This window comes from Chaetodon auriga, chromosome 8 (assembly GCF_051107435.1).
Source record: "Chaetodon auriga isolate fChaAug3 chromosome 8, fChaAug3.hap1, whole genome shotgun sequence".
NCBI lineage: Eukaryota > Metazoa > Chordata > Actinopteri > Chaetodontiformes > Chaetodontidae > Chaetodon > Chaetodon auriga.
Genome location: NC_135081.1, coordinates 16,793,248 through 16,860,395, shown reverse-complemented (window position 1 = coordinate 16,860,395; position 67,148 = coordinate 16,793,248). Strand labels below are relative to the sequence as shown.

At 42.1% G+C, this 67,148-nt stretch overlaps 5 protein-coding genes across 6 annotated transcripts; 3 read left to right on the top strand and 2 right to left on the bottom strand.

Annotated features, from left to right (window-relative positions):
* The first annotated feature begins 6,884 nt into the window (after positions 1–6,884).
* pde11al (phosphodiesterase 11a, like) lies at positions 6,885–19,201 on the top strand. Its single transcript, XM_076737244.1, has 20 exons — positions 6,885–7,658; positions 8,374–8,532; positions 9,889–9,978; positions 10,275–10,415; positions 10,564–10,628; positions 11,306–11,426; positions 11,778–11,853; positions 11,940–12,007; positions 12,125–12,217; positions 13,724–13,774; positions 13,954–14,100; positions 14,199–14,306; positions 14,807–14,916; positions 15,000–15,090; positions 15,849–15,949; positions 16,167–16,244; positions 16,343–16,406; positions 16,711–16,785; positions 16,929–17,012; positions 17,123–19,201. Exons 1-20 carry the CDS (start codon positions 6,885–6,887, stop codon positions 17,447–17,449), a joined length of 2,823 nt encoding a protein of 940 aa, XP_076593359.1. The 3' UTR covers positions 17,450–19,201.
* Positions 19,202–37,036: 17,835 nt separating this feature from the next.
* On the top strand, positions 37,037–40,542 carry cbx3b (chromobox homolog 3b). Its single transcript, XM_076737986.1, has 5 exons — positions 37,037–37,285; positions 37,694–37,834; positions 37,942–38,098; positions 38,535–38,701; positions 39,324–40,542. Exons 2-5 carry the CDS (start codon positions 37,695–37,697, stop codon positions 39,442–39,444), a joined length of 585 nt encoding a protein of 194 aa, XP_076594101.1. The 5' UTR covers positions 37,037–37,285; position 37,694; the 3' UTR covers positions 39,445–40,542.
* A 618-nt stretch (positions 40,543–41,160) lies between these two features.
* Positions 41,161–42,828, top strand: snx10b (sorting nexin 10b). The gene is made up of 5 exons (XM_076737985.1): positions 41,161–41,272; positions 41,359–41,459; positions 41,570–41,671; positions 41,850–42,059; positions 42,333–42,828. Exons 1-5 carry the CDS (start codon positions 41,180–41,182, stop codon positions 42,460–42,462), a joined length of 636 nt encoding a protein of 211 aa, XP_076594100.1. The 5' UTR covers positions 41,161–41,179; the 3' UTR covers positions 42,463–42,828.
* A 9,264-nt stretch (positions 42,829–52,092) lies between these two features.
* Positions 52,093–60,558, bottom strand: skap2 (src kinase associated phosphoprotein 2). 2 transcript variants are annotated; one of them, XM_076736325.1, is made up of 13 exons: positions 60,472–60,558; positions 59,988–60,093; positions 59,846–59,871; positions 59,343–59,444; positions 58,511–58,591; positions 58,261–58,344; positions 57,960–58,084; positions 57,539–57,602; positions 57,264–57,359; positions 56,992–57,054; positions 55,772–55,884; positions 52,444–52,547; positions 52,093–52,303 (listed from the first exon to the last, which is right to left on the bottom strand). In XM_076736325.1, the coding sequence occupies exons 1-12, from the start codon at positions 60,509–60,511 to the stop codon at positions 52,455–52,457; spliced, it is 993 nt and encodes a 330-aa protein (XP_076592440.1). In that variant the 5' UTR covers positions 60,512–60,558; the 3' UTR covers positions 52,093–52,303; positions 52,444–52,454. The 2 variants fall into 2 exon arrangements, with proteins under 2 accessions (XP_076592440.1, XP_076592441.1); XM_076736326.1 differs by having other exon boundaries at positions 59,343–59,441.
* Positions 60,559–64,126: 3,568 nt separating this feature from the next.
* On the bottom strand, positions 64,127–65,867 carry hoxa2b (homeobox A2b). Its single transcript, XM_076737356.1, has 2 exons — positions 65,509–65,867; positions 64,127–64,984 (listed from the first exon to the last, which is right to left on the bottom strand). The coding sequence occupies exons 1-2, from the start codon at positions 65,865–65,867 to the stop codon at positions 64,285–64,287; spliced, it is 1,059 nt and encodes a 352-aa protein (XP_076593471.1). The 3' UTR covers positions 64,127–64,284.
* Between the last annotated feature and the right edge of the window lie 1,281 nt (positions 65,868–67,148).

The following is a 67,148-nucleotide window of genomic DNA, read 5'->3' as shown; positions in this document are numbered from 1 at the left end:
CTAAGATCAATGCTAACATAGATCCCACATGTGATTGATGCAGGCAGGCTCCAGCCACCCTGCTGCACATGGTCTGGACATGTCCAAAGCTTTACACCTTCGGGCAGACCATCTCTGAGACCTTCTCTAAGATTTTTGGAAAGCAGTAGCACCGTCTCTATTCATTACACTGTTTGGAGTGGCCTCAGTGGACCCCCCTCTTAATAAGTGGGAAATCAGCCTTCTGCCTTCTGCCTTCTGGTGGCCTTCTGCTCTCTCCTGGCTATGTGGACTGATATTATTCAAATGGAAAGACTGGAAAAACATACGGTCACTGGATCAGGGAAGTCATGTACGTTCTTAAACTGGAGAAAATTAGACAAACTGTCAACCAGGAAATTTCATATTATTGGGGTTTATTTTTGTGTTCTGATGGAGTTGTTTGAAATTGCAATGCAATATGAAAAAGAACATAAAAAGAAAAAAAAAAAAATGAATTCCTGTCCGGCTGATTGTTTTTGGTCACCTGAAGGTTAAAAAGGATTTGACCAATCCAGTTTGAACAACCTGATTTTTTGACATTCATTTTCAAATCAGAATTTGAACAACACAATAACAATTATAAGTTATTTTTCTAAATATTAAACACCTGAATGTTCTGCCTAAATGTGTCATCCTTAAAGCATAAGCCTGAGATGATTCAAGGGAAATTCAAAGCACTTAAATTCAGATTAACAGTAAAATATTCCAGTGCAATAAACCCAATGGTTTATTGGAGAAGTATTCAGTAGTAGTTAAAGTTGACAATTAAGTATCAAATTATTACAGCTTTACTCTGCTTCCAGGGTGTTAAAATTCATCTCCATTCCATTATCCATGAAGGTAGTAACTGTTGATCCCATAGAAGTTATGCTTCTTCCCTGTGACTACATTGTCCCTCAGGTTCACAGCAGCGTGTGTGATGGAGCTGTTAAAGTTGCGATGGACCATTGACTTACTGAATGTATTTTGAAGGTGCAGGAGGCTGAGAGCTGCACCTTCTCTACCTACAGTCCCAACTCTGTCCACTGGGCGAATGCCCGGCAGAACAGGAGGCCTCGGCAGGATGTAGGGGTCGGAGATACTGTGTGGCAGCTCTCTGCCCTTTGCCATATTCTCCTGCTGTGAAGCTGCCCTCGATAATAACTCGGCTTGTGATTCAGTATCTGACTGACAAAGGCTAGATTTTCTTCCATCTTTAAAATTCTCCTTTTCCCTGCTTGGTTCAGCCTTTACACTGAGCCTGATCGGGCTTTTCTCTCCATTGGCATCCATCTCTCCCCGGGAAAGTGGGCGGTTGTACAGGTCCAGGGGTCGCTCCGTGTCTGCCGTCCAGGCAGCGTTAGCCTCTTGGCTGCGCTGTGACACTTGCATGGGGCTTTCATCAAACTGGTCTGTGCAGTTTTCTCTCTCCCTGCCCTCACGCACAAATCTTTTGCTCTCAGCGTGTTGCCTGTGTAAGACCTCCTGGGACATCTCAGAGCCCTGCACCAGTGGTGCAGAGTGTGAATTCATCACAGTGAGGCCACTCTTTTTTTCCTTGAGTTCCTCTATCTTTAGAGGATTTGCTGTCCCCGCTCCTTAGGGAAATCCAAAATCAAATGCTTATTATTAAGATATTATGGATTATAGATGTTAAAACCATGCACATCCCATTACAGCAATATCATGGTGCAAAGTGATCATGCACACAAGATTTCATCATTTCTGAAAGCAAAATGTACTCTGTGTTGTCAAAAATGCTTTTATATCTTCCTGCTACAGGACTCAACCAAAATGATTAAGGAGAGAGGGGTACAAAGCAAAGAGAGCACTGTAGTTTTTCGTTTCGGCTGAAGGGACATTATGGCTTCTTATCTTTTAGGTGGTTTTTTTTGCATGCTTGCATGTGTGCCATGGTTCATAAAGGTGTGTTTTACTATATGTGGAGAACAATATGATCTCGGCTGCATTATTACCATCATTATACCTAACACGGCCAATATGGCAATTTAGAGAAATGCTTATAACACATATGGATTTGTATAGTTATTAGTTACTGGAGTCATTAATGAGAGCATTATGTCAAGAAAGTGAACGTCTCCTAAACAGTTTACTTTAGCCTGCATCTGAGCACAAAGTACAACTGCAGCCAAGTGTCATAGAAAGTTAGACTAAAAGTCCCACTCCCCACCTGGGTAACTTTTGTACAGACCCTTACATACTGTATCAACAGGGGTTAGGCTTCTTTACCTGTGTAGTGCATTTGGTAAGAGGTGATCCAATGAGTCCTCTCCAGATTTTTCGGCATGTTGTTTGTCTGCTTGGACAATGACAAATCCCAAAAAGAAAGAAAGTGTTACCAGAACAAGTGTCAGGTGATGTGTTGGACAACCTTACTGAGTCATACACAGGATATCACTACTCACATCCAAGACGCCATGAGCTCCAGTCCAACTAACAGCTTTCTTCCTGGTTTTCACGGGTGTTTGGGAGAATGTGGATGGATCTGTAGGTGTGGCAGCAATCACTTGAGTGTGTTGGGTCAGGACACCATTTTTCAGGGGGCTGAGCAAAGGCTGGGAGGCCACTCTGACTCCCGTTTCGGGGATGTCTGGAGAGTGGCAGGATGGGAACATTGCAAAACGGGAGATGTGCGATGAAAAGGGATGCTGTCCTGGAGTTGCAATTTTTATCATTTTCTCCCTGTTAAAGGCACCATGAAATAAAATGAACATGAAGAGTATTAAAGCTTGAGGGAGACAGATGAAACCTTAAATGTAAGTGGTGAAAAAAAAAAAAAAAAAAGTCAGGCTATTGTCTGTATAGTGGGAAAGTACTCACGCCACATTTATATCAGTCGGTTTTGGTATGCTGAGAAAAAAAACAAAAGATTGTCGTTCTGTATCACCACTGAGGAAAACACATTTACTAGATTTATGATAAATCAATGGTACTCACAGCTGGTCATTGAGACGAACTTTACTTTTCTTTCTATTGGTATAACGTTGTTGACTGTTGATGTGCATGAGAGGGCAAAACATCAATGTATGATTAGGCCACATTTTGCACATTAAAAGTTTCATGCTGCAACTATCTTCGACTTTCTATGCTGGATGTTTTTACACTCACTCAGATATGCTGGCTCCTCCACAAGCAGACTGATAATGGCCATTTAAATCAGATGGGGTGCCGTGGTTTAGTGAGGACTTGGACTCCATCTGGCTCCTGGAGCTCTGGCTCACAATAAAGGCAGGTGAAGAGAGGGAATAGTATATGAGGGCAAAAATACAGAGAATTAAGAGAAATCTGGGTTGAATTTTTGCCTGCTAAACAGTGTTTTTGTTTTGTCTCATTGTTTTATCATGAGTGAATAGCAATAGCAATCAGGAGAAAGTTTGCTGTTACATAAATGACACACAACCACCTTGGCTCATAAAAGGTATCTACACAGACATGAGTAAGTAGAATTTGTGTTTCTTAGAATGACATAAAACCATTTTACCACAAGATTTGAGTATGTGATCTTAGCCAGAGATACCTCTTCCATTTTACTCTACTACATTATCCACTGATGTCAAATACAGCAGTCGTGCTCACTCACCTGGGCAGTGGGATGGAGGAAATCAAAGGGATGGTTTTACTTTTTTAGCCTTTTGTGAGTATATTCTTGGTCCAAATGGTTAAGAGAAACAGCCTTCGTCGAGCGAACAGGACTCGCTTGTCTTCACTTGTGACCAGTGAGGTGGGTTTGGATTCCTGGGACAGCCAGAGTGACAGTAAACAATAGGATCCGAGTGAGTGACACACAATCCAGCCCACAGCACAGAGGTGTCATTTAAAAAGTCTGTGTAAGACCACTGACTTAAGACTGAAACAACACCACACAAAGCAAAGTCTAGAAAGAAATATGAGTTGTGACCTCTTTGTCATGTACAGTTATAACATCAGGGAGTCAAGATGTGCTGATATTTCATATCATCTCAATATTTTTTGCATCCAGCAGGCAATCACTGCTCAGGATGGCCATCATCCAGCCATCAAGAGTGGATCTGATAATATTACACGTTCACAGTTTGGTGAACTCGTATAACTAAGCATGGGGTGGAATGAAAATCAAGCGGAGTCCGGCCGGCGCACGCTGACACCAGATGCAAGTCATGTGTGGGTAGTGTTTGGTTACTGGAGTCATGTTTCGTTGTCTCCATCCCTATGCGACATGGAAACAGTTATACATTCAGACTGCATGCCTCAGACGAAGCCACAAAACTTGTTCAAAGAGAGTCTGAGGAGCAGCATAATTTCAATCAGAATACCATCCTGCTCTTGTGTTGACTTAAAGATTGTGTGCTCATTTTGTAGAACATTTTCTTCTAGGATTTAGTGGATTTAGTATTATAGACGTGCGCATGACAACACATAAAATCCTGATAAAAGTTAAAAATGACAAAAGTGATGCAAATGAATTTCCCCATTTTGGAAGAAAAAATAGGGTCTGTGTGTGTGTGTGTGTGTGTGTGTGTGTGTGTGTGTGTGTGTGTGTGTGTGTGTGTGTGTGTGAAGAGAGCTCATAAAACTTTTCAAAAGTTTTTTGCACTAATCTTCAAACTCTAGATGATTTTACTAAGAGAGCCCTGAAAGCCTCCTTTCCTTAATATATAAAAGTATTTCACTATAACATTAAATATTCATGACGAAATAAATAAGAATCAAAATAAAAAAAATACCCTTATTTATTATTTATTAAGACTTTACACTGAAAAAATCAGCTAAACTGCTTCTTCGGGACTGTGTGGGTGTGACATTTTATCAACGCTGACCAAAAAGCCACCAACTGTCATCAGAGTAGCTAAATCCTGATTGGTCCACAGAGATATGTGACATCACCATTTCCTAACTGAGCCAGTGAGAGAAGTGCAGATACCGAAACCTCTTATGTGAAATATCCAAAACTGAAGATGACTCAAAAACAAACAAACAAAAAAACATTCACAGCACACATGGTCTGCTCTCTCCTCCCTTTAAGACATCAGGAACCTGAAAATTGCATCTACTGTAAATACTTGTTTTCAATCAGCACAAAGCCAAAGACTTATAATCAATAAAGCTGCCTCTCTTTGGACATGACATGGACTGCTTTCCAAGCAGCAAGGTTTGCCTTGTTTGTTGGCCCTTACAAGACCCACATTCTGCATTCTGCTTTTTAATTGGGATTCCCATGAGACCTTGTCCAAAGTCTCAGCAAAACACCCAAGTCTTATCAAGCAGCCTAAGTCCAGTACCCAATTACCCTGCTCTGCCCCAGCGGAACCAGCGCTCTTCGGATTACATTTCCTACTGCTGCATTGTTAATGTGGCTCAGCCTGCGGTGATTTGACCAATGTAAAGTTGTTGTGCAGATGCAGGTTGATGCTGAACCCCTTTGGTGTTTGTACACACCAAAAAATATTCAACGTCTCGTTCTAATAGTTGCCTCTTCAACAACCTCTATAGCGCTCTGAGGAATACATTCACCTCTCTCCACAAGAAAAACAGGTTACATTGGTTATTTTCGTCATTCAATTTACAAGTTGCCAGCTTAATCCCATGGGTCAAAAAACCTAGAGACCCAGAAATTAGCTTTGGGCCCCTACTGACCCCTGAAACCAAATATTCCTCTGAACGACTACCACACAAAATACTACCTGGGCTGCGGTGCATCAACTAGCTTTTGGTAATTTCATTGATAACAGCATAAACTGAAAGAATGACTTATAAAAACCAAATCAAGAAAGGTCTTAAAATGAGCTTTCTTCATGCTGGAACATTGAAATACTGTAGTTTCTGAGTGCTTTGCAAAATACACCACATGACCACAAAACCATTCACATGAGGGAAGGATAGTGGTCATGGCTTAAAGACATCAGCACCGACTGCTGCAGCCACAGAGATACAGCCAGTGTGTGGGTGTTTCTATGCGTGTGTGAGTGTGTGTGTGTGTGTGTGTGTGTGTGTGTGTGTGTGTGTGTGTGTGAGTGAGTGAGCGAGTGTGTGGGGAGGTGTGTGTGCCACTGGACTCCAAGGTAACACACATATCTATCTATCTATCTATCTATCTATCTATCTATCTATCTATCTATCTATCTATCCATCTATCTGTGTGTGTGTGTGTGTGTGTGTGTAAACCTACAAGCATTTTAACCTTAAGCATTAGTCTTTAGCTGCCACTCTAAAATACTATCATAAAGGTGTAGGTGTAAATGATTCATTATGTATACTTCTTCTTTTCACCTTTCCCCCCAACTGAATATTTTATCGTTTAAATGTACATCTTTTTTTTTTTTTTTTTTTTACATGGTTGGCTTAAGGTGTCCCTTTCTAACAAGCACATAGCTCCCACTGGACGCTGTGCATTCAAAGAGAAATGTGTCCTGCGTGCACATTTTAAATGTAAATGAAACATCATCCTCGGTTTTGATTGGTGCCCTGCAAAGAGACTCTCTGGCGGTATAGAATAAAGAGAGTGAGCCAACAGCCTGCCCTGCAGTTTTTTTTTTTTTTTTTTTTTTTCCAATTTCTCGGGAGAATATGTAGGCGCCTTGTTTTTCTACACCTCTGCATAGTATTCCACAGAACTCCCTGGAGACACAGCTCAGTCTGACAGACAGCTGTACTGTTGCTCGTCTCCCAGGCGTCATCCATCCAGCCTCAAATATACTGAATCTATCTGACCACTTCTGACTCCAGTATTTCAGGGTAGGGTACGATGGACTGGCTCATGTGGGGGATAAATGTTTTGAGGACATCACTTCTCTGAGAAGCTGCTGCCCCCCCCCCCCCATCCACTCGTCCAACTCTTGTTCTATCACATTTGAGCGTCTCATTTGGTCCCTACAGCGAATCTCACCATGACAACGTTTGACTTCTCGGATATAGAGGCGTTTTTGGACTGCCACCCAGATCTCTTCGAGGAGTACCTCGTTCGGAAGGCGAAATGTGATCAGGTAAGCAGATGGTTGAAGGAGCATCAGCCGTCGAAAGTGTCCACAGCCGAGGAGAGGCGCGGCGCTGCCAGGGACCCGCTTTGGCCGACCAACCCGGACGGGCTCCGGCGCAGATCGTCCCACATGGAGCTGCGACGGAACTTCGCCCGGTCCAAAGCCACCACCACACACCGGACCTACGACGAGCATGTGAGCCTGAGCGAACACGAGTCGCAGTCCAGCATGAGGCGCCGTGCGCTCCTGCGTAAAGCCAGCTCTCTGCCTCCGACCACCGCGCACATCCTGAGCGCTCTGCTGGAGTCCAGGGTCAACGTGCCCCAATACGCGTCCAGCGCCATCGACTACAAATACAGGCTTAAGGAAACCAACGAGAGGGAGTTTTTCTTAGAGTTAGTGAAGGACATCTCCAACGACTTGGACCTGACAAACCTCAGTTATAAGATCCTGATCAACGTGTGTATCCTGGTGGATGCAGACAGGTGTTCGCTTTTCCTTGTGGAGGGACCCGCGCACAAGAGGACACTGGTGTCCAAGTTCTTTGATGTGCACTCAGGCACCACTGTCAGACCATCCTCAAGCACACTGAACTCCAATGAAGTGCAGGTGCCGTGGGGAAAGGGTATCATTGGTTATGTGGCAGAGCACGGAGAAACTGTAAACATCTCAAACGCATATGAGGTAAATGTGAGCCTGGTTTGCATTTGTATGTTATTTGCATTTTATTATGCTGTGACAAAAGTTTGTGCAGGAGGATTTAGAGGGAGCAAAGCTGCGGATAATCGATTGGTGAAGGGGTCAGCCCTGTGTTTTTTCACCAATGAGAGGGAACTTGATCATAAACGGTCAACCCCTTGATGGCATGAAAAGCACTTTACACTTTAATCAGTTATCTCTGAAGTTTCTCGAAGGGGTCGCTCAACTCAAAGAAATGGAGAAAAGACAAGCAATTAGCTCAGTCATGTCATAATAATAATGATTAAAAAAAGAGAAAAACTCTGTAATAGTCAAAGAAAGAGGAAGGAAAGCAAGCGTTATAATCCTCGCAGCTTCCCACAAGTCAGATCTGGTCTTACCAGTTGTGCTCCACATCATTATATCATGGCCCTGGGCTGCTTGGGAGGCTAAGGCAACATGATGATGCAGATCCCCCTGAGGTCTATTACTGCAATAGTGTAGATATGTGTCAGGGAGGGGTATTATAGTTTCTGCCTATAGTAAAAACGAGGGGCCTCCTGCAGAGCCCTGAAGTGAAATAGCCAAGAATCACACGTAACTATTGCTGCTTGATTGTAGCTGACACAAGCACGTAAAACATGGCGATGCAGGGCATTTCCTGGCCACAATGTGTATGCCTGTATGTGTGATATGTGTTTTTTTATGACTGCTGTTCCAGGATCACCGCTTCAGTGATGAGATAGACAAGTTAACAGGCTACAAGACTCAGTCCATCCTCTGTATGACCATCTGTAACAGCGATGGAGAAGTCATCGGTGTCGTACAAGCAATCAACAAAAATCCCATGGGCACCCCGTTTACTGAGGATGATGAGAAGGTGAGGATCCGGTATGTCTCTCAGCTGAAGAAAGCATTCATCAGATCCATGTTACTGGAGGATTTTCACAATCTTGTGTATTTTATTGGCTGTTTATCATCTTCAACATGATTGGAGTTGGTTTGACCATTAAGGGCATTTTAGAGATGGAGTTAAAATTGGATTCTTGTGGAGAATCGTGTATCCCTTTTCCATCACACACACACACACACACACACACACACACACACACACACAGCCGTGCAGCTAAAAACACTGCTTGTACTGTGAATCTTCTTAATGGCTGTGGAGAGGGGCAAAGTGTTCCCTCGGAAGCAAAATACCAGAAAAATGGAGAGAGGAGGTCAACTTCTTACTCGAGTGAGAAACATTAAATATGTCTGGCTGTGTAATATATATGCACACTTAGTTAGCACATTTTGAGTGGATGCACTTTCAATTGCTCCCTGAGCAATCACTTGAGATGGGTGCACTATAGATTATGCATGTTTACAGGTCCTCTGCTTATGATGAAAAAATAATGTATTAGACTTTATCCTTTCTTGGTGCACTGCAATGGCAGGGTAGGAGCAGCACTTTTTTTTTTTTTAAGCGTACAAATACATGGGAAAATGAAAATGAGCTCAATCTTGAATCTTACATCTTGTGTATCATACAATCGGAAAGCAATGGCTCCCAGTTTAAGTATGTGTCAGTGCAATAAAAAAGTAAAAGAGCTCATTCGACTCACACTGGGTAAACACATCTGCAAGAAAAATGTAAGAAAAACACAAGCAGACAGATACTGGTGTAAAATATCCTTATTGTTAGCAAACATCAAGATAGTTCATGTTTATCCTTCTTTGCAGTTCGGCTGCACTGAAACGCAAGAGTTTCTCCACAAGGTGGCAGAATAAAGTTGAGGAAAATCATTTGTTCTTATGGTGTTTTGAGGCCTCCACTTCAAAGAAAATCAACAGAGTTTGGGGTTTGCAGTAATTTGGGCTTTTTTTTAATGATTTTGCTGCATGTGAATCTAAAAGAAAACTCTAAATAAAGCTCAAGCCAAGCAGGAGCTACTTTTGAGCAACAAAGACGCTTAAAATAGAAAGACACATCTTGATCTGCCAGCTTATCCAGACATTTTAGGGCCCTTGATGTCTTTCTAAATGCCTTCGGTCTCTAAATCAATACTTCATTAACAAGGAATCTATTTAAGCTAAATGTGTGGAGAAAAGCAGCTAACACCATCATGACCTTCTACCCACATGCTTTATTTTTCTCTTACCCAGTTTTAAACCCTTTTATTTAGCATACAAATAACTGTCATTTAGGACTTATGCATGCTTTTCACCATTTTTTTGTGCTTTTACTCAGGTACTGCAGATGTATCTGCCATTCTGTGGAATATCGATTTCCAATGCCAAGTTGTTTTCAGAGTCTCGCAAGGAGTATGAAAGGAGCAGGGTAAGAGAATGTTAACAGTGCAATTACAAAGAGATGTTTCTTTTATAGCCACTGGAAAATTAACAGTAATATTAGAATTATTATGCTTAATTAAAAACATACGGATAAGAGCAATAGAATTTCACTGGAGACACATCAGCGTGCCCTACATTTACAGTAGCTTTTCATTCCTCAGTAGTTTTCATAAAAGTGTTTCCACTGAAGAGATTTCACAGCTGACAAAACCTTTCTGCTGCGTTCTTCACCGACACTGTGCAGCAAACATAAGTCACTGGTGTCCCTTCTCGTGGCCACAGGCCCTGCTGGAGGTGGTCAACGACCTGTTTGAGGAGCAGACTGACCTGGAGAAGATTGTCAGGAAGATCATGCAGCGAGCGCTGACCCTGCTGCAGTGTGAGCGCTGCTCCGTGCTTCTCCTCGAAGACATCGACTCTCCTGTGAGATCTTTATCAGCTTTCAGGTTTTTCCTGCCCCTTAGATGTATTTACTTGGCAATTTTTCCATTACGGCATGCGACCTTCCTCACGCATAACCCTCTCCGTTGCTAACTGGTGTTGTTGCTGATGATACATGTGTCTTCTATAGGTCGTCAAGTTCTCCAAGACGTTTGAGCTCATGTCTCCGCTGTGCAACATGGACCATGACATCAGGTGAATGCAGGGGGGGAAAATAACAATGTACTCAAGTTCTGCACTTTACATTTCAGGGGCAAGTTTTGTACTATTTACTTCCCTACATTTGTTTGATCACTTACATCATGTTGCACGTTCAGATTAATGATACAAAATATAATCAACATATAATTTATGTTGTTGTATTATGGATAAGATGAGATGATCCCCAGGGTGAAATTCACAAGCTACCCAGCAGGATATATAGTAAAAAAAATAGTTCCACCATTAACAGCTGCAGCATTAAGGTAATGCATGTGTTAATTCATCAGTAATTATAATTCAATAATGTTATATACTTAAGTATGAAATGGGCCATTCTGCATAATGAATACTTGGAGTTTTACAGAAGAAAAATTTTGAAAGCAGGACTTTTACTTCTAACAGAGTATTTCCACATTGCAGCGTTGTCATTCTTCCACCACTGAGTAAAGAGACATTATGAAAAAGACCCTGGCAGACAGACTGATTATTGATTCATGATAGTTATTATGAGGATTATTATTCTAGGGGGATATTAGGGGGATGGCAGCACACCCCATAAATGGATAGACTCAGTATTTACTGCAGGCACTTAAACGTGCAACACAAGATGTTGCACGTTTAAGTGCCTGGACTTGACTTGTGTTTCCTGTTTGTGTTACTGGCCACATCAGCATGGAGAAGCTATCATGCTCTGATTGGCTGATCAATAACAGCATTGCTGAGCTGGTTGCTTCCACTGGACTGCCTGTTAACATCAGCGACGTGTGTCAGGACCCACGCTTTGATGCTGAGGTGTGTACACAGTGGTCTCCCTGTTAGACTTATTACAGCTCACACAAATGCATGGACACATACACACTTGTGACAACAACGAGAAGACACTGATACACACCACGAACACCAAAAAGTACAGTAGTTGTTAAGTACTCTGGAACACAGGTGAATTTTCATGTGTGACATGATGCCAGAATGTTACTGTAAACGGATTTAAAGCCACATATAGAGTGTTATTTTTCAGTGTTTGTATCTGATGTATATTAATTAATTTTCCAGGTATAGAAAGAAAAAAGGTGGGCCCAGACCAGTAAAAGAAGCATAAACTGTTCTCAGTCTGCCTCCATTGTCACTGTCTTCTCTTTCCAGGCGGATCAGGCCTCAGGGTTTCACATCAGATCAGTGTTATGTGTCCCCATCTGGAATCGAACTCATCAGATAATTGGTAGGTTTAGCAGAAATAATCAATTTGTCCTCACTGAGGAACCAGTTTCCATGTTGCAGTCAATGAAGTATGTGTGTTTTCTACAGGCGTCGCACAAATTCTCAATCGCCTGGACAGGAAGACCTTCAATGACGCAGATCAGAGGCTGTTTGAGGTTCGATTTTTTAAATTCTGATTACAGCTGTTCCATCAAAACTTTAAGTCTTCACTGTTGCATTGGACACACATGATGGCAGATATTTTAGCTGTTTGCTTTTGTCTTTGTGTGCAGGCATTTGTGATATTCTGTGGACTTGGAATCAACAACACTATGATGTACAATCAAGTTAAGAAGACATGGGCCAAGCAGTCAGTAGCACTGGATGTAAGAGCTGCAGCATACTGACTGCAACAAGCTTTGACTTTTTCTTATTGCATTTTCTCTTATTCTCTTACTCCATAATTCTTGTCTTTTTCATAATGTGACATTCAAATTATGAAAATAACACAGAGGTAAAAATACAATATGAAGTTTCTGTAACAGAAATACATCACCCAATACCTACCAGTCCATTCAAAGCTCTTGATTGGCCTACCATGAATGTATTTCATTCCATTTCATTAAAACATGCACCAAATAAGCTATGTCTATAAAAAAAATAAATGTATGTATGTATAAATTACAAAAACTACATTTATATGAAATTGAACTAGTTTATTTAACAACCACTGAGACTACTGAACTGAACTTTGTATGAGCTTTGCTTTGAAATGGACTAGCAAACTTGATGTGCAACAGATACATTTCCATACATTTTACCCATTTTGTTCAGCTAAAAACACATCAAAACTATCTACAATCACAATTCCAAAAAGTTGGAATGCAGTGTAAAACATAAATAAAACAGAATGTGATCATTTTGCTAATATATACTCAACTGAAAACATATTTAATGTTTTACTTCATCAACTTCATTGATTTGTGTAAATAAATATATATAATTTGATGCAGCCACACATTTCAAACAGGGGTTTGCAAGTGACTCAGAATAATAAACCTTAAAATAATAGGAGCCCTAAACATCTATTCAGAATGAGCGTATGAGAAAATAATGACGAGCGATGGTGTCACTGATTAATGCAAACCTGAACACAAGCACTTCACGTTCATTAGTGTCTCCATCTGCGTTCTGCTCCACTGCCCGGTGTCTAACCTGAGCAGTCACATGATCCTCAGCAAACACGCTTCTGCTTCTCTACCATCAATATTTTATCTGCTTTCAATAATTCATGATAAATACATGTGCCAGTCTGCTCACCTCTCATCAAAGGCAACACACACTCTTGTATTTCTGTCACATAATCTTCGCTGTTCTTTTAAGCACCTGATGGATTTTTCTTTCTGTGGGGAGACATGAAAAACAACAACAAATCAAGGCTGCAGCCATGGAGTCAACACTGGAGGGGATTAAATGTGGCTAGGGTGCTAGAGGTCCTTAAAATATTTAGAAATTCACAAACACATTCCTAAAAGTGTGTTGTATTATATTGCTCTTATCTAGTCATGATTATGATCAGCAGTGCATGGTTGCCTGTTGTAGCGTTCCATGTTTTTGAATTCATGTTTTTTATATCAATATATTTGTTGCAGGGCCATATTATAATTACGACCCTGCAACATATTGGCTTCAAAAGCAGAGGTGTGCTGTCAGTTCTCCGGATTATGTAACAAGATAAGCAGGAAAGTCTAAATTTTTGGAACATATTGACATGTTGTCTTTTTCATTGGTCTTATTTAATTTAGGATTCTCACCTCATTAGCATTCGATCAGCATCAGAATACGTTTTCTATGTCTATGTCTGAGTGTTTTACATGATTTTTTTTTTTCAGATGTTGTCCTACCATGCAACCTGCTCCAAGGTAGAAGTTGACCGACTCAAGGTAATCCTCAGGGAGGATTCATATTCATATCACCACTGTACTAACTTTACTAAAACCCTGATGCCTGTGAGTGTTTGAAGGTGAAGTGTAATTTTCAAACTGTCTGCAGTGTGATTTAGTGCTCTGCTTTCTCCCTCGTTGGCACTCTGTGAGTGACAGCTCTGTCCTCTCCCCTTAAGGCAGCTAAGATCCCCCTGAGCAGTGAGTTAGGCATCGATGAGTTTCACTTCAACGACTTCTCTTTGGACAATGACGCCATGATCACCGCGTCACTGCGGATGTTTCTGGAACTTGGCGTTGTCCAAAAGTTTAAAATTGACTATGAGGTGAGGAACTGGAATATGTCCTGTAATGTCAGGTGTCCACAGTGTATATATAAACATAAATATGTATATGTGGATATCTCCCGTGTGTCTTCTTGTAGGTTTTGTGCCGCTGGCTTCTGACTGTGAGGAAAAACTATCGAACTGTGGCATATCATAACTGGAGGCATGCCTTCAATGTGTCGCAGTGCATGTTTGTCATGATCACAGTAAGTTTCAAGATGCATCTCGTCAAGTCAGATTTTTGTGCATTGCCTTTAATGAGCCTGTTAAACCCTGCAATCCTCTCTGTGGGTCAGTCAGTACACACTCTGTTCCAACACAGAACTTTGTTTGAAATTCTATCAAATATGTCAGGTTGAATTTAAGGGAAATCATCCAAACTTAACAAATGATCAAAAGTCCCTCAGGTTTAAAAAAGTGCTGCCCTGTCCAATTCGTGCCATCCCATTGTATCCTGTTATGTCCAATCATTCTATCCTATCCCAACCAATTGCACCCTATGATATCCTATTATATTGTATCCTATTGTATCCCATCCTATCCTGTTCCATCATATCCCATGTCATCTCATCCTATCACATCCCATTGTATCCCGTCCTATTGTATCCTATCCTATCCTATCCTATCCTATCCTATCCCAGTGAGTGTCATCACTGACTGATAAGTGGATGGATAGAAACATGACTATCTGCTTTGCTTTTTGCAGACAGCCAGTTTCCAGGATGTCCTGTCAGACGCAGAGATACTGGCACTGATGGTCGGTTGTCTGTGTCATGACTTGGACCACAGAGGAACCAACAACGCATTTCAAGCCAAGTGAGTGACCCAAGCCAAAACTACGACCATGAACAGGTGTCTTATCGATGGCTGAAAGTTTCACTGCTCCATTTTTCCTGCAGGACAGGTTCTGCTCTGGCTCTGCTCTATGGAACGTCAGCCACTCTGGAGCATCATCACTTCAACCATGCAGTCATGATCCTACAAAGCGAGGTCAGAAAAATATTTCCCATACGGTTATCATGCTCAAGGAATCACGAGGTTTACTGTTTGCTGCAATGGTTAAGTTTTCCTTTTCGTTAGATGTTCTTCTTTTTCTTTTTCCTTGTATTGGGCTGTTTGAAAATGACGATAAAAATAAAATGGTGGAGGGACATGTGAGGTTGATGGGGGACCAAAGACATGAACCATAGACATTGCTGTATCTGTGCAATAATGGCTCATTCCACGTACCACAGCTTTAAGATAGTTTGCCACTAGATTACCAAATACACCCAACTCAGCAAGAACATACAAACACAACAACACAATACACAAATGTAAAAAAACCTATGGTTAACCTATGGTTAAAACCTAACCACGATTATCCATGACTACAGGTCTGATCCTTCAGAGCGCCAGGCTACCAAAAAGCCTCTGGTGTGTACTTTGAGCTTTGGGATGTGCTGAGCATAAACTTCCTGCTGGTAGGCAGCAGCAGTGACCACTAGTGATATTATGAGGCTGCTTAGTCTCAGGTGTGGATCAGTTTGATCATTAGGAACTGTGCCCTCTATTGATTTCTTTCAGCAGAGGACAGAGAAAGTCCATACACATTGCTAATTAACATTGATAAGGCAGATTCATTTGACAGTGAGCGATGACTTTACCAATGCATTGGCTGTAAGGAGACATTTTAGCCCCTATTACTCATCCCCGCCTGCTTTTGTGTATGTGCCTATTGTATGCTATTGTATTTTATTTTCTCACAGGGTCACAATATCTTTGCAAGCCTCTGCTCTAAAGAGTATAGCAACATGATGCAACTATTGAAGCAGGCAATTCTCTCCACAGACCTTACGTTGCACTTTGAGTAAGTGGTCTTTTTAATGGATTCAGAACTGAAGTAGTTCAAAAAGTATAACTGAAATAGACTTACAGATTATTGGATACATTCTTACATGTAATTGGAAGAGTGATCATTTAGATTTCTGTGTTATTACAAAGTTCTTGTGTGGTGAAAACCTTGGAGTCTATTCTTTTGCCTTTTAACATTTTCTGTATCCTTGACTGTCTCTTTGCATTGTAAGGCGCAGAACCAAGTTCTTTGAGTGTGTTCTGTCTGGAAAATTCAGCTGGACAGATGAAGGACACAGAGAAGTTCTCAGGTTTCTGTCGAAATAAAACTGTCCTCTGCCAAAATTATCACATTAAACTTTGAGGAGCAAAACAAGTAGCTAAAACTGAGCTTTGATGTCATCAACAGGTCCATGCTGATGACAGCGTGCGATCTGGGTGCCGTTACTCGTCCTTGGAAGATATCCAAACAGGTCTGAGTCCCTATCACAAGGTTACTCACATCTGTGCTTTCATGTTTGGGGCTTAGAGGTGTAAAGATATAGGTGGAATTCAGTAAAAAAGGGACCTCTTTTCATGCTGACAGGTTTAGGCTCCAGAAATTAGCTTGTTCTCCCTGAAAAATACTAGAATGTTCTGCGTCAAATCAAATTTAGCATAAAATATAGCAAAGTGAATGCATCCTCTTGCTTTAAGCCCATGTTTTACATTACATTTTACATGTTACATCATTTAGAAAAATAGTGAAATAATAATGGCTGGCATTTATGTCCCAAGGTTGCAGAGCTGGTGACGAGTGAATTCTTTGAACAAGGTGACAGAGAGAGGTCTGAGCTGAAGTTGACCCCGGCGGTAAGTAAGCAAGCTTTCACAGTCTTGCACTATGATTTTTCTCTAGCACACACATTTCTCTCTCGTACTGTGTTGCCAGCAAACACTCAAACCATGCCCTTAATGACCATGATGAATGACAGAAGATTGGCATCTCTCCGTAGGCCATATTTGACCGCAATCGCAAAGATGAACTACCTGCCTTACAGCTGGAGTGGATAGATGGGATATGTAAACCCCTTTATCAGGTACCTTGATGTCTAAAGTTAAACTTTTACTGTGTCATTTTAAAAATAGCACAAAAAAACATTATTTTAGAGTGTGATTATCAACTGCACTCTCCTGTGTCTCCTCCCAGGCACTGCTGAAGCTGAACAGGAAGTTGCAGCCGATGGTTGATGGGATAGATGCCAATCGAAATAAATGGCAGGACCTCTGCTCGTCCTATCAGCAGACCCGCAGAGCCTCGCTGCCCAATCAGAGCGCTGATTTAGATCACAGTCCTGAGCCCCGTGAAGACAAAGAAACCAATCAACACTCAGACTCCACAGAGACTTTGAAGCTAGTTGAAAACACTAAATTTGAGTCAAAGTGCAGTCATGATGCGAGCTGCAGAGTGAACAAAGGTTCCTGTGATGATAAACCAGCATCAACTGGCAACATAACGTCTGCGAGAAAGAAGTAAAACAAGCTTTATGTGTAGGTTTATCTGTTAATGGCTAACGTGGTACTGTTCCCTGTGATTTTCTAAAACATGCACTACCCTGAAAAGGATTTTTAAAAATCTGGGTAAATTAAATGCATTTCATCTGCTGAGCACATTGGTTCTCCCAAGTGTCACTGTGTTAAACTCAGGAGCGTGAATAATTCCTGTTGGTCAAACCCTATTTAAAGGGCAGTTTCCCATCTATCTATCTATCTATCTATCTATCTATCTGGAAGCTTTTCATTGCTGAGTTGTATAAGAATGAGAGACTACTGTTGAAACCAAAGAGGGCCACTTATTACTGTAATGTTTTGTAATGGGAACTGCCTCAAAGCCACAAGCCCATTAGAATGCCTTTACAAAACTAAAAGGAATCACTGTGATTTCTCTGTCACATTAATTGCCATTTTGAATGTAGACCGGAGCATGATCTTGTTCCTGAATGTGTCTCACTGATAGGCTGTCTTACCTCAGTTGCAAATCCTTTGACTGCATGGCATTATTGTCAATGTTTGTCGGTTAACTGAGGCTTCGGCCGTCAGCTTGTTCTGTGGTTTGCATGCATGTGTCATACCAGTGATGTACATTGTCGCATTTACGTTAAAATCTTGTATATATAGGTGAGGAATGAGGCAAATAAGTGAGAAAGGCCAAATGTTGGTGTGTTGATTTTGTAAGGAAGGTCACTGACAAACTCCTCAGGCTGACTGCGTGCCGTGTGCATGTGTGAGTGCAACCCCCTAATTCCTTAAAAAAAAAAAAACGATGACACAGAGGAAATCAAATGGTTTTGTCTTATGAGTCTGAAAGTAACCTCCTGTCAAAGTACAGTTTGAGTTTTTTGGAATATTTTTTGTTTGTGCAACTTACATTAATTCCTTATTTCTTGGCTGAGTGTGACAAACACATGCCATGTTCATAAATATATAAATGTTATCAAAAGCCTGATTTGTTCTCCCTCTACATCTGTGTAACTGTTATTGCTAAGCTAATGAGTGCAATGTATCATAGTAAACCCTCAGGATGTGAGTGATGACTCCATACATATGCATTAGCAGGGCAATGTGAGGCTAAATTCATTGTTCAATATATCTTTAAACTGCACACAGCAGCATGAAAAACATCCATGAGATTGTCTCACTCACTTTGTAGGAAGGAAAAGTTCTCCAAAAGCTGAAGTATGCCTTTAGAAACCTTCAGATCTGTACATAAAGTATTTACAAATCACAGAAATAGAAGTTTCAAGCTTCTTATAAAGCGAAGTGTGTATACATGTACCCATTTGTTTCTGTTGTTTGAGGTTCATCACAGTGGTTTGTTCTGACTAGGCCGCATGCTGATTATGTTGAAACTGCATGTATCATGTTGGATGTTGACACCAGACATTATCTCGATGCCTTTGACTGCCCTATGAGATTTGCTTTGCATGAAATCCCTCCAAGGGAAAAACTAAGTGTTGTTATGTAAGAATATTGTTGCTGCACTATTGTTGTTGAGAACAGATAAAGATTTCTATTTTCGATCACAGACTGTACCAAAATTATACATTCATTATTTTTCATACACCGGACTCTATATTTATGTACAATTGGCATTTTCTCCTGCTATTTATAGACTGTCCACTAAAAATACATTCTGAGAGAAGACACGAGAGAGCTGCACTTCAGATAAAAGGGAGTGGATCGATCTCCAGCTGGTTACGTGAATAAAACGCTGTGGCATGGAAGCTGATCATTCGTTGTAATTTGTGGTTTATACATTTATGTAACAAAAGTTATTGGAGCTTTCAACGACTATTGTTCACGATTACTGTAGGAGGCAGTAGATGACGGAAAGTGTCATGAAAAACTGTCACATTCATACTGATAAGGGCGCATAGAGAATGACTGCAGCTGGACTCACAAACATAAAATACAGGGACATGCTGAGTGAAGTGAAGAAGCTACTCTCCTAAAATACACCAACAACTTCAGTTCACGTGATGATTAAACCAAATGCAGTGAGAGATGTGTGGAGAGGTCTGTGACAGACTGCAATCCTCGCAGACACAGCAGGTTATTTGTACCAAGCAACTCTGTAGATATTGTTCAATAACACACATCAATCAGATGTCCACATCTGCTCACTGTGTGCTGATTTGTGGTGTTTGTTATTACTGATTATCACAAGTTGGAAATAGCTTTTCTTATTTCTTTCAGTTGATGTGCAAGAGAAGAATAAGTGTGATGCAAGGCATCAAAGCTGAAATGTTTGTGTCATACTTGAATCCCTGTGGATATGGATATAGATAGCTTTTTGTGACTGAAATACAGTCGTTGCATCTCTGATGCTCTGCAGTCTTGTGATTGCACCATCTGCTTGGAATAGCTCAAGAACAGAGTGCAGAGCAAAAATCTTTTTGTTCTTTCTATTAGATAATACTCATAAAAATGTTAACAAGCACTTTGTAAGTCATCTCATCGTGGATCTAAAAACAACAAAGTGCATCTGTGAGCAAGAGATTAACAGTGAGAAAAAACACAAAATGATGCTTAAGGTGAACCCATCCAGGGAGAAGAGTCCAGCAAAGCGCAGCCACAGCCTCACAGAGAGCACATTGTCGGGAGAATCTTTACATATTCATACAGTCTCTTTTAAATCCCGTTATTCATCTGTGGAGAGTGTTTGATGTTGGTTTTAATAAGGCAGCGAGGTGAGGCAACAGTAGCAGCAGCAGAAGTGTGTAAAACTCAGTGCAGCTCGACGCACATGCAGCCGCCAGCTGCCGAGCCATCGCCAGAGCCGGGCCTTAATCTATAATTTAACATGGATTGAGTTTATTCTCCTCAGGGTCGATGATCAGGGGAGAGCCGGATGGAGAGAGGAGGGAGAGCCTTCCAACCTCATTTTTGATACAGGGCCTGGCTCTGCCACAGTCTTTGATCTCTCTCACTCTCTGTCTCTTCACTGCTGTTTTTTCCCCCTGTTTTATCTCCCTCACACACAGGCACAATGTCTTTCGCTCCTATTCAGTCTGACGTACAGCACGATATGCACACAGTGACAATCAGATGCAGAGCACTAAACGCCTGGGTGAAAAACGAACTCCCTGGAGAGACTTGTGTAACGTTTAATGATCTCTAAGATATTCATACACCTTGTTTGAGTCATTTGTTATGAGTCGGAGGCTGAAAATAGAAACTAAAGCATCAGTGATAATGTCTGGGAATGAATTACAGTGAAGTGCAAACGTCATCACAGTAATGAAATCACTCTTTACTACCGCTTTGTAAATGGAGAGGAAATATCCTGTACCCATTTTTAGAAATTAGACTGTGGCAAGCAAAGCCATGCAAACGTACCGATGAGAAGCACACTATGAATATTATAACATACTCTCAATATAATGGTAATGTACCAGGAATACAGTTATTTGCCTCATGATTACTTATTTTATTACGTGCATGTATATTTTATGATACTGAAGCTCTGTTATGGGTATTTCATTTTAAATATAACTCTTTTGGTTTGATGGCTTCAGTAATCACATATTCACCAGCACATCATGAAGGTTAGAGCTTGAACACAGTCAACAGGAGACTTCAGGCCAGATTTAAAAAAAAAAAAAAAAAGCATGGTCTGGGTGGCTTTTCCTTGTTCACTTCTCTAAAGGTATACTGATGATTGGTTTAAATACTAATGGTTTTACTCGCCTTTCATTTCATTTTGGCATGCATTTACCACATTTATTGTAAACATCTGCTTGTATTAATCATGCACACAAACTTGAAAGCAGGAGTATTAGCAAAATTGAACCACAGCTGACAAAATGATCTTACCCCGATGTCCATTTAGCAGCTGTTCTGGAGCTTTTGATCATCCACATCAGCAAAATAGCTCTTGCTGTAAGTAAATTGCTTTAATACTCACCTGCCTGTGAAAACTCTCTACAGTATGTGAACAAATTCTGTCTTCGTTTTATTCTGTTTATGCCAGCTGCCACCAGACTCCATAGCTTTTTTTTTTTGGTCAATATATGTGTGGTTGAACAGATGATTTCTTACTGGCCAGGTGAGGATTCCCAATAGATCAAACTGTCTGATTGTTGCAATAGAACATGTGCTTTAAGAGATTATGGTTTGCAGTTTGTACCATATGAGACAAACCAGAACCAGCAGGAGCTTTAATCATAGCTCAAGTGACAGAGGAATTAACCACAGTTTCATCAGTGGGCTCCAGATGGTGTTATTCAGAACCAAAACTCGCACATAAGAAGCGAGGGACACTGTCATTATACACTGAGTTTTAACTTTGTGATTTACTGAGGACATGAACAAAGCTGTTCTTCATGCCTGAGTGCGCCAGAGAAAACCACGGCCAGCTCAAAAACAAGCCTTTGAACATTTACAGCTCAGCTTTATTTCATTCTTCCTCTGACTCTGGGTCATGAGATAAGGTGTACAGAACAGATGCTCATGCTTGATTATCCTGACAGATAAATCAAGATATACTCTACTGTTTAACCTTTGGACCAACTGCTGTAGTCAGTCAGCACCACCTGCCTTGATGAGGCTTATAAGAGATGAAAAATGCCTGAAACCCTTTGGACAAAGTGGAAAATCTGCCCTGCAATGACCACGGCTTGTTGTGTATCCCATGTGGAAAGACTCAGACTTGTGCGCTACAGGCTTGTGTCGACTCTCCAACTGCTGTTTTAAAATCAGGCAGTCTTTGAGATACGTGTCTTATTTGAAGGTGCTCTCTCTCAGCAGTCACATGATGATGCCACAGACTCAGCGGAGATTGGTGCGTGTTCTCTCTTTGCCATTTACTGCACTGCCTTGTCTGGCTGTCTGTCATAATCAAAGCATCCTCAGTGTTATGACATGGAGATGAATAATTGATTCATGCAGGCAGCTCACTGGTTATGTAATAGTCGACCCAGTGAAGCGTCAGTCGACGCTCTAGTCTGACACTGTGCCGTAAGTAAAGACAAAAATGTTACGACAACTTGTTGATATTTGTTGTGCGTGTATTTAAATGTCATATTTCATCAGATTGGTGCGATTACAATGCACGCTTAATGAATATGGGGATGTTAAAGACAGAACGATACAGTTTTCATTTTCTCAGTGCAGCAACAACATCAAATCCCTCTCCTCAAAGATGTAGATTTAGACTGGAAGTGTTTTAAAGCAAACAATGGCAACGGCAAACAACCTCTCACATAAAGATTTTACTAAGACATCTGAGTGGGCGTTAAATAAAAGATGGACTGTATTATGCAAGTGTTTTTTGAATTCACATTTCCAGATTTGATTAATTTAGGATTTTTTCTAAAAAGTCCTTCCCAGAATCATTATTTCTTTTTTTTTTTTTTTTTTTTTAAAAATCATTATCTGAATATCTTTGAGTTGTGACTTGTGGGACTTATGAAGACTTTGTCTAGGGCTCTGCAAATCTGTGGTGGCTGTTTTCACGATTTTATCACCTTTAAAAGACCGAACAATTAATCGAGTAATTGAGAAAATAATCAGACAGAAGCACAATGAAGATTATTGATAGTTGCAGCCCATAACATCATCATTTCTTAAAACCTCAGCAGAGCCAGATGAAAGATTTACATATGGACACAAAAGCATTTCAAACATTAACATACTCGATGCATTAATATAGTCAGGACTGAAGAACTATGTGGTAAATATTTCTGAATAGGCTTATTAAAAAAGCTGCTATGTGATATTTTGTTTGGTTTTGCCTCCCTCGAGTGGTGAATAAGTGTATTACTGGGGAGCAAGTGAGAAACGTTTCCAGTGCAAATCAAGTTGAATGGGAACTTGAAAATAACAAAAGTCGTAGATGTAGCCAAAAGTTCCACAAGCTATGTAACGCCCCACAACACAACTGAATTGCATTGTTGATATTGGCTGAATAAGATGACAAACTGACTTTTAAAGGGAAGAGGGAGAGCGAGAGTGAGTGAGAGAGAGAGAGAGAGAGAGAGAGAGAGAGAGAGAGAGAGAGACATAGAACATAAAGAGAGGGAGGAGTATGTGCTCTTGACCAATGCCATGGATTTGACCAGAGACTTAGAAAAAAAGGGAGGCGGTGCCCGGAGTATCCCCCTGTCCTGTTGACAGCTGGGAACGCCCCTCCTTGATGACAGGCCAGAGCTGGATTCTTTCAATGAAAAGCCCTTTGATAGTTGGCAGGAACTCCTCTGGTTTGGCTGAATGGCTGTCAGCTCTGTCAGGGTGATGGACGGGCGGGTGTTTCACCCCTGATAGAAACAAGCCCCTCCAGCGAGCCGCTGACTCTCAGAGAGCAGGACCTCTGCCAGTCAACTTCTAACCTCCTCCCAAACAGATGGAAACAACCACAACTAAGATGAAGGAGTGTAAAAATGGTGCAGCAAATAATTGCTAGTTACAGAAGCAAAGAATGAATGACGCTTGCTCCAGAAGTACAGCACAGAGGGTCATGTTTTCTTGGACATCTTTACCAACTATTAAACTTTTAGTCTTGTGAACACATCTCTAGACATGGATCAATGTCATAATATCAAATCAAGCTACAGAAATGAAGCTCTTTGGATTTCATTTGCAAATACTTTGAGTTACTTGTGTCGACTCTCCTGCAGGCAATCACTTCATTATTCAGCAAGGCCAGAGACACTTCTGTTTTTGCCTCCCTTCCTTTATGTATCGACTAAAAAACTGAATGTCTTTTATTTATGTGCTTGATTTTGTAGATATTTAAGTTTTTACTGTTTAAAAGTTACAAGTTAAGGTGAAAAGGTCACTCATCTCTGAGAGCCCCATTGTTATTGCAGTGTTAACTTGAATTGCAGCCCCTTAATGCACCATTATCAGTATGTGTTCCATGGCCGGCCCCACAAGCAGAGCAGCTCAGGTCCTCCCAACACTGAATCATCACTGTTTGCCTGTGAGACAAAATTCTAAAGCCTGCAAACATGTACACTGAGCTCAAATCCCAGCTCAGTCAGACAGCAGTATTTCTCTCTTTTCTGTCTCTTCATCCCTCTCCAACACACATACGCACACTCAGAATACATCAACTTGACTGTAATTGTTTATATTGACTTTAGCTTAGCCCTGAGCTTCATGGTATGAATCACTCCTCACCACCACCGTGGCAGGCCCTCACACCGAGGTGGTCCTTCACACCGGAGAGAAGCAGCGCCGGGTTTATGTGGGCATACAGCCAGCTCTGACCTTCGAACATGTGAATGCAAACAGGAAATCTCTGTCCGCACGAACCTCAGTCACCTGTCATCCTCTCTTCACTCGAAAAACATTCTGGTTTTTGATAATATTCTACTGTAGTTACATAATAGTGTAATATTCTTTAGGTTATTATTTGATTTGTGTTTACATAACTGTTATTGGTTTGGTCTGAAATAGCTCAGCAACCTTTGGTTGGATGGATTCCTATAAAATTTTATACAAAATTCATGATCCTGACAGGATGAATCCTACTGACTTTGGTTGATTCCCTGACCTCTCTCGCACCACCATGAAGTAAAAGTGCAGAGAGGGATCATGCTGCAGTCACATGGAACTGGCAGCCAATAGGGTGCACCCAGACATATGTGGTTGTAAGTGAACTATTCCAGCAATCAATAGATTAGTGACCCTCCTGGTCAGGGTAATTTGCAATAACTTGATTTGGTGATCATCAGACAGACCAGTGGGTCAAATTAAAGACTGACATGAAAAACTAATGACGCATCGCATCATCCTCGTGTGTGCTTCATATTTAGTGCTAATTTGCAAATATTAGAAAGCTATCAGACACAGATGATGATGATAACGGTAAACATCTCCTGCTGAGCATCTGCATGTTAGCATCGTCACTGTGAGCATGCTAGCAGTCTGATGTTAGCATTTAGCTCAAAGCACCACTGTGCCTTAGAACAGCCTCACTGAGCCACTAGGCCGCACACTCTCCTTGTCCATGTGCTGGTCCTGCTACAGGAGGTAGTTGGAGCTTAAAAATTCATATTCAGTGCCTCTGGTCTGCTCTGTCAAGTCAAAATCACTGTCATAGTCCCACAGCTGGCTTTGAAAATGTGGTTTTCTATGAGTTTTACAGAAGTCCTGTGGTAACTCAAAGCTGAAATTCAGCAGTAAATCTCAGAAACATCACTTCTTAGGATTTCTACTTGACTTGATGAATAATTGAGTGATTCAAATTTATTGTAAAGCTTGTCTAGTTGCATTCAAACTTCAAACTGACTCCTCTAAGGTTTGAGGATTATTTGAAGCCAGTGTTTTAGACTCTAAAGAGCGAGACTCTTAAAGAATTCAGGTTTAGCCTTGGCTTGCCCAAAAATGGTGTTTTTGCCCCTCTCCCTCTTTGCTGGCAGCTGTGACTCTTTATTCATCACTTTGAGTCAAGGTGACCACGTTGCACACTGTCAGGAGTGTAACACCGGCCTTCATCCTTGAGGCCTTTATAAAATATACACACAACTGCCCGTTTATCTTGATCTGTTGGTCCTTCATGCAAGTGATTTATGCGCTGTTCCTGTTGTTCCAGGAGCATTTCTGGTCAACATTGTGGGAGACCAAGGACTAAGGAGTTTTTTGAAAATGTGAACAACATGGCTCTTAATTGAAAATAATTAGAAAAAAGATTCAGAGTAATTAGGTCAAAAATGGATTCATAATCATACCATCATGAAGTGACAAACTAAAGAATTCAAGAATCACTGAAGTCTCATTATATACCATATTTAGAGGTATCTTTCTCCTTTATGGGTTTAAGGAAAAATAGTAATGCAATGAAAAGAACACACAGTTATAGGGACAACAATGTAATGAGACACTTTAGAAGATATTTTGAACTACTCTTAAAATGTAGCCTCTGCAATAAAACACAAGTTGCTTCTCTCACTCGCACATAAATTTGTTTCAGCTCTTACACATCGTGACCATTGACTCAGCTCCCCCTCAGAGACAGAGGGGGCGGGGGGGATGGGGAATCTAGAGGTCTGAGAAACTCAAGACCTCATGGCAACATACCACTCAGCCATCACAAGCACTTAAAGACTTTTAAAAACGTTGCAGCGTTGTTTACTATTGGCCCTGTGTGAACAAAAGCCGGAGCCCCGGTGTCTCCGCACTAACAAGGCCCATCTGAGGAAGGAGGGGAAATATAAGCAGGCCTTTGCTTGCCACTTCATTTCCTGGCTGGTAAGAGCCTGTTTCCTGTGCATCAACCTAAACATGGCATTTCACTGGAGGGACTTTGCCACTTGTTCCCCCCTGTGTTCCCCCTCCTCCACTTTTGACTCTCAGCTGCAAACAATCTATTCTCTAACAGTTTCCAGATCAGCCCCTGATAGGATCCTAATTGAAAAGGACATTTTGGAGGATGGACAATGTAAATCAGCCTCATGGTTTGTCAGGTCCAGGCAGCAGTTCAAACCAAGGGAGTGGTTGTGGTTTTTCAGCGCTTTATACCAATGTGTGGAAAGCAAGCTATGGAAACAAATTTTCACACCCGGCAACTATTTCATGGCAAGTATAAAGCTGTCTGCTTGAGGAGGGGCCGTCTGCCTACAAACAGTGGTGGCTTTGATTTAAATCCACTCAGAGCTGCATATGGGGGACAAATGTTACACATCTCGCCTTTTCCCTGTGAATCCAGAATGATTAAGGGATAGTTTGACATTTTGGGAAATACGTTTATTCGAGAGTTACATGAGAAGATCAATACCTCTCTCATGTCTGTGTGTTAAATATGAGGCCACAGCCTGTAGCTGGTTAAGGTTGGGATGTGCTCGAAAATAGTTTATACAACATGTCATCCAAACACATTGGAAGGTAATATAGTTATTTATAGCTATTCCAAATGGTGACACTTTGAGGTGTAATATGTAGTAATTTCACATTAGATCTTAAATATATTACCTCACGTCAGATAGATTTTTTTAATATTATTATGGTCGTTGTTCATCAATGAACCATAGTTCCAACGCTACTTCTCGACATCATCACACTTTTTTGTTTCAGTGTTTTGATGGAGACCCCGAGTGGCAGAAATTACAGACTGTGCATTTAAAGGCCAGGTGGAAATCCCGCCAACAGGAAGAGGAGACGTGATCATTGTTAGACAGGAGGATAACGCTGGCGACATCTTTCCTGGAAAGCATTCATAGTGTTGTGTTCAATTGTTGTGTAGAGTGAAAACGTTTCCAACCTCGCCAACTTGCCAGTTGTTTCCACCTGTTTCCAGTATTTATGTAAGTAACAGCCTCGTAGTTGCGGCTTCACATTTACTGTACATACTGTGTATGAGAGTGGTATCAATCGTATCATGAGACCCTTAGCAAAAAGCTATTCTCTTTCATCTTTAATCTATTCCTTTAATCTCTATGTTGCTTTGCATGCGTTATATAAACCTGAAAACCATACATACTGCACATGTAACTCTTTCTCAAGATACATGTCATCAGAAATATTTGAATTTATGTGCAGCCATGTGGCCAAGTATCATTTTCAAGCATACAACAACAAACAAAGACACGGGCCATTGCAGTTCTCAAGCTATGAGCCTTCAGATAATTTCATTTTCTCCTGTACCTCATCAAAACCAAATACAAATTCTGAAACCTGACCTCAGTGTTTTAAGCCAAAACTTGACTGTTCACTCTTTGGAATAGACTCAGTTGCTGTGGCTTGTCTCCATCAATTACCCAGATTTCACCACAGTGTGCTCTGTGCCTTTATTCAGCATTTGCAGTGTAATTACTGGCAGGACCTGCTTAAAGCTGTTATTTTCCAGATGGCAGGCAACACTCAAGAGCTGGTTAGTCCCACCACGTGCTCACGCTGGAGCCCATACAGTGAGCACTTAGCCTTCAGATGCCACGGAGCTGCTGCAGGCCTGGCTGAGCTGAAATGGGTCATGGGCAAAAGTACCTTTGGCTGAGGAAGAAAAGCTTCAGATTCCCAGGACCCAGAAAGCAAACGCTCTTATTCAAGGGAAAAGCCTTGCCTCCAGACCCGTGCAGACCAGACCCGCGGTTTGATTGCAGGGGGCTGTTTCCTGCAGCCAGAGGGGGGAAATGTGGGGTTTAAGGGGCTGAATCCTGATTGGATGTGGAGCAGATCTAAAGTTCAAAGCATACAGCTGTGAGAGAGAAAGAGTGAAAGGTCAACAGACTGGATTCGGTGGTTTTTGGAGCTGCATTCGATGAGAGGAGACAATCAGCAGCTGCGCAGTGACAGGGAGATTTACCAAGGCAAAGGTCTTCTCAAGGTTGACATACTATTCAGCTGTCTACTTGCTGAAAAGTGCACTGAGAGTCTGGCCATTGTTTATAGCCCTCATATTTATGTGAGAAATACATAGTAGAGCTATGTTGTATTATTTACATGTCAAACACATCTGCATTTCTGCAGGTTAGAAATAATCTTTAAAAAGCAGCTTATACAGTGCCTTGCAAAAATATTTACCCCCCTTGGCTTTTTACCTAGTTTGTTACATTACAACCTGTAATTTAAATGTTTTTTAATCTGAATTTTATGTCATGGATCTGCACAAAATGGTCTAAGTTGGTGAAGTGAAATGAGAAAAATACATATAAAAAAGAATATTAAAAAATGAAAAGATTGGCATGTGGATATGTATTCACGACCTTTGCTATGAAGCTCCTAAAAAGTTCTGGTGCAACCAATTACCTTCAGAAGTCACATAATTAGTGAAATGAAGTCCACCTGTGTGCAAATTAAGTGTCACATGATCTGTCCGTGTAAAAATACCTTTTCTGAAAGGCCCCAGAGGCTGCAACACCACTAAGCAAGAGGCATCACACCATGAAGACCAAGGAGCTCTGCAAACAAGTCAGGGACAAAGTTGTTGAGAAGTACAAGTCAGAGTTGGGTTATAAAAAAATATCCAAATCTTTGATGATCCCCTAGAGCACCATCAAATCCACCATCTTCAAATGGAAAGAAAATGGTACCACAACAAACCTGCCAAGAGAGGGCCGCCCACCAAAACTGACAGACCGGCAAGGAGGGCATTAATCAGAGAGGCAGCACAGAGACCAAAGGTAACCCTGAAGGAGTTGCAGAGTTCCACAGCAGAGAGTGGAGTATCTGTCCATGGGACCACAATAAGCCGTACACTCCATAGAGCTGGGCTTTATGGAAGAGTGGCAAGAAAAAACCCATTACTTAGTGTTAGAAATAAGGAGGCACATTTTGAGTTTGCCAAAAGGCATGTGGGCGATTCCCCAAATGTATGGAGGAAGGTGCTCTGGTCAGATGAGACTAAAATTGAATTTTTTGGCCACCAAGGAAAATGCTATGTCTGGCGCAAACCCAACACATCCCATCACCCCAAGAACACCATCCCCACAGTGAAACATAGTGGTGGCAGCATCATGTTGTGGGGATGTTTTTCAGCAGCAGGGACTGGGAAACTGGTCTGAGGGAAGGATGGATGGTGCTAAATACAGGGATATTCTTGAGCAAAACCTGTTTCAGTCTGCCTGTAATTTGAGACTGGGACGGAGGTTGAACAGGAAAGGTGAGAAGGTGAAAGCAACACTCAAGCAGTTTAAGGGGAAGCATTTAAATGTGTTGGAATGGCCAAGTCAAAGTCCAGACCTCAATCCAATTGAGAATCTGTGGTCAGACTTGAAGGTTGAAGGAAGCTTGAAGGAAGCAAAAACCATCCAACATGAAGGAGATGGAGCAGTTTTGCCTTGAGGAATGGGCAAAAATCCCAGTGGCAAGTTGCGGCAAGCTCATAGAGACTTATCCAAAGCAACTTGCAGCTGTAATTGTTGCGAAAGGCGGCTCTACAAAGTACTGACTTTAGGGGGTGAATAGTCATGCAGACTGAAGTTTTCTGTTATTTTGTACAATATGTTGTTTGCTTCACAAAAAAATAAAAATTAAAAAATCACATCTTCAAAGTTGTAGGCATGTTCTGTAAATGAAACGATGCAAACCCTGAAACATCCCATTTTAATTCCAGGTTGTGCGGCAACAAAACATAAAAAATGCCAAGGGGGGGGGGGGGGGGGGGGGGGGGGTGAATCCGTGAAGCCACTGTACATGTCATAGAAAATCAGAATTGTGATAAATCTACCCTTAAGAAATAGATCAGTGTTTTGGGGAAATATGCTTATTCACTTTCATACCAACATTTAGGTGATAAGATTGATTTGATTTATCTTAGCATAAAAATAGGGAAACAGGAGAAACAGCTAGTCTGGCTCTATTCAAAAGTGAAAGAAATCCACCTACCAGCCCCTCTAAGGCCTGCTTGTCAACATATTATATCTTGTTTGGTTAATCTCTACAAAAAACAAAGTGTAAAATCAATTTTACCAGCAGTTATTTGCCAGACTATTTCTTGGCTGAGACCTGATAGCAACCAGAGGACACTTCCAGAAGTTAGGTCCCAGGAGGCAAAACAAGGCTAGCTTTGTGCTAAGCTAAGTGAACTAGCTGCTGGTGGTTGCTTCATATTTATCACACAAACATGAGAGCTGCATCAATCTTTTTATCTAACTCAGGCTAAGAAGGAAAATAAGCATAGTTCCCAAAATGTTCAGCTTTTTCTGTAAAGCAGCTCCAGTAATGACTTTGAATGGTAATTCTCAAGCTTTGATTTTGCATCAAGTTGAGCCCATCCCTTCTCCTCTCTTCCTCATTTCCCTCTGCCTGCGAGGAGCAGCATTCTTGTTTGGGTTCACTGGACGATGATGGGCAGCTGTGAAAGGGAACACTTAACAAACTGAGATGGAAGAGGATGTGTGAGGCAGACCACAAGAAGGCAAACAATCTCCTTGCAGACAGCAGCAGCCATCGCTTTGTGAGTAACCAGTGGAGAGCAATCCATCAAAAGTCAGCGAGTATTTGTCTCACGTTACATCAAAGTAATCAAGGATTATAATCACGCTCTATCAAAAAAAATTTAACTTTAAATCAGAGCCAGATTAAGTGTTGTAGGTTTTGGGAAAAGCAGGCTTTTAAAATATTGTCTCTGAATGTTTATTAGCCCCTTAAAATTCAGTTTAATCATGACAGTCATCAATACTTAAGCTATGCTAAACAATATTGAGTTAATGGCATTCAAAGGAGTGTGAACTTAAAATTTCCCCCTAAAACCCTCAAACAAAATCAGGCCTGTGAGCTGACTGACATGTTCCTCCATGTCCCTCTGAAAAGACTTTATTTAACTTTACTCACATTTTACTCTGCCCCGAGTCAACTAGCCTCCGACTCAGACGCACAAAACACTAGTGCTGACAAAAGAAAAAAAACAGTGAGGAGACTGGGAGAAAAAGAGAAGCAGAAGAAGTGGGGAAAGAGTCGTTCAAAGGCGATCTTTCTCCCCTCCACTCTTCCCCATTCACTTCATGCCACATTGGCCCCTGGGGGAATGGGAGTTGCTTGTCATTGGTGCCATTCACCTGTCAATCAGAGTGTTACAGGATCCGATGGACTCCATGTTGTGGAGCTGAAACCCCCAGCCAAGAGGCACATGGGATGAAATCACCATGAGTTTATGAGTGCAACAAAACCACCTTCGCTGTCTGAGCAGTTCTGAAACATCCGCGGCCCGGCAGACCCTCATACTTTATTTAATGATCCTGGGGGAACACGATTATCCGACCACTCCTCATCAGCTTTAAATTGTACCCAGAGTGCAGCTCATTTCTGTCGATAAGTTTGGTTAAGATTTCTTATTCATACTTCTGATGCATTTAGACCAACAATACTGCAGAGTCAAATGTACAGCACGACAGCCCTGTCGCTCAGAGTATGATGAGCAGTTTTCTCCACAAATATTCTGCAGAAAGACACCCTGGTATGGGCGGACTCTAGTTCTTGAACATTGAGGTGTTCAGTTGGTGAATGATGGACAGAAATGACACAATGAGAAACAGTCATTACAACATTACTTTGCTATATCCTTTGGAAATAAACAGCACATATATGAAAAACAGAAACAGGTGGTACATTTTTAAAGTGCTTTACATGTTTTTTTTCCATTTTATGCTACTTTATACTTCTACCCCAGTACTTTTCAGGGCTAAATATTAAACTCTCTGCTTATTTGACAACCACAATTAGTTGTTTTTTTGCAGATTCAGACTGTATGTACAAAACATATATTCATCTTATGTGATATAATGCATTCTTGCATAGAGCGTGTAAATAAACAACAACGTTTAGTTAAAAAGTTAAGCATGTAAAGTTCATTCTTGACCAGGAAGTAGCCATTTGACAAAACAATCCCAACCTAAGGTCATAAGAAATATGTTACTTCAGTGATCTATGCACAGACATTTATGGTCTGAAAATTGATCTTTCAAATCTTCTAACTGAAACCTGCAGTGAAACAAATACTCTGAAGATACATTCCTGCTGTATTCATCCCCAGTAACTCTATAGACACAAAGCATCGCAATAACTACCCCCTCAAGCCCTCCTTGCCAGAACAAGATATAGAATAACACGGGGGAAAGTATCTGGGGGCACCATAAGTGTTCTGAAACAGGAGACAGATTTCCGCAAGCAAATCCAGGTGGTCTGCTGTCCAAAGTCCTCTGCTACTCATGAAAAGCCACTTTCCCCTCTGCCACCGCTGCATTCATACAGAGGACATAAACTGAAGTGGAGCCCGCTGTACCAGACCCAGACTGATTCATGACTCTGAATGTGATCTGCAGACAGCATGTGGAGCTGATGAAGGTGCTGAGGGCTCCTGCAGCAGTGGCAGAGTTGGTGACAGCAAACCATCTCGGCTCCCACACTGCTGCCCTGACTCCAAACATGCTGCTCCGTACGTGTGCATTACATGTGGGAATGATCCCTGAGAAAGCACTTTATAAATATGCGATCAATCAATCAATCAATCAGTCAGTAATGAGCTTGTGTAAATCTCTTTGCCCCCAGACTAGCCATCAATATTACTGTTTCGCTGAACACTGTTCTTTGTACAACCAGATTAACGCTCGGTAAGAATAACAGGACCAATGTGAATGTCCTGTAACCCGAGAGCCTTGAGGTGGTGCTAAGGGAACGCCAGGGGCCCTCTGTGTGAAAAGGGCCCAGTCAGGCTTGGCCTGAGCCATACAGACCACTACTCACTCCATCCACAGCCTCTCACAGCAGGATCCAGCCATCTGGACTCATTTCTGCTCTGACAGGGTGGCTCTCAGGGCCCATCTGTATGAGCGCTACATTCACAGTGGGCCCCAGGAATGTGCTTGTCTGGGAAGGAGCTGAGCAGATTTAAGGGATGACGGCACAACACGATATATCTTTTCACCCTGAACACTGGAGCATGTCATTTCATCAACATCTGTATTTCATTTTTAGTGCCCTGGTCAATCCTGGGTTCAGTTAGTTTGGTTTTGGGCACAGAAATATGCCTCAAATCATTTTATTATTGCCTGATGTTGAGCCATTTAGGCTACAAACACATGGCAAACATGAAATATGTTTTGTAAAACACGTCAAATCTTTCTCTCATTCCCCTAAACCCTAACTCCTACATATTCGGGTTGTAATTTACTTGTCTTGAAGGTTCTGCAATAGTTAAAAACAGATGATTGTTTCTCTTGCTGAGATATTTGTGAAGATAGAAATGGGGTGGCCTGGTGGTAAAACCCATAGCTTCTACAACTAACTGTTTAATTTCAGCCTTTGGCATCTCATGTATGTCATAGCCTTCTCCCTCAATATTTCCACTGTCAGTCTTCTCCATAAAGCTGAAAATGCTAAATCCTTTTTAAAAAGTTGTGAGTGCAGAAACCATTGCCCTGTGTTGTGTTACCCAGCTGAAATAACCTACTGACTTCCCAGTGAGGGTTTGGTTACCATAACCCCAAAGTGATCCATACTGTAGCAGAGCAGTAAATCCAGGCAGGTCCTCACTGCATGCATTACTGCCATTCTCGCGCCTGCAGCGACAGCTCAACCCTATTAGCTGTTCAGTTACTATGGCAACTAGTACTAAAACCCCAAAAGAGCCGACGGGAAGGGGTCAGAGGGCAACGGCAGGTCGTATGGCAGATAACCAACACATGTCTTGCCTGGGATTCTGGGTCTACTCACAGGGAAAGCACTGTGACCCACTGTAGATAAAGATGTAATGTACAGCTCACGTGGTTCTGTTTTAAAAACTGTAAACATGGTCCCACTTTCTAATAAGGAACTCTTCACACAGGTTTAAGAAGTTCTAACTAAGGGCTTTATTCATGATTAATAAATAATTTACTAATGGTAACGTCATGATTGGGTTTCCATGTTTGAAAAGAAGTCTCTCTGACTGGTTGTCTGTCCTCCTGCTCCATGGCACTCCAACATCTACACCACAATCCATTTATAATTGATCTATAAAGCATGCTTCAATAGTTTATTAACCGTTAACAAAAACAACATACAAACCCCTTATAAAATGTGCCTCATTACTTCAGATTATTTTCTGACACTTGACACCTGACACCTGTCCAGAAAGGTGAGTTCTAGGAGGCAGCTGAAACAGTACAGTTTTCAGTTACCAAAAACTGTGGAGGCTCATCACAGTTCAGAAGACAAGGAGAGCAAGTTTTTCTAATGACTTGGTGTGGAAATCAGTGCCAATTTGAAGAAAGCTGCTGAGGGCAAAGAAAGTAAATGGTGCTTAGTTATTGAAAACATCTTCAGCAGTGTTAATAATTAATCGCAGAAGAAAACAGCAGCTTAGCACATGAGCTTCATCAGTAGAGAAGCTGCAATTCCCGATGACCATACCAAGAGTCTATCCTCTGTGTTACAGCACTGGGGTGTATGTGTGTGAGTACGTTGATTTGCAACCTGCATAAGACCTGTGTCCTGTCCCCACTGAGACTGCGATCAATAAGATGTGTTTCTGGATACGACACACACCTCATTCATCTTCCATGCAGGCGTCTGCCAGCCTTTTCACTGAAACCACTTTTAATCACATCCCCAGGGCCTCCCCTGTGTTTTCTCATTGAAATGAAACTGAGGAATTAATGCTCAGGACTGTGACACATAACCATGTGCTGCTTTTACTGTGGGCATCCCTGTGTCTGTGTTATATTCCTATGGTGCGGTTGCAGTGCATGCATAAGTAAATTTCATGAACAAATGTACCCAATGTTACATAAGCCTGCCTTGGGGATGAAATGGTATCAGAAACAACAATGCATCAGAGGCAGCTCCGATGTGAATCCACCTCCTAGTAAAACCTTTTGTTCTGCTGCCTTTTGCTATGAGCTTCCCAGCATAAATCCATTCTCATTAGTGAACTGGGAGCACTGAGCTTTCGCCCGCTGAGCCTGGCAGTCCAATGCCAGCAGACAGCGTCCCCCAGTGGTGAGTTACAAATCAGAGTGGAATAACTGGTGGAGGAAAGGTAAACTTGGTCAAGCAGGAAGGCCTGTTAGTGGTGCTTACTTGGCCAATCAGCAGCTTTGGTGTTTCCAATTGGCTAGAAGGGAGCTGCCAATCAAATCCTCCACTGGGTAGTTTTTCTATGACCTCTTCAGTGCAGTTTGGGATGTCGTGGAGTACAGATCCACCTCCGTGAAAACCCTCCATTCTTGCAGAGGCATTGAGACCGTTAAGTTAAATAGAAGTATACCACAATATAAAAATGTGCCATTACAACTAAAGGTCCTGCATCCACAATCTTATCTGAGTAACAAAATGTAGCCTGTTTGTATTATATTATCAAAAGTATTAAAAGTTAAAGTTCTCACTAAAATTGCACCATTCTACATAATATTATTTTCCTCATACATGTATATTTTTGGAATATTATTATTGAGGGATTAAGCTGCATTTTACTGTTAATTTGAACTACTTATATAATGTGTGTGTGTGTATATGATTTAATCTATAACAAATTAAGCTAACTATCTGCATGTACTTTCCAGTATAAATATAAATAAAGTGGAGGAAAAAGTAATAGAAGAATGATATTTTCCTGAAATGCAGTTGAAGTATTAAGTAACATGGAATGGATTTACTCATGTAAAGCACAAGCACCTCAAAGCTGAACTTTAAATGTAGATATATTATACATTGTTATTAATGTAATGTAATATTATATTTCATTATATTACAATTCTAATACTATAGTATTATTATTATTATTATTATTATTATTATTATTATTATTATTAGTAGTAGTAGTAGTAGTAGTAGTTTTACATAATATAAATGACAACTAGAAACCTGATGATAGTTCGAAATGCAGATATCTTATAAGTCTCGTAAATTGTTTTTGGACCTACGTGAGTTACACTATGATGACATTTTATATTTGTATTGTATGCAGCTTTCAAATAAATATCTGGCTGCGCATTCGCTTCCACCGGCAGTGAACGTACAGGATCAGAGAATCATCCATTTGGAACCAGCCTGTAATCCCAGTGAGACACGCCAGTTCACACAGTCTCCTGCCATACACAGCTGACGCCCATGGGTGGCAGGGTTGTTCCGGACCACTGGACGGGGGGAGGGGGTGACGGGCGAGCGGACTGCTCTCTGATTGGTCGGCGGTGTGCGCGTCCCCGTCGTCTCCTCCCGTCTTTCCTGGCATGACCTTTTCCCTTGGCAACCACTTCCTCCGAGCAGCCACGGCCATCTTTAATTTTAACTCATTCATGAAAAGTTGTTCGGCGCATGTAAACACGCCGAGCGACCCGTTTGCGCACAAAGCGGCATCGACGGCGCTGTGTGCATGTAGTTTCCAGCGACAGGCTCCGAACAGAGCAGAGCAGCACCGCAGCAGGCTGTCCGCCGAGATTAAGTAAACACCGAAAGCGTACGTGCATATTGTTCTTGTGCATCACGCAGGCACGTTTCCTCTCATGTTTTCACGCCGCTGCTTGCACAGTATTCTCTTATCTAAACTGTCTGAATGAACTAAACACGTGCGTGGACAGTAACGTGTTGCGTTCGGGGCTCAGAGAGTAGTGTGTTGTGCTTCCGAAAGAAACAGCAGGTGGAGCGCTGTCATAAGTGTGCGGATCATTGTCTGAAGGGCACAGCAGAGTGGCCGCCACTGCCATGTTGTTCTGCAAATGTCACAGCAACAGGGAGATGAAAGTGTTTGTGTCACCGTGGAGTTGAACAGAAAAAGCAGACCGTTGTTGTGTGTTTTCATGTGCTCCTGAATGAGCCGTCAGTGCCACAGGCTGCTTGTCATTTATTTGCTTCTCATTCATGGCAGGATGAGAAAGAAGCAGACTGCCAAGCAAAGGAAGACTGAGGAGACTACAGTTGTCCAGGAGTTTGTGGTGGAAAAAATCATTCGCCGCAGGATCTTTAATGGAAGAGTGGAGTACTTCCTGAAGTGGAAAGGCTTCACTGAGTGAGATGTTGCAGAATCAGTTGCAATCAGTTTGCTTACTCTTCTGTTGTGTAATGTTTTTTGTGGTTCCGCATGTTTTTAAATGCTCCTTTCTGGTGTATTTACAGTGCAGAAAACACATGGGAACCTGAGGACAATCTGGACTGTCCTGAGCTCATCGAAGAGTTCCTGAGAAACACCCACTTCTCAGAGGAGATTGACGAAGAGCAACGTGAACAAGAGTTCATCCCTAAAGAAGAAATGACGGAGCAAGAGACGGAAATTGTGAGTATGCGAGGAATGTTTCCATGTTATTCGCAGAACTTCCTCACCTGAATCAACGTGTTATTAGAATCCTCTTCATGAAGTGCATTTGTTGCTTTAGGTTTCTACCCTCAGAAAATTTCAGCAAACTTTTCCTCCTAAAGTAAAAAGAAGCTGCACTGGAGTCGAGTAAGATCATCTGACCATGTGTGCGGATTCTGTTCCTGCTTTTTCTGAGAATTTTAAGACTGAATATGAAACTAAATGGTGTGTGAAGGTGGTTAGTTTCGCAATGCCCCCGAAAGTGAAAGCAGTTAAAAAGCACATAAATTTTCCCTTTTTTTCCCACAACGGGCATGTACAGTCGAAGGAAAAGCCACATCCAGCCTGTCTCCTACTGCAGATCTTGTCTTTGTGTTTCTCTCTCACTGCTGCACGTTCGTCCTTCTCCGTGCAGTCCTGTATGCAGTCTCAGCAGCTGGCTCGCACTGTGCAGAGCAACAGCGACGTCGGCGAGCCAAATGAGCAGTCGGACACCCCCACTAACCTCAGCACTTACCTCGAGCCTGAATGCATCATCGGCTCCACAGACAGACAGGGAGAGCTCATGTTCCTCGTCAAATGGTAACTCTACCGCTTCCCCTTTTCTCTGTCCTTGAATGAATGCCAGGGGTTGGGTAAATGTTTGTATGACGGTAAAGTTGTTCACGCTTAAAGCCACAACCTACATGTTCATCCTACAGCGAAGACGGTGGAGCGTTTAGTGTCGGGTTTACGAGGGCGTTCCATCTTGTTGCTATAGGTGTGCAGCGTCATTACAGTCTATACGGTGTCATTTACCGACCATGTAATGTGAATGTATCATTTACTAAGGAGACAAAGTTTGAAGACACTGACATTGACAAAACATTCCTCAGATTAGTAACTGATTTATGGAGAGCCTCTCTGGCCACAGGAAATTTAAAGGGGAACTTCAGCGGTTTTACACATAAAAGTCAGCTTGTTCGAGACACTCCTCAGCCTGTGGAAACAGCTGCTGTCTTCTGTGGCTCTGAAAAGGACTGAGAATGTTTGATAGAAAGCTTGTTTTTATGAACCAAACATTTGGCATTTATCATTAATGGAGGGTCCTGAGTCCTTCCTCATAATATAAACAGCATTCAGTCTAATGAGCTATTATTGTTATTCATTAAAAATAGGAGGCCTCCACCTAAATGGTTTCCTTCTCCCGTGTGTTTCCCCACAGGAAGAACTCCGACGATGTGGCCCTGCTGCCGGCCCGCGAGGCCAGCGCCAGGTGTCCCCAGATGGTCATCGACTTCTACGAGCAGAAGCTGACGTGGCACTGCGGAGACGAGGAGCAGTGAAGTGGCTTGTGTACAGAGGCGAACTGATAAACAGCTGCGCTCTCGCCTGAAGCTTAGTTTAACCTCCATCCAGTGTCCTCCTTCAGCTGACATTAGAGGTGCGCTGTGTGAAATTGCGTCCCGCTGCAGTTGGAGTCTCAGATTCTGGCAGGTGCGACGGCCTCAGCGGGGATTGAAGCGCTCTTGGTCCCGTGGTGCTCAACGAGGTCTCCGTGCCTTTGTGGAGGCTGCGATGGAGACTGAAACTAACCTTTGTGTGTAGCAGCTGACTTGAGGTCAGACTAACCTGTAGCAGCTTTGGTCTTGTGTGAACAGACACAATCACTGTGGACGTGTTTTGTTTTTATGGTTATATACAGTAGTCATTTAGTATATATCGTCCTGTTTAGCTACAAGGATCTTGGTTGTTTAGTGTGTGTTCAACACTATGTAGTCAGACTGAACTAACTGCTGTCCAGTTCGTACCTCCAGTCCATGTAGCTTTTAGTTGGAGCTGAATATCGTAGACCTGTTGTTCGAGCATTTTGTATTTTGTATGTGTGAGATGTTTGTAGCTACAGCTTTACTCTGTCTTACTGTGTCACTGAATGACCCTTATGGTTGATATGAAAGATTTGAAAATGTTACCCACCTGAAATTCCCCCGTACTTCCAATCAGCTGCTAAGTACCAAAAGTTCTCTCCTGTGCATTGAATTATAACAAGAACATTTTTGAGTTTTTAAAATATTATTTGGCGCTTATACAAAGTCCTGGCAGAGTCGAAAGATCATAGTTTTTCTGAAGTAAATGTACTGACATGTCCATACATTGAAAATGACGTGTGCACCTGTGATGGCTGATAAGATTGTTAAATGTAGCACTTTAGATATGAGACTGTCCAGTTATGCTGGACACTGTCTTCCAGCAATTACACAGGCCATGTACATGACACCTGTATCCTGACGGCACTGTCCTGACTCAACATATCTCCCATGGCTGTTATGGGACACTCAGCTGAACCTTAAACCTCCTAAAATACACCTACTACTGAATTACTGTCACTGTTGACCATGGATCTGTGAAGTCTCTGTGAATAAAGGAAACCTTTTGTGAAGTTTTATCCTGTGGACTTTTTCTTAAGTCAACATTGGTCACATGCTGAATGTGATTGCTGATGTAGAAGCAGTAGGTCAGGTACGGGATGTGTTTCGACTGGTTTTAAATGATAGTCAATAAGCGATAAAGTGATAAGTCGTAGTAGTTTCATGCAGTCGTGTTGGCACGTGTCATACCAGCTCAATGATTCAGTCATCAGCATGAAGTTTTACTGGTGTGCTTATCTCAGTCTTGTGACATTATTTTGAAACCTTTGCTCCTGGACAATAAAAGAGGGAATCAAAGCCAGCGGTGCAATGCTACGCTCAGCATTATCTGGCTGACTGCCTTACTGAGGTTCAGACAAGAACACTTGGATTATGAGAGAAGAAACTGAAAATGCTGTGAAATCGGTAGGTCTGAAGTTAACCCATGATTTTTGTTTTTTAGAAAAATTTGACCTTTGAAGCATCACATTTTTCTTTTTTCTTTTCTCTTTCTTTTTTTCTTTTGTCCTGAGCAACAGAGGACATTTGTCGGGATTTTCCGATCCTGATTCTTGTCTTCTTGGTCATTGCACTTCCTCTTTCTACCAATAAAAACTTCCCTTTTTTTCATTACACACGGTGCATTCAGCTCAGTGTCTCTCCTGACTTCTCCATGCAGCAGATCATCAGCGTCTGGGTGCGGGACCCGCGGATACGAAAGAATGACTTTTGGCATGCCTACATAGACTATGAAATTTGTTTACATGTAAGTGAAACGATAAAAGCAGGTTGTTTGAATCTCTGCAATCAGTGGAGCTCATTGTAATATGTGTCACATGTCACCTGTGTCAGACCGACAGCGTGTGCTTCACCAAGAAGGTCTCAAGTGTGAGAAGGAGGTACAGCGAGTTTGTATGGCTCAGGCAGAAGCTTCAAGCAAATTCACTGCTACTGTAAGTCAATTTCTCTATTTTTGATGCATTTTCGTTCCGTTTTTTCATGTTGAAAGTAATCTGCGTTATAGTTCCTGTCCATTTTTAAGGTGTGTTTGTGTCTTTTGCAGGGTACACCTACCAGCGCTGCCCCCAAAGAACCCCTTCTTCAGCCTGAACAATGCCCAGCAGATCACTCAGCGGATGAAAGGGCTCCAGACGTTTTTGGAGCAGTAAGAATGACCTCACAGATCAATAAAAATATGACCTTTGACATACAACTGCACAAACATAACAAAACTGGTGAATCACACTTTCCAAGAACACGAGGCACATGACTACTGTTTTCAACAGGCAATACAATTATACTGTATCAACGATCTTCATTAATTTGTTACCCTTGGTCTCTAGGATCCTCCAGAACCCGCTGCTGTTGTCCGACAGTTGCCTGCATTTGTTCCTGCAGTCACAGCTCAGCGTGTCCAAGATGCAGGCCTGTGCTGCAGGAAGGACCCACTACTCTGTGGCCCAGGCGGTCCAGGGCTGTGGCCTGAGGCGATTCCACTCTGCAGAGGATCTGCAGAAGGACATCAGCACTTCCTGTGACTCTGACTCAGACAGGTATTGTAATGTCACACTCTGAAGTTTTTTATTTCCCCTCTCCAAGAATCCGTATTTTTCTTTAAACACTCATCAGTAAAGCTGAAAGTCTGTTATATCTAACACTAGAGTTCTCTTGTATTTGCATTGTGAGCAGTCAGCCCAAGATATGTTTTTAGGCATAAACTCACTGATGTATTTTCCAGGATAGATAATATGAGAACTCCTTCTGCCTCATTCCCTAAATTCTACAATTTAACTTTCCACGGCTCCTTCTTGCCTTTGTCATTCTAGCTCGGAGTGTAGAGATCCAGAGCCTCAGATTAAAGATTTGGCGATAAATAAAGCAAAGAGTGCACCTTCACTTGATCTCATGAGAGCCAGCCAGGAGGAAACCCTCAGCCGCACATCTGATTCACCATGAAAACTTCCTCATCATATCGCTGGCGGAAGTGTTTCGACCTGAGAGGAAGAAATTCGCCTGTTACCCTCTCATGCAGCACTTTTAGCTACATGGTTTCTCTATTATTATTATTTCACTCATTAAAAAAGTAATAGTGTATTAAGTTCTCATTAAGGTATTTGAGTCTGAAACATGCACAGTACATGGTAGTAAAAATGTACTCATTGTATTTCTATAAAGTATTGTTAACCAGTATGTTCTTTGTACAGCTATAAAGTTGTAGCATCAATGTGCCTGAAGATGGCAGTGTCGTTACATCCATGTATTTGTATATTCACTTTTCATGAACATAATGCTGTAGCTGTCCATATTTATGTCATAAACAAGTGTAGCAGAAGCATCGTGACTGGTGGTCATTCATAAGGTGTTCTTTTCCACATTTGTGCAGATAACAATGCAATATCTTAAGCAGTGACAGCCCAATGTCTCTCTCTGTGGCTGAACTCCCCCCTCCTAATGAAGAGGAAATGTGGGAAGCTTGTCATCTGGCGGCTACCGCAGTGCTTAGCAGTCTGACGTGTAATGGGGTCTCCACAGAGTTTTCAGACAGCCCCCCTGTCAGGTGTGCGGCTGGTAGGAGGTCCTGTGGGATCCCAATGGACTCGCTCCTGTCTGAGAAGGCTACCAGGTAGACAGGCTGCATTGCTCCCTGCTGAACAAAATGCCAGCTGCACTGACAAGCCACCTTTTCTATCTGTCTCTCTTGCTTTGTGTTTTTACAGTATGAGCCTTTTCACTACAGTCACATATCCATGTGTGTGTGTGTGTGTGTGTGGGTGTGCATATACTCCCACAGTGAGAAGCACCATGGTTATGCAGAGGTAATGACCACTAAACATGTGATGGCAGGCTGACATATCTGCACGGCTAATTACATTAGCTTTGTCAGTGCAGCGGATGTGATATTCATGATAATTCAGAGCAGACAATAGGCCGTGTTGCAGAGAACAGAGAGGTGACGTCACCTCAGACCTGCTCCGCTCTGAGCAGTAGAACGGTTTGCACAGCAGGAAAGCCCACAAACTCAGATTGGGAGGTGGAACATCTTGTCTGAAGATGTGTGTGGGTGTGTACATATGTGTGTTCATGCACGTCCAGTATATGCATGTGTCTTCTTTGTCAGTGCTTAACAGTGTGGGGCAGCATTACCCTGCAGCCTCAAACACATTCACTGAGGGTGCCAGTCCTGCAGCTTCAGCTGGATGTTCAAAGGAGGTTTATGCTTCTATGACATCCAGACACCACACCGTAGGTATCAAAGTGAGGGCGTTTTTACACAAATGTGTGCATGTGGAAAGCCATACCTGTCTTATCATTTAATGTTCCAACGTTCCAACAATTTCTATCATTGGTGCAAATTCATTTTAAGTTCTTCTCCAGTTATCATTTGATCAGAGTGTTGTCATCAAAGAAGCACCTAAAATGTAATCTAACCATTTTATATTTTTTACAATAATATTGGGTGTGCATGGTGATAATTTCCCAGAGACAAGCACTCGCTGCTATAACTGTCTGCTGCTACCCTGACAGGAGGGTAGAAGATACAAAATGTCACCTACATTTTGTTTGCAAGTGACAGCTTTGGGCATAATAGATTCAACAATGCAAAGCCTAGACATTGTGGGTATTTTATAAGCCAATTTCATTTGTTTTAGAGTAAATGTGTTTAAATCTGACTATTTTTAGGCCATCAAATATATAAATGAATCAAGGCTTCAGCATTTCTCTACTCACCCGTCCTTTAAGTTCCAAGTAATTATAGTATTTTAGAGACATTAATTTTGGTTTCTGGTCAGCATTTTATGAGAGTGGTTAGGGGTGTGTTGGGAAGACTCGTGACCTCAGTATTTCTAAAATCCTGGCAACATTACAACCCTGGAGCAGCTAATGCAAGAGGTTGTTATACGTGGTAAAAATGGATAGCATGTCACGTGACTTTCAGTGAGTGATTTTGTCTGGTTTTGAGCAGCTGTAAGGACAATGTCTGTGGTCCGTGTTGAGTAAATCATGCATGTATGTGTCAGTGAGTTTCCCTGCATAGCTGAACACTTGCTAACAGGTCTCTACAACAACAAAGCCTTGTTTGTTGCTTCGAATCCCATGGATTGAAACATTTACGTTGTTGCTTTTACTCTGACCTGTCCAGGAGTATTGACTCCTCCTTTAATGGTCTGAAACTCTGGTCCACTGCCTGTTAACCTTGAGCTACTGTAGCCTACCCTGTCAGTGTGCCTCTGCTGCCATGACAACACTGACACATTTAAACCCATCAGATCGATTGGCTAACAGCTCCCTGCTCCATGTTGCGTGACACCCAAGAGGTCAAATGGAGTGAAAACACAGGGAGCGAGTAAAATCCCTCTGTTTTAGGGGGGATATAACCACAATCAGTCAGAAAAATGCAAGAAGTCAAGTTTTTATGATTTCCACAAATGCTTTAGCTCAGTTTAATCTAATTAGCATGCTTATTGTTTGAGACATAAAACAGTAGAAGATAAGATGGCCCCTGTGGGAGATGCCCATCTGCCTCCGACCAAGTCAGCACGTCTTTCTGCAGCGACAGCTCAAATAAACCCCACCTCATGTCTGTGATCTCATGCTTGACTTACCATTCCCACTGTTGTGTAATTAACACAGAATCACCAGAAAAGGCAAAAAAATAAAAATCCATTTTATGTGTTGGAAAGAAGCAAATTGTCAAACTGGAATGTAACAATATGAAATCCCAATCAGGGTTTGTTTACTGAGCAGGCTGCACAGAGCCAAAAACAAATGGAAGTATTGAGGGAGATATGCTCCAGTGGAGGCAAATTACAGATAAATCAGAGGCTGCTCATGCATTTTAAGTGCCACATTATACAGAATCCATTAGTAGCAATAGGACTTCAGCACCACTTGAGATATTAAATCTCTTTGCCTGCAACTCAGTGGAACCAGGATGAGTCAATATCAGAGAAGCCCAGCTGCACTGCCAATAGATAGGGGATGAGACCTAAAGGAATGATGCCAGAGTTACCAACAACAGACAAAAGCACAAGCTGCTGATGCTGATGTGTAGCTTGTTATACAGCAAGACAATCACATTCACTATAGGGGCAGATGAAGGAACAAGGTAAATGATCTGGAAGTCTGAGGTTAATTGAATTGTTAATAACATACGCCTCGGCTCTGAACATCATTTCAAGGTCGCCCACATTTCATGCCAATACTGAGCGCTGATTTACTGAGGGCCACAAAACTTCCACAACCTGATAGCCAAAAAGGGATTTTCAGATGTTACATCTGTCCTTGTAGCTGTGTGTGCCTGTGTCTTTTTGTGTGTGCGTGCTCAAAACCTAACCCTATATAATAATACCTGCCCCAATCTGGTGGAAAAATACTCTTTCCCAAGGCTGAAGCATTTTTCTCTGTCACTCAATTGTCCCAGATGGAAATGAGCTGATGTACCAGCTATCCATCATTCATCAAACCCAACAGCCCTGGTACCTTTCCTCTGTTCTGCATGGCTTATACCTGCTATTTCCCCTCCACATGCTGTCGCCTCTTGGTGCACGGATGTAGCAATTACTGGGAACGGGCGTGATCATTGTAGCAAGGCGAGCAACAGCTTCTCATCTCCTGGAATCAGGGCGGATCAGCGTGAAACCAGCTCCTCTGCCTTGAACACATGGGCCTGGGGGGGAAAGTGAAGTTGAGATCATTGCTTCATAATTTCCAGGAATAATATGGTGTGCAAAATCAGACATGTTTCCTTTGGAGCGTACAGCCAGAAACAGATGGAGAGGGAAGGGCCTTGTGTTGAGATTAACATCCATGTTTCAGGTGCATATTTGGATATATTGAAAAATGTTCTTGAATTCACACTAAAACACAGATCTCCCTGTGCATATTGCATGAAAAGGATCCTAGAGGTTACAAATGAGCTCAGACAAGAGTGTAAGAACTCTGAAATGAGTGTGTTTCAAGGCACCTTTAGTGTCTATGATGCCTTTTGCTCATCCATAAATGAATGTGTGTCTTGGACCAAGGGAACAGCCCCTCTGTGTGTCACAAGATCATGTGTGAATAACAACCCCCTCCAGATTAATGCCTTGTTAGAGATGAAGAACAGGTAGAGAGGGAGCTCTCTGGTCAGACCCAGTCCAGTGAATGTAGAGACGCCCGGTGGTGGCAGTGAGAGGACGATGGAGGGTGGAGAAGCAAGGGGGGAAAAAAATGGAGGGGTAGAGGGCACCGTCTCTTGAGGCCTCTGTGCTTCGCTGCCAGTGTGTGTAAATCAGCAGGCAGCTCACGGCTGCAATGAGGTAGAAAATAAAAAAAACATAAAAATGTCTAAGTGAAATAAGAGGCAAGGAGAAATCTTTTATGATGAGCCTAAATTCTCCTTACTCTGCAGTAGATCCACTGGCCGGCTCAGCTTGTCTTCTCCAGACACCGTCCATCATCCCTGTGTCTGCATATAGCCACAAATTACTCAAATTACCCCACCTGCTATTCATGTAATACATATGTAATGACTATCCTAAATTCACATGATTAGCATTCATAGTATGTTAATAGGTCCATGTCAAATTCATTAATATGCACGTAAAACGATGTGGACCGCCAAACCAGAATGTCTGAAGTTCTGCAGATGTGGTTTAACACACATAAAGTCCTGGACGAAAGTTTAACGACATGTTTAAACTCGTGTTATTGAACATTTTTCATCATTCGAGCATGGAAGTTCATTCTTGACCTTTGGGAACAACATATATAACCAAAACAATTTAAATTCAAAGGCCTGCTCACTAGCTTTTGGAGCTGTCACACTGCTCCTCGTGGTCTTCTTCAGCGAGAATACCGGCAGGTTTAGGTGCCATTGACACCGAAGTGTCTTACCCTTTAAGCAGTAACATGAGCATTGTCCGAAAGTATTCAGGTCAACTTGGAAGTTTCCATCATTCATTGTTTTACAACACTAAATCAGGGTTGATTTACTGGAGCGTTTTTTGGCACTGATCAGCAGAACAGGCATCTCTAATTGGTGCAGCCAGTTGGTTTTAGTGAAGGAGTTCCAATTGATTGTTGTATAAATACTGTGTATCTGTATCTGGATGGTCCAGCTTTTGTTGAGTCAGCATCATGGCAAAACCTACACCATGAAGACAAAGGAGCGCTCCAAGCAACTCCACAAAAAGGGGATTGAAAAGCACTAAAAGAGACGGATATATAGCACATTTCACAAGGCAATTCCAAGCACTTTATATAATGCCATAGTGTAGCATTGACTTCTGTCCCTTTTTGCTTCAAGCATACTCAGTCTCAGCATCAATAAAATAACGCTTCAATGAAATACTTCAAATTAGCTTGTACAGTAACCATTTGTATTGCACCAAAGTCGGTCATATTTACAGTGTTAGCTAACATAGTCAGCAGCAAGTGTTAGTGATATTTCATAGATAGCTATTAACACTTAGGGTAAGTTTTTGAGGTAACATGAGAGAAAGTCCAGCAGGCTGAGGGAGCCGAATCATCTCTGACAGAAGTGCATCAGTCAAAACTGCAAAATGATTTACAGTAAATAGTCGTGACATTAACTGCACTGACAAAAAAAGGAACAAGGAAAAAATTATAATACTGGATATAGCTGGTTGACAAATACTGCTGCTTGGCATTTAACCACAACCACAGCAGTCATTAGAGTGTGTGAGATTTTCTTTCCCCGCAGTCTGTATGTTAATTCAAGTGCTAAAATATATATTCTGCAATTTTAATCTCTCCACACATGCTTTTTTCAAAGCCCTCTCCACATATTTCTAGAGGCCAAGTATGAAATCCTTTATTGTGATTTGAGTTTTTGGCATGAAACCGTCAAATTGAAGAATTTGGAATCTGAATTGGGCTTTAAAACTGAGCCTAATTTGTGTGCAGCTCTGAAATGACACAGAACATTTTAACCTGATGTAGTGATGTCATTCTGCCCACCCCGTGTGCATGGTCACTTTGCACTGACAGGCAGCTCCATGTGTACTCCGCGCACTAAATTAGCTCAGGTTAGCTTGGCAGGACTTGTGCTTGGAAACATACCAAAGCTGACATTAAGTGGGAGTGATGGCAGCAATCTGCTATATCCAGTGTCTCAGTTAGCGCAGCGGACTCAACCCTCCTCCATACCTTTACTTCTTCTGTCAGGGGAGCTGTCTTACAAAAAAAAAAAATGCTATATTAAGAGCTGACATTGAGATGGCACCTCAACCAGAATTTGGGGTCATTACAACCAGGGGCATTTAACTCTGTGGGCGGTAAAAGAGGCGAAGAGAAGGATAGAGATCAGTTTGGATTGGCAGGCAGTCAGCTGCTGTGAGCTGTAAGGAGTGCTGTGTGTAGAGGGTTGTAATTACAGTTAGAGCATCTCTGCCATCTCTGACCTCCCCTGATTACAAACTATCCTCCCAGACCATCCAGGGTCATTACTCACCTCACTAACTAGTAGAGTAAATCAGTGGAGGAGCGCTGACCTGATATTAGAGCCACAGCCAGAGAATAAACAGGGCCAGAGTACGGAGGCTGGATCCTTGTAAATAATCTGCAAGGCGATGGAGCAGGAGCGAGGCGTGGGAGATGTTTATAGCAGGTGGACAAACACCTGTCACTTTGATAAGCCTGATTTATCCTGAATGGCATGTCAGCACATAGCTCTAGCCTGCCTGTCAGCCTGGACGGCCAACCCCACACCCTGGAACATGAAACCTGTTTGTAGCAGTGATGCATAGAGATGACGAGCCCATGTGCGGAAACAGTTTCATGAGCATAAACCATCAGCTGGGACATCATGGTGTCCAAGGTGGTGTCCTCTGGGGGGTTGTGGCGATGTTTTCAAGGCTAGAAGCTGGACTTTCAGTGCCTCCTCTCCAGTTCCTGAGATATACAGGTCTTCAGGTCATCACTGCCATGCAGCTCGCAGAAGGCAATTAACAATAAGGAAGACCAGACACTGAGCATGTGAGAGAGGTGGGTGTGGTGCGGTGTGATAAATGACCCGTCTAAACCCATATTTACTGGCCTGCCACTAACCCTGCTCTCCCACATATAATATTACACATTAGATATTGAAAAATCACTGAAAGGAGTGAAAATCAAAGCCTCAAATTCCAGAAATATGAATTTTCAGAGCAGCCTGTCATGGTCCTCTTCCACTTTAAATGCATCCTGTCTTCACACAATGTCATAAGCCAGCTGAGGAAACCTTAATTTGTCAGCCGCCATGAGTTACGTTACCAGAAACTGACCTCAATTAAGAGTGACTTGCATTTAAAAAGTGTCTATTTCGGATTTTAAGATTTAGACCAGGCGGAGAGGCTTTAATGGAATGCTGACAGAGGGCCAGTTGGAGAGGTAATACATTTCCTGCAAAATGCCAGGGGATACCACATAAATAAAGCAGTGTTATTCCTGACAGAGACTCTCTATGAAGCTGTGGTGTGATCTACGGCTGAGTGACCCGGTTAAAGAGCAGCAGAAACAGCTGACAGCTTGATCAAGATCACCTCTCTAAAGTGGTATAGATCAAGTCTTTAGCCTTCTCACCAACCCCAGGGGTGAAGGTATGAAACGGTGATGGTAAATGACAGTACTCAACAAAGATGAGCGGCTACCACTGTGAGCAGGGTCATATTAGTGTACACATATTGTCCTGGGAGTTATTGACCCAGAGGATATGAGTTAACAGATGATGAGCAGTACAAGTAACAAATGCCTGTTATAACTGAGAGGTTGTGTAAGAATTAACATACCTAAGCACTAAATTATCAGTGTAAAAAGGCTATCAATGCATTCTGTCCTGAAGGGAAATTTGTTTTATATTTCCATCATCTTTCTCAGCAAATCTAATTTTATTTATTATTACTCAGCAGCTCAATCTATATATATTTGGCTGGTAAAAGTGTATCTTTATGGTTGCAAGTATTAATTAGTGATATTCTGGTATCATTAGTGTAATTTAGTGCTCACTGGATTAATGGCACCCTGGCATTTATCTATGAAACATTATATCTTGATGTTAAATTGCAATAAAAGAACCTGTATATTCTGAGGATATGGCTGTCCAAATGTAACATGGGGGGATGGAGGTGTAGTTGACATCCATTAAGGAAATCCTTTATTGGCACATAAAAATGAGAGGCAATATTTAGCCTTGCTTGCCTTTGGCAACCTAACCCATAGCCTAATATTAAAAGCAGGACTATTAGGGAGAAATACCAAGCTATGTCAGCAGTAAAGAAATATTTGTGCAATTGTATCAAACCCACCATTCAACAGCAAAACACGTTTTAAGTGTTTTACAATCAGCCTAACTGATGAACTTACACACACTGCAGAAATGTTCTGCACACACTGAATATCATATTGTTTCACTACATCCCCTTCCTGCCCTAAAACAAAGCATTTCCTCTCTATATCCAATGTAGTATATTCAATAACTAATTATGGTAATTCATTACATCTCCAATTAGCAGAGAGGCTTTATCGCTGCACTATACCGTAAAAGAGGAGGATTTATGTTGGCTTTGAATGTCACCCAGAGGACAGAGGACTAGCTCATCACTCAACAGGAACAAAACAGAGAGACAGGAGCAAGGAAAAAATAGAGGGAAGAGGAAGAAAAAAGATACAATGAGTTATCGGTGAACGAATGCATTTTCCTTCCCGTTTCCTCACAACCTTGAGGAAACCTTGACAAGGCCCCTTTGTCTGCAGCGAACCAAAAAGGAGCGTATTACCCTTAAAGAGAAAATTGTAGTAAAACTTTGGTATTTCAGTGAGGAAGCTGTAAAAAGATACATACAGTATGTATGTAACCTCGGAGGGATATGCCCAGCTAACGCCACCTCGCCTGCTGTCAAACAGCCCCTCAGAGGGTGATAAGCATCCCTGCTATCTGTGTGGGAGCCTGTCTTATTAGTGCACCTCAGCCGTTTCACTCAACACGCAGCACAGCCAACCATCTGCCACGCTGTGATCCTCTGCCCAGCAAAGTCTCTCAGGCGCAGTAAAAAAAACTGTGTCCCTTTGAAGCTTGGAACAAAAGTGCTGACCAGATGAATAAACTCATTTTTAAAAATGTATCCAGGAGGTTGTGTATATGTATTTGTTGTGAAGCATAAAATTCAGTTCCTGACGTATGATGTTAACTGCACAGCACTACAGGAGGTAAATAAAGCGATTCAGTTGGCTGAAATATTACTGATAAATGTATTTATTCCTCATGTGTGGACATGTTAATGGTTTCTTTCCCCCAGAAAATACTTTAATAAACCTCCATCACACTAGTTTTTGAATTAATTTCTGCTATTGACCTTCTTCTTCCTGTCTCTTGTTAACTGTCGTTGTTACTTGAGTCTGTAAACATTTCAAAATGTCTGTGTTCGGGCAACCAAAGGAAAAAAAAAAAACTATAAAACTGGCATGTGGTATTTCTGACTTGAGCATCTCTGTCACAGAGGTAATCTATGACCTTTGAAAAGACTCTATTGCCACCTTGTGGCTTGATTAGCAGGTTAAATAATTTGAAAAAAAAAAAAAAAAAAAAAAAAGCTCTGACACAATACACACATTTAAATCTTTATTCATTTTGTCATTTGCAAATACCAAATTTGCCAAAAGCAGAGCATGAAATGCTGTTGTGGAAAAACTGCATCTGAGAATAAATAGGAACAAGCAGTACAAAGTGCAGATACTGCAGAAAAATACTCTTAAATATGCATTTCAGTCTTGTCATCCAACCATGGGGCTCTTACAGTGGACATGTGGGGGAATGATCCTGAAAATGACACAATGCACCGTTTATAATACAGAAATATTCATTGCAGTGAAATATGCTGATCCTTCAGTTTTGTACTGAGCAAACAAGCATAAGAAAGAACATGTGCTCATTGCAGTCATGTGGTCTGAGCAACTTACATCCAGTGTATTTACAGAGCGTAAAGCTCAATCAGGTAGTCTTTGGGGACGATTCCTATATTTCCATTCTTCTCTCCTACCCACCAGCCAAAGCTCTGGTACTCCTGGAAACAGGACAAAGTGGAGACATGTGGTGAGGAAACACTTTCCTTAACCCTAATTCATGTAGTCATCACTGAGCATTCAATGAAGTGGATATCGCTGTCAATCCTCACATCACAACTTTGAGGTTTATCTAAATGTTGTCTGATGGGAAAGGTGCAAAGTACAGAAAGCAAACAAATTACTTGGAAAACAAACCCCCTGTTCTAGACACATTGAGACTGACAGATCTAACAGCTAAACTCAGAATTAGCAATGATATGACGCTCTGGTGTCGTCCCCGGATTGTGTCAGATCAGCAACTTCTTCTCACTCCCCATCTTTCCCTGCTCTTATTTTTTTAATTTAAGCATAAAATTCTGTTCCTGTTTTCTGTTCAGCCCCACCTCCAAAACAACACTAACATCCCGTCAACAACTTCATGTTTCCTGCTCCCTGCCTCTCTGCCCAGTGTCAGTTTTGAGACTGCACACCCTCCTTCCACTCCACACAAAAAAAAACCTCAGCATGCGTAGAGCACATCACACGTAAATCTGTCACAGCATGACAAGTAATAGCTCCAAATGGCTGTCAGCATGCTGAGATGTGAGGAGGACTCTGTGAGCAGAGATCTGAGACCAGAGGAGAATACCCCTCTCTCTTTGGCCAAGAGCCTGACCTCACATCAAAGTCTTCCTAGGACATGAATCAACATTGGAGATCACGTTGTGACAAGGCTGAAAGGGAAAGAAACCTGCACAATGTTTCCAATCTATGCCAAAACTCAGGGATACGGAGGGACCACATCTGTGTCCAGTTATTCCCAGGACAGAGTGATGCATGTAAGTGATCACATGGTCATATTAGACACAGGAAGGTTACAATACAACAATAGTGATGGCTAGCATTGGCAGCTGTGTGGTGATGGGCCATTCATCAAGTCAGAAAACTGAGTGTCCACATCAAAGCTTCACACAGAGGAAGTGAATACAGTAAAAAGTCCTTCTAAATTATTAACGGCAAATTAAACATCACAAGAAACAAACAGAAAAATGTCACATTCATTAATGTGTCACATGATTAAACTGACATTTCACAAGCCCCTGAGGGATAATACAGCACATTGATATGAGGTGTGTGTAACAGAGTGCGAGACAGAGTGTGTGTGTGTGTGTGTGTGTGTGTGTGTGTGTGTGTGTGTGTGTGTGTGCATTATGACTTCCTGCAGTCAGCCTTTGAAAACAGCAACACCTCATTGTGTAGTTCTGGCTGACAAATAAGTCATGCTTGAGTGAGTGAGCGAGCGCGGGACTCGACATGAGAACACATATGCAGAGCTGTGGAAGAGTAATGACCCCACACACTGTGACAACACACACATTGACACAAATGCTATAATATTACTGCCCCATGATTGTATCACCTTTCCCATATGAGACGCTCCACAGCAGATGCATCGGTATACAAGCATCAGGGGGGCGGCAGCATATCCGGGCAAGACAAGTCACTCCCAGTCAGGCCCTATAATCAATACCCAATCCTGACTGGGGGGTCTCGCAGCTGTAACAGCACTGTTATTTCTGGCCTGTGGAATGGGGGAGGGATGCAAGGAAGAGGGAGAAAGGAGAATAGGGGAGGAGGGAGTGATTGGGGGGGAAGGAGTCGACTGTCCCTTAAGCTGCAGCTGGCTGCTGCAGTCCAGACAGGTTTTATGGTCATTGCACTCGCAGCAGGCCACAACCCCCAACACCAAGGTTTCAGCTAATGGCACTCCCAGTCTGAGTGAAAGGGCAACTTGATTCTTGGTCCTTTTCCGCACACGAAGAGGGAGTAATAAACGAGCATTTGGCCATTGAGCATTGACGGGTCTGTCTGCTTTGTGCATTTGTTTCCTTCCATTAGGGCTGAATCAATTAATCAATTAGTTGGTCAGGGGAAAACGAACCATTTTGATAATCCAGGATTTTCTTAAGTAATTTTTTTTTTTTTAAAGTGCTTCTGAAATGTGAAAATTTGATACTTTTCTACTTGGATTTTGTGCTCTTGGTCAGACAAAACAAAAAAACATTTAATCTCAGACTCCAGTAAAATTTGACGAGCATTTTTCACATTTTATGACATTTTAAGTATTTAACCTATGGATCAGAAAAATAAACAGAGTAATTAATAGTGAAAAGAACTTTCAGCCTACAAGTCCCAAAAGAATTGAATTACTAGTCAAAATCAAAATTCAAGTGTTTACAAATAAATAATGTTTGGAGCTCATCAGTCACGTTTTTTGACTCTTCATGGCTTTAACGTGCCACTAGATGGCAGACTTGAATATGGAAACGGGCCTGGCTGGTTGACAACAGCGTCTCACTTGACTATATGCTCCATAGAAACCAAACCAGACAGGAAATACAGCCAGTCTAGATGGTGGACATTTCACACATTTTTGTTTTTTTTACATAAACCACAGGGTCGACAAGCATCTGCAAAAGAGTAAAAAATTTTTGACTAATTTGCTGTGCGATGTTCAAAAACAAGCTTGTTAAATGTATCACAACAAAATCCAATTCTGCGTTCATATTGGCCAGTTGAGCACAAAAGGGCTCCTGTTTGGTTATGTAATAAAAGTAAAGAACGGCCCCACAGTTCTCAATAACTGGCACCCACGCCTAGGCGACAAGCCTCGGAAATTGTGCGTCCACTACACGTCCTCACCTGCTCTGAATAGAGTGCCGGGCTGAGCCTGGGTTTCCTGAAAACACACATTCCTATTTGGCGAGGTGAGAGAGACGTCTGAGAGGTGTGTGGGCTGAGGGCTGCTCACCGCCTGGCATGGCAGCAGCTTGCTGAAACAGTCCAGATGGAAGTGATGGAATGGCACCGTGTGCCAGCGAAGCCCAGCCTCCGCCAGCAGCACTAAAACAGTTTCCGTTGTGACACAACTAATCCCCATCACAGTGCCAGAGAGAGAGAACCTAGCCCAGTCTGCCTCTTACCATCAGCCGTCCACCTCCAGGCGGTAGGCCAGATGCTGCCAGTAAAGGATATGAACAGACAGTTCCTCTGAGGGCCTGGAAATAACTCACTTTAGGTGGTCTGAGGCTAGCAGAACCACTCTGAATACAAACCCCATCTCATAAGTTTTGCATTACAGTTGGGTTTAAGCTAATCCTGGCTTTACCATGCCACGGGAAAACATTAATTTAGGAACAAATCAGTGTTTTACCTCAGACATGCACAGCTCTCCTAACCATACCTTGCTCAGGATGTAAATGGCATCTCCTCGTTTGAAGGACAGCTCATCTGGGAAGTCCCCTGCACAGTCCCATAAGCCCTGGTAGTAGTTGGGGTAGTCTGTGCTCTTATCAACTGGATGGAAAAGGGGAAAGAAGATGATAACAGAGTAGGTGATTTATTTTCTACTGAGAGTAATCGCACAGTGTTCAGGTTGGACTCAGCAATGATTGTTTGTGATTGGCAAATCCAACAGGAGGCAGTGGAGAGCCTAAAATAGAACTGGAAGCAGACAGAATCTGTGAGCCAAGTTCATACTACCTACTAATTCTGGGCAAGCTTTCAGCATGTCATATGTTCACACCGGGAAAGTGACGGACATTATTCCCCCACAATGCAATGCACGCACGAGATGGAGGAGCAGCTCACAGCTGGAACAAAACGGTGGATGGAGGTGAATCAGCTCCACAACTCCACAGAAAACAAAAGAAGGTCACGGTTATCTCGCTGGGCCTTTTTTTAAAGTTCAGTTTGCAGTGTCATTGTTATTTTTTTTAATCAAAACTCCAAAAAGTTGCTTGGGTTTCAGCCTCTTCACTGTCAGGATTTGCTGCTTTCTTGGAAATTTTGCAGTATTTTTCACTTTTTTCAGACATTTGGAAGACCAGACGATTAATCAAAAAAGCGTAAAGCTGCAGTTTCTTTGCCCTTACTAAGTGTATGTATTGCACCACTTTGTCTAAAATGGTAAAGTAAGGTGATTTTTGTTTTACTAACTGCAACAAGCCACAAACTGTAAATATTGTAATACAGTATGTTGTATACAAACAGTAAGTAATACAGCACAGGCAGTTCCTGGGCAGTTAATGTTTCTCAGCCTATTTAAGTTGGAGAATTTCGTATTTAGTGGCAATTCTGCTTGTTAATGTTATTAGAATGTGTCCATAGACACAGCAGAGATGGATAGCATGGTTTTTTTACACTTACAGAATTTTAATAGATCACTGAATGTAAAAGGAAGTTGGCCTGAAAGTTATTTCCAGTATTGTGTTAACTTTCAGTTGCACATGTTCACAGAAACTTCCTCTATAAATGTCACTTCTTCTTAACTGTGGCTCAGAGGGTTGAGTTTGTTCACACCCACAAAAATCATTTGTTGATCATAGTCCAATATAAAAATAGAAATATACCACTTACATCAATGCAGTTTTGAAATCAGACACACATTTCTGTGCTGTGTACCTGCAGCAGGAGGAGCAGGTTTGCTCACTGGTTCCACCTTTGGAGGAGCGGGCATGTCATCCTCTGCAGAGACAAGCCAAGATATCTGGATGAGTGTGCTATGAATTCTTTGTCTAACTAGTGGACAAGGGAAATATGCAATGACAGAAAATACACCCTTCGAATTAAAACAAACAATAACAAAGGGATGCATGAAATTTGCTCATGTGCTGTAGGACAGTACATAATATATATGATACAGACTGTCACAGTGATAAAATGCACGGTCGGACCTGGGAGCTCTTCGTAGATGTCATCGTCCATCTGTCCAACATCGTCATACACTTCCTGTTCCTCCTCTTCATCTTCGGGGATGATGCCAGTCATGTCTACAAACAGGGGAACATTGCATGTTTGACTGACGCTTAGGCACAGAAACTCTTTACACACATACACACACAGAGTACTTGCCGATAACACTTAGAGCACTTTGCTCATTTTTGGGTTTTCATTCATGAGAAACAAATGTTGAGAAACAATGAGCTTTTATGATTGAAACAGTTCAAACCTTTCAAAACAAAGTCTATCTGTTTCACCCATTCCTCCGCCTCTTTCACTGATGACGCACAAAACTGTGATGAAAGAGGAGAGACATGAAAACTGCAGTCAGCGCAATATGCACCTTTACATATATTAATTAACATAAACAAATAATACTGCATTTATGCATAGTAAAATGTTCCACGCGGAAGAGCCTGAATGTTAGAAAAGCTCAGTTTTTAAGTGCGCACGTCAGGTTGAGCCGTGGCAAAGGCAGCAGTGTCAAATGAATGAATAGGTTTTAAAAATAAAGATTTAATGAAGTGCATGTACACACATGCCTTTCCAAGTCTTAAACATGGCACGTCTTATGTCCACATTTGTTTTTCAATTTAGGACGTACATTTAGAAGAGCAATGAGTCAAATCATCACCAAGAGACGAGCATACCTGATAGACTCGCTTGTCTGGAGCCGAAATTTCAAAGCAACAGTCTTTCTTTGAGTCTTTCCGTAAGGTGTTGTTCATTTTGACAGTGTACCCATCGATACTGAACTCCCCCTTCTGCTGCTTGTCTGGTTACAGGAAATTAAAACATCATCATTAATGGCTCAGATGCAACAACTACAATGTCACTGTCAAAACATGGGAAACAAAGTTAAAGCAGAATGCCAAATATCCGCCCTGCGACATATTCTCAAGTAGTACGTGACTCATAATTGGATGGAAAATGTGTATGAAGCTGAAGTACCTTTCTCACTGCCATAATAGTAGAAGACATGGTGGCTTAGGGCGCACCATCTCTTCTGCCACTCTGTGCCAAAAAAACTATGATCTGTGGAGGAAAAACCAACAATAATCTCAGCATAGATGATATATACATTTTTCTGGTTTATTTTAAGGGAAATTTTGAGGTTTGTGTTGCAGGTGCATTGCAAAAAAATGTGAAAATGTTAAAAAAAAAGTCTTTATAATAGTATGATAGTCTTTATGAGGTCCACCCTTTCTGCGCTTCTCAAGGTATCCCGCTTTAAAGACAGATGTCAGGTCCTGAGCTGCCACAGGTGGGGACTGCTGGGCACCTGGAAAAGAGTTGAAGAAACCCAGTCAAGTGGGTTCAGTGCCCTCCCTGAATCCCTTCAGAGTGTTCGAATACCCAAAAGTGAAAATGACATTTACACAAGCTAAACATAGCAGACTCCTCTATCATGTATTCATCTGATGACTGGTGTTAAAACAAGTAGCAAAAGCCACGAGGCTCCACTCAGCAATGGGTTGCATCTCCCCAGAGGACATTCCCAACTTCAATGCAAATGTTCAACTGCTGTGTCAAAGTTGCTTTGTGTGAACGAGCAGCCATGAAGCCGGCAGCTGCTTACAGCCCATAAACTCCAGACCCCTAATCACCATTTCACAAGGATTTTCCTGATACTCTGCGATGAAAAAGGAAAATCTTGCATAGACTGCCACGATGGCGCTTACAGGGTTAAAGCTACTGTATACTGAGGAACGCTTTTTTTTCTCAAACTACAGCCGTGGCAGTAATTTTCAGTCCCCAGACTGTGGCTGAGAGCAATAAAGCATGCTCTAGCTGTCAAAGGGGTGGAGTGAAAGAGGTGGTGGGAGTAGCAGTTGTGTCCCTAAATTGCTCCCAAAGTATGTTGCCAAGTTACAGTTGGAATGTCTCCCTCATTGTGCCACTCAAAGTCACTTTCTCCAGGGAGCAGACCAGGAGATTTCCATGCCAAGACGCAATTTTCAGTACTTTAATCCACAGCTTGTTAGCAGTTAGCAAGTCAGTTTAGGACGTCTGCTAAGTGGCTTGTGGCTGACCTTCGCAAGCCTCTTCATCTTTGTCTGTGCGCTCAGACTGCAGCGACCCTCCGTCGTTGTTGCTGTCAACTTCCTCCTCATCATCTGAGTCATCTCCACCTACTAGAGTAAACAGTGTTGTGTTGTAATAGTACATGTTATGGTGTAACACAGTGGTTCCCAATCTGTTGGGCACATCTACGAGGTGCGAGCAAAAGTCTGAGGGGATAAAAATATACAGTATTTTACCAAAAAAAAGGAAATGACAGAGAAAAGTCTGAAAAATAATCTGAATTTTTTGGGGAAAAGAATATTTTCTATGTTGGTAATCATTATTGTTGAGACCCCTTTGAAAACAAGATGATTCATCTGAGGGGTTTATCCAGATATGATCAAACTGACTCATTTTGTGGGCCCTTAGATTCATGCCGTCACGTCCTGTGTGGTGTCCTGACCCATGTTGGGAACCACTGAAGTAAGATTTAATTTTAAAATTTACTATATAGAGTAAAACTAGCACTCACCTTTGTCCTTGAAATCTTGTGGGAAACTTTTGAGGAGACAGTAAATGGATGTTAGCTATTCATATTCTGCATCAGAATATTTGAATATGAGCTCATGTGACATATTTACAACCAAAGTCCACAACACAGGAAACAGACATACCCCAATTTGACCTCTTTAATCCGTTTGATGAAGGCTTCCCTCTTCTCTTTTGCCTTCTTGCTTAGATTTTCCCCTTTCAATCCATCACAGAGGAAACCTTCTAGATCTAAACAACGAAATACCAGGAAAGCATTCACACAAGCTGCTATGACTGACTGATAGTGGTGTTTCATTTGGCAGTGAAGTGGCGCAGGTCTGCAGGTCTGCTGGAGATCAGCTTACCTTTCTAAACATCAACACACACACAGCCTCTGCCAGCAGAAGAGGTTTGCAGCTTTAACTGAGCTTTGTTTCATTCTCCTCTGCATGACAGAAACTGCAGCAGTGCGCTGAGCTGACGAGGTGTGACAGAAACTTTCTGTCATCCATGTTCAGGCTGCTCTTCCTCTTTTAACAAAACGCTCTCTTTGAAACTGGACTTTGTGCAGCAAGCCATGAAAGCACCGTGAAAACACAACCACATGAGGATGAATGGATGTTTTACCTGAAATGAGCGTCGTTAACTCTTCGGGAATCGAGCGCATTGTGGTGAGAACTGCTTCCACGCGCCTGAAGCTTCGTCTGATACGGAAGCAGCGGACGCGGAAGTTGATGCGCTAATTATTTATCAGTGACCACACACTTGTCAGAGCCGCCTGTTGTTCAGCGCCCACTCTGACTTTTACTGCTCCACCGGCTTGTATTTTTGACTGCTGCTGATGAAGAGGAGTTGATGCTTTAATGAGCAGCGCTCGCTCTTTACAGACTAATAAAGTCAGCGGATAAGGCACCATCATATTTTTGATTGATTCCAGATAATATTTCTTTGGCCATTAAGTCTGTGACTGACTCACTGGACAAACTGGGCTGTGCTTTTTTTTTTCTTCTTTTTTTTCTTTTTTTACAATGATGCAAGCACTTTGAGTTTATGAATATGTCAACATTGTAAATCTAATCAGGGATCATTAGTTGAAAAAGCAATTACATAAAACTGCTGTGGAGACTCCCGTGCCAGGTTTCTTCTTAGAGCGGCACGCGTGTTTCAAGGAGTCTGTGCTGCACTGCTTCATTCTCACAGTCTTACATTTTAAATGTTTGCAGCATCATTTCACGTTTTCCAGCATATGCAATGACTGAATGAACCAAAAAAAAAAAAAAAAGCTCAGTTCTTACATCAAACCTGTGCCTCCTGGTGTATTCAGTGACATGTTGTTTATAAAGGCCTCGGTCATTCATTAGTCATCCTCTGACAGGCAGTATGCAGGCTGAGAGACAGAGCCTTTGAACTGTATAGCCTGTTGTTGTGGCGAAACGAGACAGAAATGTCAGTGCAGCTCTGGAGGCGCTGTGTGAGGAGCTTCAGCTTTTACTTTAGCTGCAGGTGGTGGCCAGTGTTTGTCAGACACACACACACACACACACACACACACACACACACACACACACACACACACACACTGTTTGAGTCCAGCACTAACATCCATGCGATGTCTGTTCTACTTGTCTGAAGCGCAGAGGAAAAGATGTGTTTTGATACTTTTCCATACTTCTGCTTTCTTTCCTTGACTGAGGGTTAAAATGTCATAGATTTGGATTCAGATACTGAGAAAAAGGAGCATCAGACCTCCAGATCTTTGGGTTCTGTGCTATGCAATCACGTTCCTCACTCCTGAATGCAAAATGAAACCTCAGATCATATTCTCCTGTTTCATGGTGCCGTCTGCATCTCTCTGATGACATTCTCTGATGTCACTTCCTGTTCAACATGAGCTGAGTAGCCACTAAATTCTTTATGAGCCTCAAATCCTCTGCGGTCATTCAAAACCTGACCCCCTCCCGACCTGGCAGTAGTTCCTCCCAGTATGGAGAGGAGAGGAGAGCCAGCTTGACCTCTGACCTCTGTGTGTGTGCGTACTCGTACAAAGCTACATGAGGACATGAACAACTTTTTAACCAACAGAGTGGAGACATTTTTGGAAAGTGAGGACATTTTGGCTGTTCCTCACAACTTCAAAGGGCTGTTTGAAGATTCAGACTTGGTTTTAAGGGTTGGGTTGGAATTAGGTTTAGGATAGGATTAGGGTTAGGCATTTAATTGTGATGGTTATGGTTAGGGTAAAGGGTGCGGGAATGCATTGTGTCAATAAGTGTCCTCACAAAGACAGAAGCAAAAGATTGTGTGTGTGTGTGTGTGTGTGTGTGTGTGTGTGTGTGTGTGTGTGGCTTCCCATAAAGCTTCATCTACACATCTGTCATCTCACAAACTCCTCCCTGTGATTGGCTCCTTCCCCCTCACATGTGTGTAATCCACTTATTGCATGTTGATCAAGCTGTGCTGCTCAAAGTCACCAAATACTTTCAGACGACCTACATAATAAATAAATAAATAACATAATCTGTTACATGAATGTGATTCTGCCAATTGTTCATGATTAAATGAGCATGTTGCCCTTGTCATGGTGAAACCTGTAGGAAAAAAGGTGCAGCATGAAATATCTTTTGTTTTGGGCTCATACAAAGAAACTAGCTGAGTTTGCTGAGGAATAAGTTGTCTGGCCTTTTTTTTTTTTAAAAAAAATGATAAGCCTATCATGAGAGAGAGCTGAGCAGCCTGTAGACACTGACATGCTAACACAGTGTGTTCTCAGTATTCAGAATGAGTTCAGTGGGCTTCTGCACCAAATCAAACCTGACTGCCTCTCTGCCTCCTGGGCTTTCAGTAATTTCCTAGTTAGTCCTTGTTTTCAAAATGATCACAATTAGCCTCGGCTTAATACCGTATCTCAGAAGAAATAGCAGTTCACCACCTCACCCCACCTTTTTTTTTTTCTTCTTCTTTTTTTTTTTTATTATTAATATTATTAAGGCACAATCCTGAGAGCAGCACGATGACCACAGAGACTATAAATGAATCCAGCTGCCTGCAGACTGCTCAAAGTAATCCATCAGTGCGATTGTTAATCTTGTGATTCCTGAAACAATCTTTGACTTCAGCTTTGCCTAATAGTAGCCTATCCTAATAAATAAACCAACAGCCACCACAGCTGTTACAGCCCGTGACAAACGCTTCTCCATGTGCGCTTTTTTTCGAGCCGTGGTTCGACTGGTCGGTGAGAAGAATTCCTTAAATTCCTTAAAAGATGAACACAAACTGACCTAATAACGTTATAACAATTTAATATAAATGAATGGAATCCATCCATTCTGTTATTTGACTGATGTCTAGTCCTGGGTGTACTGATTTGTGTCTGTGTCATACACAGAACCCGCTCTGGAAAAAGAAAGTCTTATCTCGGCTGCTTCGAGTTAACTTCAAATAATTTCAAATGTTAAAAACTTTTGAAAAACCACAACGGCTTTAGGTGCAATTCTTAATTCAGAAAGATCGTATTACATTGCGGATCGGGCAATAAACAAGCACCCTCAGTGCTGTGAGTTTTATAGGCAATAAAATTTAATTAGAGAGCCAAGAAAAGTCATAGCTTTTGGCCTGGGACTGCTAGCAGGCAATTCTCACTGCACGTTTTCTTTTTCTGGGTTTAAACATGCGGAGGTAATCAATCTCCCATTTTTTTTCTCCTGTGCAGATAAATCACGGTGGTTTACCAGAACCGTGACCACGCTGGGACGATCGTTCAACTAAACCCATGAAAAAAAAAAAAAAAATCAATAATAATAAGAAATAAATAAATAACAAAACTGTGATGCATCTTTATATATATTTTTCATTTCACTTGCTTTTCATTTGCATCTGTGTGTTCACTGCATCTATTTCTTTTGGGGAAGTTTGAGATTACAAAATCAATAGTCTTGAGTCTACAGGAGCATATCAGCAGAGACTATAATTTAGAAAATATCCTGTGGCTTTTAAATGAAACAGTTTATATTCTCCTTATTTAAATACTTTGAGAAACTATTCAGCACTATGAATTATGCATGAACGTAATTCATTTCTCTCATGGCCAATACTCTGAAATACATGCTTTATGTTTTTAATGCACGGGCCTAAAATCAATAAACTCTTAAAAAAAAACTTTCTTATGGTGAAATAAGACAATGTGGCGCTGCTGATTCCAATCAATGTAAAGTTTTATTTCAAGAAAAATATTCCGCTCAGTTATGGTTGAAATCCATATAAAAATAAACTGTGTGACGTCCTCTGGCAGCCTACAATAAACTGCCCATATGGGCTAAATAGTAGCTTTGTTGCTTTTGCTTTAACTTACCTTATTTGAGAGATCTATTAACTTCCCCCTCAACGCTACGAAAATAAACTGAACACACGCGTCTGCATTAAAATAAAACATGTTGGAATATTTCAATAGCTCAAGTTTTGCAGGTCGATTGTTGTCAGTGTTTCTGAGAAAAGGTCAAAAGTTTCGGAGGATAAAGGCAGGGGACTCTCTGCTGAATCTGACAAACTGGGTGAGAAAGACGAGGAGGATGAGAAAACTTGGAAATCCTGCAAGGAAACGTCCAGGCCCGGGGAATTATCATTGTCCGGGCCTATTGTTGACACGCACATAGGAACAGTGGGTGCCGCGTTTGGAAAATGTTTCGGATTTTTCTCATTGCTGCTCAAAGGCGCGACAGTCGGGCTTTGGTTGTCCCCATTGTGCCCGCTCTGGCACTGCTGTGAAGTCAAGGTATTTTGGTGGAAATACCGCTCCCTCTCCAGGAGCGTCCCGGCTGCGCTGCTGCTGTCCGCCTCCTGCTCAAACTCGTCCTCCGGCCCGTCGTCCAGGCACGCGTATTTCCCCTCACTGTCCCGGTTCTCCTTGCAGTGGGTCTGCCTCTTGTGTTTCATCCTCCTGTTCTGAAACCACACTTTCACCTGCTTCTCCGTTAAATCCAGCAAAGCCGCTATTTCCACCCGCCTCGGTCTGCACAGGTATTTGTTAAAATGAAACTCCTTCTCCAGCTCCAAAAGTTGGGTGTTGGTGTACGCAGTCCTCAACCTCCGGGATGTCCCTCCACCGCCAACACCACCCTCTGGGACTTCTGGTGAACCTAAAATATATATTTATATATATTTTTTCAATCACAGAAAAGCTGATGATCAGACATAAAACAGCAACAAGGTTGTGTGTGTGTGAGTGTGTGCGTGTGCGTGTGTGCGTGTGTGTGCAGAGGAAAACAAGCTCCGTGGGGGCAAACTTGTGGCAAGAAAGCACCGAGACTGGGAAGATTTATGGGCCAGAGGCAGAATATGATGGGTCTGCGTGGACAGGACAGGACGGAGGGTGAAGATTAATGCACATGCCAGCTGCTGGCCCGTGTAAGAATAATCTATCACTCTCCATTACTGTCAAACATTAACACTCGTACACTGCATCACAAGTCAGTGCGTTACTTGATGAGATTAAGCATGTTTAAATCAAAATCCTATACAGGTTTAAAGGGACGCCCACGTTGCACAATTAAGGCCCGGGACGCAGCTCCTTGCAGAGGGGGAATCCTCAGACAATGAGGAGCCTTTTACGTGGAGGTTATTAATCATCATGTCTTGCCTTGGGGGGAGAAGTAGAGAGGTGAGGAATCAGCCGGTGTCGCAGAGGAAGCAGCAGCAGCAGCAGCGGTAGCAGCAGCAGCCTGGTCTCTCTTGATGCTTTTCTTCTCCTTCATCCACGGGTACTCCGGGGGTAGGGATGCAGCCTGCAGCGGGCTGCAGCCTCGCAGAGCCTGCTTTGAGCGGCTGTGGCGTGGGTGGGTGCCCGGGTTCAGGCCGGGGATGGTCTGCTCAAAAGGAGGAGGAATCAGTGTCGACTGTGAAAGCGCCAAGCTCTTGATTGATGAACTTTGAAATGCATCACCGACAGGGTTAGTGAGAGATGTCAGGCACTCAGCGAGCGACGGCTGGCTGTTGATAAAACCGCTCTCTCGCCCAAATTCGTAATTCATCTCCTCCTCCTTGTCTCGAAAACTCGCTGATTTTAAGTCAATTCGGATTTGATAAGCAGTTTATTTCCATAAACTACTAAACTGGATATAGTCGCATGGAGACCTCTGTGCCATAAACTATTGCTTTCCTGAGGACATGGTTGGAATTAGACCGTGCTGCTTGTCACATGATTACATCTGCCCAATGACAATTTGGGGTTTTTATCAAAAGAAGCCACTGTCCCCTGTGATTGATCGAGAAAGTCGGAGGGGTAACGCCTCATTCCGGGGGTAGGGGTTGCTTTATTTACACTTTTTTTCCCCCCAGTTTGTTCACCACTGCCCCCCCGCCAGAAAATGCACCGTGTCTTCTTTGCGCGTCCACGCAGTCTACCGTGCGGGTACGCGCGTGTGAATCTTGGTACTTGTGTGTGTGTATGTGTATGCATACATGCTCTATGTGCGTTTATTTCTAGCGTGGCACTCCACAAATCATTTCAGTGGTCCCATTTGTGTCTCATAACGCGACGACGCCCACAGTCGTTATCAGTGCCAAGGCGTTAATCTTGAGACTTTCATGAAAGGTTTGCCTGGAGAGGAAAGCTGCACCAGACATCCAGCAACATGACCACCCCTCCCCCAGCACACACACACACACACACACACACACACACACACACACACACACACACACACACACACCACAGGAGAGAGATGGAGAGGAAGGCGTTTTTAATAGGTTTCAGTGTGATTTTGCCTTCGTCAAATTTTGGCGCTAAATGATGTTCAGTGGTTGGATGTTTATAGGTACATTTATTATTCAGTATTTATATGAACTCTATTTAAAAGAACACATTTTGTGTCAGTGTAAGAGCAGTGTAAGCAGTTGCGTTAACAGGCATTTGTCTCTATATTTTAGAGCTCCCTGCCGTGCATCCCATTTCATTTATTTTATTTCACCTGTAGGGATAATGTTGACCGAAGCTATCATCCATACACTTCAGCATTATTGGCTATAACGCAGCGCAGAGTACAAATGATTTGCCACTGTAGTGTGAAACGGAGGAAAGGTGCAGGATCTGATGGCTGTTTATTGCTCAGGCTCTAAACAAAGAGCCCTGGTAGCCTGTGTGTGATCAATCTTTCTCGCCAAAAGGTCTGACAGCTCCCTGCCCTAAGAACACATTTAAACCATCTAACACTGCCTTAGATCATATATGGCCAGGAAGAGGACAACCACTCTCTTGGTAGGGCTGTGAGAGAAGTTTTCAATTTAGAAAAGTGGGGATTTCTTCAGAAGCC

Bases quoted from the DNA above. Each gene is read 5' to 3' on its own strand.
- pde11al (XM_076737244.1), top strand. From the start codon at position 6,885: ATGACAACGTTTGACTTCTCGGATATAGAGGCGTTTTTGGACTGCCAC. The intron at 8,533-9,888 runs GTGAGGATCCGG...GCTTTTACTCAG, and splicing joins TTACTGAGGATGATGAGAAG to GTACTGCAGATGTATCTGCC. The intron at 15,091-15,848 runs GTCAGAAAAATA...ATTTTCTCACAG, and splicing joins TCATGATCCTACAAAGCGAG to GGTCACAATATCTTTGCAAG.
- cbx3b (XM_076737986.1), top strand. From the start codon at position 37,695: ATGAGAAAGAAGCAGACTGCCAAGCAAAGGAAGACTGAGGAGACTACA. The intron at 38,099-38,534 runs GTGAGTATGCGA...TTCTCCGTGCAG, and splicing joins CGGAGCAAGAGACGGAAATT to TCCTGTATGCAGTCTCAGCA. The intron at 38,702-39,323 runs GTAACTCTACCG...GTTTCCCCACAG, and splicing joins CTCATGTTCCTCGTCAAATG to GAAGAACTCCGACGATGTGG.
- snx10b (XM_076737985.1), top strand. From the start codon at position 41,180: ATGCAGCAGATCATCAGCGTCTGGGTGCGGGACCCGCGGATACGAAAG. The intron at 41,273-41,358 runs GTAAGTGAAACG...CACCTGTGTCAG, and splicing joins ACTATGAAATTTGTTTACAT to ACCGACAGCGTGTGCTTCAC. The intron at 41,460-41,569 runs GTAAGTCAATTT...TGTCTTTTGCAG, and splicing joins CAAGCAAATTCACTGCTACT to GGTACACCTACCAGCGCTGC.
- skap2 (XM_076736325.1), bottom strand. From the start codon at position 60,511: ATGCGCTCGATTCCCGAAGAGTTAACGACGCTCATTTCAG. The intron at 58,345-58,510 runs GTGGACCTCATA...TTTCCTCCACAG, and splicing joins CCTTGAGAAGCGCAGAAAGG to ATCATAGTTTTTTTGGCACA. The intron at 57,360-57,538 runs GTTTGAACTGTT...CCCTGTTTGTAG, and splicing joins GATAGACTTTGTTTTGAAAG to ACATGACTGGCATCATCCCC.
- hoxa2b (XM_076737356.1), bottom strand. From the start codon at position 65,867: ATGAATTACGAATTTGGGCGAGAGAGCGGTTTTATCAACAGCCAGCCG. The intron at 64,985-65,508 runs TGATTCCTCACC...TATATAAATATA, and splicing joins GCTTCCTCTGCGACACCGGC to TATTTTAGGTTCACCAGAAG.